This window comes from Gastrolobium bilobum, unplaced genomic scaffold (assembly GCF_033153095.1).
Source record: "Gastrolobium bilobum isolate Gb01-03AN ecotype WA unplaced genomic scaffold, APGP_CSIRO_Gbil_v1 utg2155, whole genome shotgun sequence".
NCBI lineage: Eukaryota > Viridiplantae > Streptophyta > Magnoliopsida > Fabales > Fabaceae > Gastrolobium > Gastrolobium bilobum.
The window spans coordinates 444,199-516,287 of record NW_026898746.1 but is presented as its reverse complement, the minus strand read 5'-3'; the positions used below and the strand labels follow the sequence as shown (position 1 = coordinate 516,287).

At 36.1% G+C, this 72,089-nt stretch overlaps 3 protein-coding genes across 3 annotated transcripts; all 3 read right to left on the bottom strand.

Annotated features, from left to right (window-relative positions):
* Nucleotides 1-386: 386 nt before the first annotated feature.
* Nucleotides 387-1,397, bottom strand: LOC133283787 (zinc finger protein CONSTANS-LIKE 2-like). Its single transcript, XM_061480699.1, has 2 exons — nucleotides 868-1,397; nucleotides 387-726 (listed from the first exon to the last, which is right to left on the bottom strand). The coding sequence occupies exons 1-2, from the start codon at nucleotides 1,306-1,308 to the stop codon at nucleotides 610-612; spliced, it is 558 nt and encodes a 185-aa protein (XP_061336683.1). The 5' UTR covers nucleotides 1,309-1,397; the 3' UTR covers nucleotides 387-609.
* A 38,091-nt stretch (nucleotides 1,398-39,488) lies between these two features.
* LOC133283802 (uncharacterized) lies at nucleotides 39,489-41,356 on the bottom strand. The gene is made up of 2 exons (XM_061480711.1): nucleotides 40,366-41,356; nucleotides 39,489-40,219 (listed from the first exon to the last, which is right to left on the bottom strand). Exons 1-2 carry the CDS (start codon nucleotides 41,354-41,356, stop codon nucleotides 39,489-39,491), a joined length of 1,722 nt encoding a protein of 573 aa, XP_061336695.1.
* An 11,697-nt stretch (nucleotides 41,357-53,053) lies between these two features.
* Nucleotides 53,054-53,690, bottom strand: LOC133283810 (calcium-binding protein KRP1-like). Its single transcript, XM_061480721.1, has one exon. It carries the CDS (start codon nucleotides 53,626-53,628, stop codon nucleotides 53,278-53,280), a length of 351 nt encoding a protein of 116 aa, XP_061336705.1. The 5' UTR covers nucleotides 53,629-53,690; the 3' UTR covers nucleotides 53,054-53,277.
* Nucleotides 53,691-72,089: the final 18,399 nt, after the last annotated feature.

The following is a 72,089-nucleotide window of genomic DNA, read 5'->3' as shown; positions in this document are numbered from 1 at the left end:
GTAACCAATGCGTAACGTATGGTGCTACAAAAAGCCAAAACACCCACAACTCTTCAACTGCCACGTATATTCCTCACAAAATATGCCACAACTACCCATCTTTCCCTCACCAGTCACCATGACCCGGCTTCATTTGTTAATGAAGAAAGATAGGATTCGAACAGAAATACATTCATAAATATAATAATAAATTTTAAAATTAATTGGTCAGATCGAAAATTGTCACCCTTAAAAATAAATTACATTCCACACCAAATAAGAAAAAAATAATCAAGCCTCTATTTTTGCAGTTTTACACGAGAGATAAGAAGATAGGAATGAAATAGCAGGCAAAAAGGAATAAAAATGGAATATGAAATATATACATCCTTATGAAATATGAACCACAAGTTATTATCAACGGAATTGACTACAAAATTGAATAAGAAACTAAAATCTACCCCGAAATTGAAGTTGACCTATAAACTATCTAGTTTTCGGAGATAGATGGGAGTTAGCACTTAACATATAGTCTAATAATTATTATATCATTATCAACGGTTCAGATCTCTTATCAAGTTGGGTGCACCAGCACAGGATCTTCACCAACCATTCGATCTTCAACCATGGTCAATTACTTTGCTCATTAATTCGATGCTCCTTCAATGGCCTTAAGACGCTCATAGATGTTGATTCATCACTAGCAAAGAACATCTGAGATGAAGAACACACTGTCTCATCCAGCATCTGTCATAAAAAATAAAATAAAAATTGCTCATACTGTCAAATCTTTATCTCTGAATAATTATAAAAAAATAAAAATAAATAAACGAACGCATAAGAAAACAAAAATCCATATAGAATTAAACAAATAATAAGAAAACTTACATTTGAATCGACAGAAAAAGAGGCAGAAGCAGAGGACATTGGCACAACCTGGTTCTCTCCGTCATCTCCTTCTTCAACATCATCATCATCACTATCATAATCATTCTCATCCTCATCATCATCAATATGATCAGAACTATATTCCCCATTATCATCCACGTAATCACAAAGATGGTGATTATTATCTGCCACGTGGCTGAATCTGGCGCGTCGATCAGCCACGCAGCGATGACAAAAGGAAACAGTGGGTGTAAGCTTTGGGCCTGAAGCCTTCCACGGAGTGTGAGAATAGCAGAGGCTGCATAAGAGAATTCTCGAGTGTCTGGCTACTAGGAAATTTGCACTGTGAACTTTCTCGTCGCAGTCCCAGCATAGGTTAGCCTGGTCCGAATCACAGTGCATCATGGCCCTATTCTCACACAGCGCACAGCACTCCTCCATTTTCTTGTTTCTGATCCTGTTGTTGTCTCGCTCTGGGCACTAACATAAATAGATAATAGGAGCAACAACCTAACAACACAGTTTGCAACTTGTATCACAGTATTTCGTGATTTAGGTTGTTATCGTCATTTTATACGAAATGGTAGTAAAATAATATCTTTGTCGGATTTCTCGGGATATTTATTTTTTTCTCCTCTCTCTATGCCATGAAAAACTCGGAGCCGTTTTGCTTACTTACTTGGAGGTTTGCTATTGGAATTGTGTATGAGTTCTGTGGGGTTTGTCACAGGTGATTACTTTTCTAGCGAAATGAAAATGAAGCGCGAATGCCACGTATTAGTTTCATTTGCGGGTGGGATTTCAAGATAAGAATAAGTTCAAGAACTCTTGAAATAGAAAAATAAAAAATAAATAAAAAAGTGCACTCTGCTCCTAACATTATTGTTCACCATTTCTTTGGCCTTTTGGATGTGTAATGTTATTGAAGAAATTTACTTCTTAACTTAAAAAATTTGCTAGTTAAAAATTTACTTCTTTCATCTAAATTATTAAATTTTATCAATTTTATGGTTATAATTTATTAATAGTTAATTAATTGGTGTAATTGAATAAATAAAAATCAACCGTTCAATATCAAATTATCCTGTCCAATAATTTCTAATATATTTTAATAATTATTTGAATATACTCAATTTAAGTGCATTAAATTTATATAAATATTTGTCTGTCTATCTGTTATCTGATCTTTTGTCTCTCCGTTTTGTAGCTGATCTGCCTATTTGGACGTTGCCAACGTGGCCTTCTGTGGGACCCGATCCACGTGATATTTGCCGATCTGGGAGCTGCTTATGTATCCAGAGAAAATTTTCAATGGTACAGATCACTAAAAATTAGGTGGTATTTTTTTCAAAATTAAAAATAAAAATTGTTCCGTTTGAATTTCTTTATTACTCCCATTTTTTATTTTTGGAAGAGAACATCAAAAAATGTTCTCGGACCTAACCCACGTGAGAATCACCTGGGCTTCTCTAAAGATAATATTGTATTTGTGAAAATATAGATTTCGAGATATGCTCCATGTAATTCAAGTGGTCCATTTTTTGTAATGATTGGTGGCATGTCAAGATTTTGTAATGTTTAGTAAATTCTACCTATACCCATATCACGTTATTTTCATGATTTATTATCGAAGTATAATTACTTTACATTTATTTTTCTACATATACATATTTTAATGGGAAGAGATAGTGTAACAACTCATTAGTGTTACTACCTATTAATTTTACTGTTAGATCGATTACGTTAATCCAACGGTTATATTTATTTTTATCTTTGTAAGGTTACGATTCCTCATATTTAATACTTTATATGATTATGATTTCCCCATATTTAATCCTTTCACATTAAATATGAAGAATCATAACCATACAAAGATGAAAATAAATATAATCGTTGGATCGACATAATCGATCTAACAGTAAAATTGATTAGTAGTAACATTGGCAGTAACACTAATTGGTTGTTACAATATCCTTCCCTATATATTTATATGAAATAAGAGGTAGGATATTGTAACAACCAATTAGTGTTACTACCAATCAATTTCATTTTACCATTAGATCGTATTTATTTCCATCTGGTTATAATTTCTCATATTTAATACTTTATATTTATTTTCACCTTTATATAGTTATGATTTCTCATATTTAATGTTTTCACATTAAATATGGTGAATCATATCCATACAAAGATAAAAATAAATATAACCGTTGGATCAATATAATGAATCTAACGATGAAATTAGTTAATAATAACATTAATAATAACACTAAGTATTGGTTGGTTTTTTAGATGAAACATTCTTTCTATGGAATCTTCCAAAAAAAAAAAAAAGATTACACATGGATATTTCGTCAGAAAAAAGGAAAGATTTCACGTGGATACACGTGGGTCTGAACTACGTGGCTAGCAAATCTGTTATGCAGAGCTGTAGTCGATGAATAGCCACGAATAGGTACTAAACAATATAATGGAACTGTGCCAAAAAAAAAAAAACTATAATGAAAGTTATAACCACTAGAACGAGAGAGAGAGAGAGAGAGAGAGAGAGAAGGCATGAGTGGATGGATGGTGGCAGAGGATGAGAGGTGCTTTGAATAGAGACTAAAGGAAAGGACTGTGTAGATAAAGTTGTTATGGTTTAAGGAGTCGAGAGGGTGACACGACCAGTGTGACATCTAAGAACTCCACGCGTAAACGCCTTGGTTTCCGAGGGAAGAAATCAAACAAGTTTTGTGGTTAATATGAATTTGTCCAATTCTTGGTAATACTTCTAAACGGGTCAACTTGATAAAGTCAATGCGGGGCGACCAGATAATGAGCCGAGTAATTAAGAGGGTCCAGTTAATAAGGCACACCTCTAGCTCCAATTGTGTCCCATTGGATAGTAGTTGTTCAAACTCTGTACCGGTAATGTTAGGTTTTGAGGGCAAATATAATTGTGTTTAATCTTATTAATTTTTTTAATTAAAAACTTAGTAAAGAGAAATTTGCCATTCTCGTGATTCTGTCCGATTTGAACTGGGTTGATCGAACAAATGATAAATGGTGGAGAAATAAAAGAAAAAATCTCAAAAAATATGTTTAATTAAAAATTAGATTTCGAAAATTTTAAGAAGATTGCCTAAGTTTTTTAAAGAAAAGAACTAAACCTTAAAGTAAAACTATTTTGTCTCTTTAATGAACATCGAAACACATTTTGAATGTTATCATCAGAGTTTAAAATTGTAAATGATTATGACGGCACAGTTTATTTATTTATTCATTTCTGTTTTTCATTTAAGTGACGTGTGGCTTGAACTTGGCATTTCAATCTAAATTTAATCCAGTCCACCTATATTTCGCCAAATAGTGTTGTATTTCGGAGTCTAGCACTTAATTTTCAGTCAAATAGCCCGGCTTTCACCAGCCCGATCAGCGGAAGTATTGATGAACAAAACAATAAAATGAAAAACAAATATAGACAGCAAGAATATAGAACCCCAAAAACTTTTAACATGAAAACTCTCTGTGACATTAAAAGTAAATATTACGTGACTAAGTCCAGAAAACTTCCATAATAAATAATGGCTTTACACAAAGATTTACTTTGCCTCAATAACTAAAGGACTTCTCCTTCTAAAATGATAGATCTACTCACAAATACCTCACACAAATGTTTCTCTCTGTAAAGGGATAAAAATTTTACCCTACAAGTTTTTCTTCTTTCATAAGCAATTGTGCTAGATTTCTTTCTTAGAGGATTTTCGTCTCAAGCTTACGCTTTCTTTTGCGTGTTTTTTGTTTCTTCAAGTATGCCTCTCTCTATTCCCTGGATAGTGACAGGTAACCATCTAAACATATTTTAAAACAAGATATTAGGACACCCATCAAATAGGCAGGGTCCATCACGAGTCACGAACCCAACAAATAGGATGTTCACCAACCAACATACCTCTCTATTCTCTGGATAGTGGCAAGTAACCATCTAAACATATGTTATAAATAAGAGATTAGAATACCAACAAAAGGGTAGGTTGTATCATGCGCCACATGTTGGGTGTTGATTTTTTTAGAAAGTATAGAATTCAAAAAGAATTCGAGTATCGTTCACAGAGAATGAGAAATTTAATTTCTTTATTTTTTAGTTTTCTTGAAGATGAATGAATTGCTTCAAGAATGTATTTTCTAAAATGAATACTATATCAAGAATAGTAAGAACACGTTTAATTGAGTTTAGAATCAAGATTAAAAATCTAGAATTCTGATTTCAATGGCTTTTCCTTAAAAGTTGCATGTCTGTGTTTTAACTGCTATAGCAACTATCTTGATGGCATCTGACTTTTGTAGAACTTAACTAAACTTTCCCAAATTCAGTTCTATAATTGATTCAAATTAATCCCTTAATCTTGAATCAATTCATTGATGACTTAAAATCAAACTCTTTACCAGATTATTCCTAATCATGGAATCTTGAATTAATGAGATGCATAAACTCAAATTTTCCAATACAAGTTCATGTAAGAATTGTTAAGTCCATTCCCATGGAACTTAAACCAAAATAATTTCACTAATCAAACATCAAGAAAATGTACAGCAGTTTGAATCGATTAATGGGTACTTGTCATCTTCATCAGAATTCTAGAAAATGAAATTAGCAATGCATGTTGAAGATTAAAGGAAGAATGGATTTTGACATAAAAGTAAACAAGTTCTTCATTTACAAAAATCAGAAACAGTACGAGTTGAAGGTAACAGACCAATATGTTCTGCAAATTCAAATTGTTACAACTAAGAAAAACTAAAGCACGAAGTTACTGATCCAGAAGCTTGCAGGCATAATTTGTTTCCTCTTGAATCCCATCAATAATGAAATCCTTCGTGTATGTATCTCCAAGAAACTTTCAAAGAAAACTAAAACGCTCAAAATATGAAAAACTGAATACAATGAAATTCTGAGTTTAACGAATCTGAGTTTTCTCTATTACAAAACAAAGACTCTGATTTTTAAAACTTAAGCTCCAAGTTGATGCTATCCCTTAGATCAAACAACATCTAATGGTCCTCACGTTGCCATCTCATCTTCTTTATTCCTTTTTTATCTGCCATGTGTCCTTTTCTACAGTAATTTATGAAAAATAATTAGTGAAAAGTTAAAATTCTTTTTTTTATCAACTTGGGCTTACTTCTTTAAGTTGGCCCAATTTCACTTGCACTTTGACAAAATTAGCCCATAAAATATAGGAGAAATATCACTAATTTGAATAGAATTTAAGACTAACAAAATACCCCAAATTTAGGTTATTGCTTGTCCACAAGTAATCAAGTAGTTCTCAAGCAATTGTCAGCTATTTTCTATTCCACCATTTCAGTTTATCAGTCAATCGAAACCAGTTTAATTTTCCATTTATCATTATACATCACAGCCATTAATTTTAATCAGTCATATTGCCAATTACTATCTATATCATATCAGTGATTCAATTCAAACTAACCTATCAATTAAACAAATAGAAATCAGTGTTATAGTTCTTAACAAATAATTACACACATAACTCATATCAGACCAATGTTTAATCAAATAATTCCTCACTGGTCTTTTTCACTATATATTTTTCTCACTTTGTTTAAAAAGTTAGTTTCTCATCATCAGCTGTGCATTTTTGTATCCTATCCTAAATTTTACCTAGACACTTAATGTCTAATTTTCCATTTCCATCAAAAGGTCTTTTAGGCTTGTAATGGGGCTGGGTTTGGTCTTTTGTTTTTCCAGGTCACTTGGCTAACTATGGATGTCCTCTAGTGTCTAATTAATTCTCAATAGACTTATAAGACTTATTTTGGTGAATGACAGGAAGACACTACTTTTTTCTTCTTCTTCTTGACATAGCTTACTTCCTTTCATCAAATGCAACCTTATTTTCTTTCTTTATCTCCCTCTTTTCTGCCCAATTTTTTTTTTCTCTTTTTTTTATACACTTGCATTTTCTCACTTTCATTTTCTTCTTCCTTTTTCTTACACCACCTATCCTTTTTTATTTTATCACTAGGGGTTCTTCCTCCCTTTTTTTTTTATACACCTATTTTTTTTTTGTTGGCTTCTTCCTGCCATTCTTTACTGTTTAAGTCTTTTTAGACTAGGAAAAATTAATTAAATACTAAAGCTTCCAAAACAAGGTAGTTAAGGGGATTTGGCTTGCTACTTTGCAGGTTGTACATCATGAAAGAAAAGGCTTAGGCTCAAATAGGGGTTGCAAAGGATTAAATTAAAATACATGGGAGGCTATTTGGCTCTAGGCTTTTCAATCACAAACAAGTGTCTTTATCATGTGGAAATGTACTAACCAGTTGTCTAGGACTTATTTAGGTCAAGAACTCCAATGTAGAGTGACCACTCAACAATAGAATTCAAGTGTTTAGGTTCAAATCCTTACTAAGGTATAAATCCAGTGATGTAAGCATTAACTAAGCTAAGCTATGTGGCAACCTTTTTATGGAAAGTAACACTGTTGATGTGTGCTTAATTAACAAATCAGAATGAAATTGAATACTAATCTGACAAGACATCAAAGACAAACAAACCTGAGTTCATATTAATGGCTACTATGTATAGATAAATCAGAAAAATAAAATTGCTAAAGTTCAAAATTTTGTAAATTTTTATCTTTTTCTCAAACTCAGCATATGTACCTACCCCAAACTTAAAAATCAGCTGTGTCCTCACAGAAAATAACAATATACACTAACGCACAATCAATACATGTTAGTGATACTGAATTTAAAGCATGTGAGAAAGTTTCAACAAAGCAAATAATATCTCACAACTATATAAAAAAGTAGGAAGATAGAACCTGTAAGACCATGAATATGGTCTTCTTAAGATTTTGAGGCCTATTTTTCAGCTGAACAGTCCTCCATATCAACATATGTGGTGCAGGGGAAACAATGAAAATAACATTATATCTCCATAGTAACCAAAATATAGGAAACTTCATATTATCAATCCACAACTAAAGAAATAGTTCATTATTTTTGAAACCACAGATTAGTCACTAGGATTCAGTCTATAACTCAAATAGCACACCACAAGATATACAATAGACAACACACATGTAACCAGCAAAAATAATGAGACAATGCATCATCAGATGATAACAACACTTAGATAAATGAGTCCAAAAATTGTACACTTCACTGCATACGTTTGACACCACAAGTAGATAGCCAACACTCAGTAAGCAAATACTAGCAAAATAAGACACAATGCAATATCAGAATTTGATACTCGCAATATGCCCTTGTTGTACCTAAGAAGTTCAATTAAAAAAATGAAGGTGAGTATAAATTGCTGTGTGAGTGGGTGCTGTCATAAGAGAGGAAAACAAGGTTCATTGCTAAGTGAAGGTTGAGTTGAAATGGTGTCTTTCACTTGCTGTCCTTCCTTCTCTATTAATTTTCTCAAGGTAGACAACCTTATAGAATACTCCGACTGATCCACTTCTCTTTCATTCCTCAATTGGAGGTCTTTGCATAGTTTTTTTCATCCCTCCTTGGCAATTCAATATCACTAGGGAGTTCCCCCAAAGGTCTGCTACTAATTGTTGTAGCAAGTTCACCTATTTGTGTCTCAATGCTTTTCAACATGGCACTATGACTTTGGAGTAGAGCTGCCTGATTGAAGCATTTGCCCATGATTTTGAACAGCTTGATCATTCTTTGCAGCAAAATCTTTCATCCACTGTTCAAAAGGTGGATGAGCTTCACTAGTGCTTAGTTCTTGTTGTTCAGTAAAAGGTTGCTGAATTAAACAAGGTGAGAAAGGCTCATTTGGTTCAAATGACTGCTGCCATTCTTGATAAGGCTGTTGCTGTTGGTAATTTTGGCTATGGCCTTGAGCAAAATTACCTCTGTGGTTCTGCCATATTTGATGATTGAACTGGTTGTAATTGTTGTAATTTTGGTTGAAGTCTCCCAAATATAGGATAGAATTTGGGTTGTTGGGGCATTCTTCCAAAGCATGAAGTCCATAGCACAAGGAACAAATATGTGCTGTAGCAGATATTGAAGCAGGTGCTAGTTGCCTTTCTTCCACCACCACCTAGTCAAGATTTTCTATAGTTTCATTTAAGGTAGCAAGTTGAGCTGCTAATGAAGTTGTTTCATCGACTTCATGGATAAAATTAACATCATAAAATCCATCCTCCCAGGCCATTGTGGTTCCCTTTTGTAGTGCTCAACAACCAAACCTTTATCTTTTCTTCAGAATTGGCAAAACCCAGACTTGTCACTACTTTTTTTTTTTACAATTTATTTCTGAAAACTCTACAACAAACGTTAGAGTTTAATAAAAATTAAAAAGAAGAAGAATAAAAAGTTCAAATTCAAGAACCAAAAGACAGAATATTAAAAAGAAACTAAATCAAACATTGTTCCACGGCAACGGCGCCATTTTGTTGGGTGTTGATTTTTTTAGAAAGTATAGAATTCAAAAAGAATTCAAGTATCATTCACAAGGAACGGGAAATTTAATTTCTTTCTTTATTCTTTTTCAGTTTTCTTGAAGATGAATGAATTGCTAAAAGAATGTATTTTCTAAAATGAATCCTATATCAAGAATAGTAAGACCACATTTAATTGAGTTTAGAATCAAGATTAAAAATCTAGAATTCTGATTTCAATGACTTTTCCTTAAAAGTTGTATGTCTGCGTTTTAACTGTTATAGCAACTATCTTGATGGAATCTGACTTTTGTAGAACTTAACTAGACTTTCCCAAATTCAGTTCTATAATTGATTCAAATTAATCCCTTAATCTTGAATCAATTCATTGATGACTTAAAATCAAATTCTTTCCCAGATTATTCCTAATCATGGAATCTTGAATTAACGAAATGCATAAACTCAAATTTTCCAATACAAGTTCATGTAAGAATTGTTAAGTCCATTCCCATGGAATTTAAACCAAAATAATTTCACTAATCAAACATCAAGAAAATGTACAGCAGTTTGAATCGATTAATGGGTACTTGTCATCTTCATCAGAATTCTAGAAAATGAAATTAGCAATGCATGTTGAAGATTAAAGGAAGAATGAATTTTGACATAAAAGTAAACAAGTTCTTCATTTACAAAAATCAGAAACAATACGAGTTGAAGGTAACAGACCAATATGTTCTTCAAATTCAAATTGTTACAACTAAGAAAAACTAAAGCACGAAGTTACTGATCCAGAAGCTTGCAGGTAGAATTCGTTTCCTCTTGAATCCCTTCAAGAATGAAATCCTTCATGCATGTATCTCCAAGAAACTTTCAAAGAAAACTAAAGCGCTCAAAATATGAAAAACTGAATACAACGCAATTCTGAGTTCAATGAATCTGAGTTTTCTCTATTACAAAACAAAGACTCTGATTTTTAAAACTAAAGCTTAAAGTTGATGCTATCCCTGAGATCAAACAAGCATCTAATGGTCCTCACATTTCCATCTCATCCTCTTTATTCCTTTTTTATCTGTCATATGTCCTTTTCCGCAGTAAGATATGAAAAATAATTAGTGAAAAGTTAATTTTTTTTTTTACCTCTTTTTACCAACTTGGGCTTACTTCTTTAAGTTTGTCCCAATTTCACCTGCACTTTGACAAAATCAGCCATAAAATATAGGAAAAATATCATTAATTTGAGTAGAATTTAAGACTAACACCACAAACCCAACAAATAGGATGTTCGCCAACCAATTTATGATATGAATTGAAATTTAACATTTTCTTGATTAATAACTAAATAAAAAAACATGAACTAATTAAGGTTTGCATCGTAGAAAATCGAATGTCAAAAGTGGACGGTTAAAGGGGTTGATCCGATTGTCCGAGCTTCGTGATGATCATATCTTAAGAAGCCAATACGTTGCCTAACCATTATTTTAAAAATTAGTTCAGACAAGCTGCTTTCGATTTGAAAATCAGTAAATTGATTATGTTGAGAAATGTTAAGAATTTTGAGGTCACCACCCCAAAAGCTAGCTCTATGGTTGGGAGTGTCGAATGCTTTATAAACCTCACATTAGTTGCCCATACAACTAATGTGGGACTATATTTCTCAACACGCGCCCTCACACGAGAGCCCACTGGGCTTGAAGGGTGGACAACATACAAGCCCACCTACATGTGGTATTGCTTGAAGGGTGGACAACATACAAGCCTACCTACATGTGAAAATTCCACTACAAAGAAAGTGAGAGACAGTGAGATTTAGAACTCTTTGATACCATGTTAAGAACCTTGAGGTCACCACCCCAAAAGTTAGCTCTAAGGCTGGGAGTGCCCAAGGCCTTATAAACCTCACATTAGTTGCCTATACAACCAATGTTGGACTATATTTCTAAAAAAAAATAAAAATGAACAATCAAAGAATCAATATAAAAGTTATTGAATCGGTCAAAACCGATAAAGATTTTTATTTATGGTGAATAATTGGTTTGAATTGGTTTTATCTATAAATATTTTTTCTTAAACTGATTTTTTTTTTGGCCAATAGACCAAAGCAAATATAACTACACATCAATTCTAGGTAAAAATCTTGCTGCTGAAAAATCAGCTAACAAGTGTAAACTAATTCCGCTTAGGGGGGAATTGAATAAGCACATGTCTTTTGCTTCTTGATTGTCTAGCACGAAGTTGGACAACCAATCAGTGGAGGCATTTGCCTCTCTATAAGAGGGGATAAAACTTACTTGCTAGTCGTTGTGAATCCATGCCCGTATGTGAACCAGGTTCGATTCATGAGCCTCATTACCAAACTCTATTGCGTTCTTTGAGTAGCTCTCAACATTTTCCTCTATCCCCCATTCTACATAATTCAACTTTTAGAGCAGAATAGTTACCAATTCCATACGAAAACCCTGTCAACCAAACACCATTGTGATCTCTAATCACCCCTCCACAGGAGCAGGACCCGGTTCCCTGTGGAAGTGTAAAGAATCTTGAAATATACCACCCAAAAACTAGCTCAAAGGGTGAGAGTGCTCAAAGCCTCTTATAAAGGTCACATTAGTTGCACATACAATCAATGTAGGACTATATATCTCAACACGCCCCCTCACACGAGAGCCCATTGGACTAGAAGCGTGGATATTGCACAGACCCAATTTTTGGTTTACCATTTTGTGCTTTTTTTATTTTAATTCCACTTTTAAAGTGGGAGGCGGTGAGAGCTCAAACTGTGATACCATGTAAAGAACCTTGGAATACACCACCCCAAAGTCAAAGGATGAAAGTGCCCAAGGCCTTATAAACTCCACATTAGTTGCACATACAACTAACGTGAGACTATATATCTCAACACGAAGCTCCATTATCCACCCCGGATCATGAGGGTGTCACATGTGTCATCTTTTCATCAATTTTTCGACTCAGCCCAGTGACTCTAGAGCTAGCATACGCCCCATGGACTTCCCCAATCAACTTGTTTGCTTAGTCTATTTTCTGACTTTCGCATGGATCTAGTTGTTCCCCTAGCTCCAGGCTTGCCAGCACAAGACCATAAACCACGTGCACCAATGTATACCATCTTCGTGGCCTGTTCTTCACAAAATGTGGTTTACCCAATCTCTTATGTCCTCCCTGAAGGAAGGAGTTTTTTTTTTTTCTCATTTGGCATTACTCTATCCCAGCTTCCTCTAATAGAAGGGCAGTCCCTAATAGGAGGCAGCTAATTATGATTTCGCACATGATTTTCTCCGATAGCCATTGGCTAGTCCGATTCAAGTCCCAATCCCCCTGTTCGGTCACATATTCAAAGATCTTATTATTACTCTCTTTATCTGGCACTGGGACGTGACTTATCAGAGCAAGGCTAGTTGAGTGGTGCAACCAATTATCATTCCAGAAGCTTATGCTTTTACCATTGCCCACCTCCCAAACTAGCTTTGATTCCATAGTTTTCCACACTTTTCATAACCGGTTCCACAACATAGAGTCGCAATAATTCGGTCGCAGCACCTGCATCCAGAGCGTTGATGGTGTTGAGTAGAACCTCCAAGCCATTTCTTTTCATTTAGCTTTTTTATCATGCAAGAAAAAATATTATACTTTTATATTAATTTAATTTTTTATAATTTATATTAATTCACTATTTAATATTATCTAATATTAAAAAAAAATTAATTCTCATCGATTCATCTACGGTTCACCAATAATAAAATTAATAAAATGTAAATTATTGTTTTTCCATCTAATGGTTAGTCCAACAAAAAACATGGATAATAACTAATAATTAAGTTTTACCCCTCAAAAGTAAAGCACCTAAAAGAGTAATTTAATATTGCTCTATCTCTTGGATGTTCGACAATAAATCAACACGTTAGAGACTAATGAGTCTATTCCATTAATGATGAAATAAATCAACGAATTTTATTTAACTTGTAAAATTTAGTTTTAAGAGCAGGTCTAATATTCGTTCAAATATAAAGTCAGAAGAAAAAAAAAAAAAGTAAACATTGCTTTTGATCAGAACCATTAGACGTAGATTTCCCTAGTGATTTATGTTCCCTCAACTTATTAGAATTGATGGCTCGACTGAGATGAGTATTAAAGAGACAATGATAGTTGGTAGATATATATATATATGGGATATGATCAACTTACACTGGTGTAAGAATAATAAATCTTACACCAAATCCTGCCCCTATATATATATATATATATATATATATATATATATATATATATATATATATATATATATATATGGGTCTTTTGTTTCAAAAGTCTTCCTAGCAATTTGAAGTTAAGGCAACATGTTTTCTTAATGATCAATGGACAATATCTATACAAGCATGAAAGCATTTGTACCCCTATTTGGAGGAGACATGGCTCTTGGATGAATGACTTCTGTTTGAAAGGGGCGTTGTTCGTGTGTTTAGGCCTCATAACTAATAATAGGGAGATGAAAATTCAATATTTGTGGGTTCATTTTGTAATTCTAAGATACATAGTTACCCAATCACTCAGCCTAGCTTACATCCTCGAGATTAGTGAATGTCTCAAGTGGTGGGGAAACATGAACTAAGATTTTAGGGCTAATATTTTTATGAAGTTCTAATATTTAAAATTTTGAAACATTGAAATGTGGATTGGTATGACTAACTTAAACTCACCACTTACAATATAGCTCATTCATATTTGCTTATAATAATTGAATGATATTTTAAATAATTTGTTGCAAGAAAACATGTAAGATTATCATAACATATCTCCCAACCACTTGCAGCCTTGTCGTCAATTGTCCAAAGATTAAGGGCATGTTTGGTACACAGTATAAGATAATAACTGATAGTATAAGACTTGATTAAATTTTAATACTATCTAGCGTTTGACGTGATATTATATAAGATAATGTCATGTATAAGATAATATCATCCAGTATTTGATAATGCACTATATAATACTGGATATGATAAAATTAAATATTTTTGACAAAAATACCCTTTAATAAAGAACTTATATAATTTTTTCAAATATGTCATATGATATTAATTTTTATAAAAATCTATTAATTAGTGTGTCCATAAAATATATTAATTATTATAAAATTAAAAGTCTCCAATATTTTAAAAATTAATATATTGAAAAAAATTGTTTTGATATATCAATATTAAAATACTATAGTAATTCTTGAGAATTACACCAATCAGCAATATTAATACATCAATCCCTTATCAGGCATAATCTCACCCCTTTAGAATTATGAAGAATTAAGGGATTCTGATGTATAAGCTTATTGTAACTCTCTGTTATGGACCGATTTGTTAACAAACATATGGTAACAAATATGCATCTTGTTTAATAAAATAGCGGAAGTCTTCATATAAACACCATAATAGTTCTCTGATAACTACATGACTTAACTTTTTCCTTTATTTTTACAATATGTAGATTCTTACATATTACCATGCATAGCTATTTTTCAATTAATATAAATTATACAATCTCATACCTATACATAATCCATACTTGACAAATCCAATGACTAAATCTTATGATCAAATCATTACCTACAGATAATGACAACTACCATTTCAACTTGATTTACCAACAACATAACAACTATATATTGGACTAACCAACAATCATATTCAACAATATCTTAAAACCTAAAATCCAGAAAATCCAATACATAAAATATCCATATAAATAAATTTCAGAATCAATCCATAGATTCTTATTCAATTTGGCTCCAAGCCAATTCTTATCAAAACAAAATCACAAACATAATTTCTTTTACATATCAAAATCCAAACATATAACTGCATAACCTCATATACATATGTACCTCCCAGAACATATACATAACATGTCCATCATACATGCACATATATCCTAATACCAAATATATACAGGTGTACCAAGACTACACTGCCTCTCATAATACATATCAATTTATACATATATGTATAACCATAACATATCATGCTCTCAAAACCATACAATCATCCACTGCTTATAATGTCAAACATGTATACACCTATACATATGATACATCTCCAAAATATCATACTAGCTAAAAGCTCTAGCTATGTCTGGTAACCATCTTGAACATATGTCTTACCCTTTGAATGCTTACCATCCACTGGAGCACCTGAAAACATGTCCCCAAACGGGCTAAGATATAAAATCTTAGTAAACTCAGGGTTTATGGAGAAATTCTCCGCCCATGAGTTCACTTCCTAAATGAAAGATTAGAACACATAGCAAAGCAGAAAACATATAATTGAATCCACTTAAATCTTGAATACATAACTTATCAAACACAAATCCTAAATCATGTACGGGTTATCCTAATGGATTTATACCCTAGGATAATCTCACATACCATAACAATTATCAAAACAAATATTCTAAGCATCAGAAGATACTTAACAAAACTTCTAAATCATTTCCTCATCATATAGCTTAACTTATACATGTATGAATCTTCTATAGATTATCTTATAGGATAATAGCATGAAGCTAAATCTCATACATCACATTACTTCCAAATATTGAATCCTAATCAATTCCTGACGGATTCATCACATAATCTCTCATCATATCAATTTAACATAGTCTAATCATACTTTCTTGTGAAATATCTGATCTCAATATCCAATCTTGATATCTAATCATCAAATCAAATACTGATACCAGTCACACATCTATTTATCGTATCAGATACTGATACTAGTTCAAACATATAATCATCATATCAAATACATGACAAAACATTTCAAATCCGTATATAATGACAAAAAGGTAATTCTCGAAATGGAAACCCACATAATATATCTGTACATAACAGTACATAGCATAACTCATATCATATCACATAACTAAGAATACTTCTACACGGATAGTCCAGATAGATATATACATCATATAATTATAACTAGAAATACGACATCCTATAGTTAAAATCTCTACATGGATAGTCTATATATATATATATATATATATATATATATATATATAGGGCTTATCGTTTCTCAAGCTACTTGAGACAATGTTATCTCCGGCTACTAAATCATAACCGTACAAAGATGGATCAATGGTAATAAAGGAAGAGAGAGAGAAAGGGAATCATAACCATTCAAAGGTGAATCAATTAATATAAGGAAATAAATAAACAAAACGACGTATTTTTGGAGTAGCCGGAGATAAACTTATCTCAAGCAGCTTGAGAAATATTTTTCCCATATAATCAAAATCTCTACACGGATAGTCCAGACTGGATCTCCTAGAATATAAATTCTTAGGAGTAACTAGAGCCAACCGAGGACTGGATGCACTCATCGCAATAAAAAAATGTTCATTGGCTAAGAACCAGAAATTCATATACATATCTGTATATAATGGCAGAAAATGTGTTTTCTCATACATGACATGTCCTTCATAATAGTAACGGTGGCATAACACACACTTATATATATATATATATATATATATATATATATATATATATATATATATATCTCAATACTTGTCTTATAACAAGATTAATAACTTGTCCACCTTTACATTCAACACAAAATCATCAAACATCTGAACATCAAAATTCAGAAATCGGAACATCAAAACATCAGAATACCAGAACATCCGAACATCAGAATGTCAGAACATGAGAATTCAGAATATTAGAATATCTAAACATCGGAAACATATATTCTTCATAAATCAGATCATTAGAAACACATATCATGTAGTCACATATTTACATCCCATATGAATGCAACTATACTAGTGTCTAACATACATCATTCATACAAACATAAAAACCAAAATCCAATTGGACCATAGTGGAACATCAAGGTAGAATAATACTCATAAACTGAGAGCTTACCTGTAAATTTTTCCTTGCAAATAGCTTGATCTTCCAAGATTAATTCTCTTGATTCCACACTAGTTTCATGAATAAAGCACCATCAATCACCCAAACATATGATACTTCCAATTCAAGAAACCAACACTTTACATGTTAAATTCAACAATCAATCAATCAAGGTGACTTAAAATGGTTACTTTAACAACTTTCACTTGACAATTCATGTTTCCAAATATTACTTGAATTTAAATAAACTTATAGGCTATATATTTTGAACATGGAAGAATTATGGCCTCAAGGTTTCATCATCTTCACATGCTTTCTATTAATCATTTCATAACTTAGCAAGTTTCTAATCCATTGTCCATATATGGTCGAAAATATAGCATGAACAAAATATGCTCTTGCCAACCTTTTCTATAACTAATTCAAAGTTCATTCATCATTCTAACATCTTATACTTGTTCACCATTCTCAAGAACATTTCCAAATAATTCTCAATGGTATTTTTCCTTCACTTGGCCTAAATGGCCATATTATGTACATATGGCATTTTATGCTTTCAAATGACAAATATCCATTCTACTCACATCCATTGATCTAAAGACTCGTCATCATCATATAAACAATGGTTAAACATACTTTCATCTAATTTACCTTAGCATGACCGATTGCACTAAGGTAGGAATCATAAATTTTCTTCAAACTTTAACTAGTTCTCAATCAAACCTTTTATCAATTCATCATCCATTTATCAAGTCTCATATAGACTTTTGATCAAACACCTTGTCTACATAATTTATCATGCCTTGGCCAAAATCTTCTTTGTATATTTCAACCATCCAACATGCATTTTTAAAGCTTCTCCAAACATAGTTTAACTTCAAACCAAAAACAAGACATCATCCAATGATAAACCATATTAAAACATCATGATTTAACATCGTCATAATCAGCCCTAAACCATGGAAAGCCCAAGTTCATATCTTGAATTTCAACCATTAGTATTCAAGTATATAACCTTGAATAACTTCCGAGATAACTACAAATTATTCAACATACTTCAAACCATCAAAATCGTCATTCCCCCCCCAAGACAACATGTAGTTCGCAACATAGGAGGAAGAAAGTCTTATTTAATACAACCTCTCTTGAAGAACTAAAGGTATGGTTAGACTCACAAGAGTATAAGCTTCAAGTTTTGTATAGAAACCTAAGCTTAAAAGTGTATAAATCAAGAAGCACAAGATTGCCTTTGATGTTCTCATAGGGTCGGCCAACTAGAGAAGAAGAAAGAAAGAAGAGAGTGTGGAGGAGAAGAAAAAAATGGGGGCAACTGTTGCGAAATCGGCAAGTATACCAATCGTTCCAAGTAATAAAGTGATAAGTAGAGTATCGTTCCCACAAGGATTAATGCACCAAGTACTAGTTTAACTATTCCCCTTAAGTTGGAAATTAAAATTGGTTTGAGTTGAGAAAATAATTGAATTTGGAATTTCAAACAGAATTTAAAAATAATTAATTTTGAACGCATGCAAGAAAAGATCAAGAAGGCGAGAAAGTATTGATGAAAAATTTATAAAAAGGATGTAGCCAGGATGCACTTCACCTCCGATCCTCCCTTATATTCCTATATTGTATTTTATAATTAAGTAATTCGTTTGTTCAGACAATTCATTATTTTCCTATAAAATAGTTGAACCCTAATGTTTTAGTGATTTCAACCCTTTAACCCAATTAAAATTTTAATGTCTTAGTAATCCCTCTTAAATTAAGCATTAAACAAATGAATTATGAGTCTGCAATTTATGTAAGCCTATGTCTACATCATACACAAATTGCTATTCTACTCTTGTCCAGACTAAAACCTCAATATGTCTATTGTGAGTCATAACCCTCAAAGCCCTATAATTTAGAGTGATCAGTTCTAAACAGGATATGAAAAATTAAACCAGGTAGAATAAAACAAACTAACTAATTAACTTATAAAATATCTATACAGAAATTATAAAGGATTCACATTGGATCTGTGATCCCAACTACAAAAAGAAACTAGCCAGACATAGTTGGCTTAAACAAATTAAAATAATAAAAAGAATTCATAAAAGCAATAAAGAAAAAGAAGAAGATGAAGGATCAATGATCTCCGGTCTTCAACTTCGGTGGAATCCTGATCTCCAGCGTGAGCCTCCAAGAATTCTCTCCCGCCAAAGATTTTTTTCTCTGAGGTCTGAGTCTCTATTTATAGAGTTGTGCTTGCTTAGAAATCTTGATCAATTCTTCAATATAATCTGCACTAGAATCTCTAATCATATCTTTGATTCAATCTTTCATTGTATATCTTGGGTCCAATCTTTCCAGATATAGTCTGATTCAAATCTTGTTTTTTTCTTTGCTACTCAATTGGGCCCCTTTCTTGTACTTTTTCCTACAAAAATATAAGAAAATCAGTGAAAAGATATCTGATTGAGATTTATCAATTTAATAAAAATTATAGCCCTTATTATCCAACATTGACCAAGATTCTTTCTCTTTTTGGCTTAAAATCAAATATATGCTGGAGGCATATCAAATAATTCCCAGATTTGAACGTTGCTGTCCTCAGCAATGTAATAGATTAAAGTCAGAAGCAAAGATTAACTCTATGAAGAAAAACATGGAACATGAACATCTTAAGAAATCAGACTTCTATGCATGTATAACTCCATGTTAAAAACTTCAAACAATGCTTTTCAGTTGTATCAAGAATTCAGATCCTAACTTGAATATTCCTCTCCGGATAAATATACTCTCATCACTCTAGTGTTTGAGGGATTCACACTTATTCCATTAGAGTAGCAGTAATTCCATAAGCTTGAACATATTCTCAATTCCTAAATTTGCGGAACCCATTTGACATGCATAGACTGATCAAAAGGTCTTTGATAGGTTATAACTTGGCCTGGTTTGGGGGTAAGAATCTTTTGATCAGAGGCTGATTAATTTGAGAGACTGAAATCCTGAGATTTTTGACATTACTTCCTTCTCAGTCTTTTAATTCTGCCACATTTCATCCATTTGGGATTCTTTTTCCTTTTTCACTACCTTTTTTTTCTTTCTTTGTTTGCAGATGTTTTCTTTCTTTTCTCTTTTGAGCTGCACTTTCTTTTTTTTTTTCAGAATTTTTGCAGTATTTTTGCAGCATTTTTGCAGACCATTCTTATGCAGCAATTTCTTTTGATCAGCATTTCAATCTCTTTGAAGGTGTGTCAATGGAGAAATGGTTGTAATTTTCATCAAGTTTTTGAATAAATTGGTCTAAGACTCAAAAGGGATAACAATGGAAAATTCTTTTAGGTAGGCTGTTTGGCTCTAAGCTAACAAGAATAAATATGCCTTTATCATGTCAGTAATGCATGCAAGCCAGAGAAACAATTCAAGTTCTAGAAAACTACTATAGTAAGGCCTCTATGAAAAAAAATTATTTCTGTTTAGGCTCAAATCCTCATAGTTGTGATTCAAATTAGAATCTAATTTCAAAATTTCATATCAAGCATTATCTAAGAGTTTTAAATAAAACAATTATACAAACGAGCAGTCATCATTCTTAGATTATAAAAACAATTGAATGCTCCACATATATCATGCTTCTTATAATTCAATCTAATTACTTCCTGAGTAAGCTCTGCAAAATCTAGGAGCGCTTGTTCAAGAATTCACTATTTTTGTATTTTTTTAATTTTTCTAAAAAAATTGAAAATTTGAATGAAATGCATTGAATTAAAACAACAAAAAATAAAAAAAATAAAAAAAATTGAAGGTTAAAACTATCTCCCCTTTTTACGGAAAAATTTCTGTTAGACGTCCTCTCTGTTATGTAGTTCCGCAGTTAGCATGTATCGCATACAATATGCGACCAATTCCCAGATTTAGAACGTTGTTGTCCTTAGCAACAAACTAACTAGTCGAGTGAAGCTACTTTTGCACAGGTGGAACACTCACACACTTGTTAAACAGAATAATCGTAAAAGTGAAATGTATAAAAGGGAGACATAATCAAACCATAATCTAAAAACAACAAAAACAAAATACTAAAGTCAAGGTAAATGGTGAGAATACTGGTGCTGGCAGCGTGGAGTTTGCGCTGTGAGCGCGGATCTCACTGGAACTTTTGGACCTGTGGCGTTGAGAGCGTGGATCTCATGCTGTTGGCGCAATTGCTTCGTGGGTTTCTGGCGCTGTCGGCGCGGATCTCACTGTATCTTTTGGTCTTGTTGCGCTACTAGCGCCAAGTTGGCGCTGATAACGCCAATTCCCATATTTAATATTTTTCCATATAGTCCCTAATTAACCACTTACTTGACTTGTTAAAAGTAAACTAACTAAGCAAATAAAATAAAAACAGAAAAACTACTATTGGGTTGCCTTCCAATTAATGCTTGTTTAACGTCATGAGTCTGACGTACCCCTTGTGATTACGGTGGTTGGATGCATGCTGCCATTTATGACCCATTCTTCTTGATCTAGTATTGTGTATTTCCAGGATCATATGCACGTGGGTGAGGAGGAGGTTTCTCAGAAATTTTAAGCTTAGGTTTCAATTGTTCTTCCTTGCTCTTTGGATATTCCATCTTAACCTTTGGCTTGCTTCCTCATACCGCTGATTGACTTCCTTCTTATTACTTTCCTCAACATTTTTCTCCGCAATGTAGTTAACTTGGTTTTTAGGTTGAGATGCAGGCAATAGAGCTTCATTTGTAAGTACCTTGAATGTTGCTTGCTCTCCGTCCACGTGCATTATTAACTCTCCCTTAGGCACATCGATTAGCGCTCCTGAGGTTGCTAGAAATGGCCTCCCGAAGATCATAGGCACACTGGCATCTTCATCAATGTCAAGAATAACAAAATCAATAGGAATTAGAAATTTGTTTACATTGACGAGCACATCTTCCACAATACCATGTGCTTGCTTTGTTGAGCAGTCGACCAGTTGAACATTCATCCTCGTTGGATTTACTTCATCAATTCTCAGCTTTTTCATCAGGGTGAGGGGCATCACATTTATGCTGGCACTAAGATCGCATAAGACTTTCTCTATAGTCGTCTTGCCGATGGTGCATGGAATACTGAAGCTCCCTGGATCCTTCAACTTGGGAGGCAAGTTTTTCTGTATGATTGCACTGTACTTCTCTGTTAGTGTAATAGGTTCATCCTTTGTGAGCTTCCGCTTCTTAGATAATGTCTCCTTTAGGAACTTTGCATACAAATGAATTTTCTCCAGAGCTTCTGCAAAAGGAATGTTAATTTGCAATTTCTTAAAAATATCTAAACATTTAGACATTTGCTTCCTTTGCTCATGTTGTTTGCTACCCATGGGATATGGAGGTTTCTCAAAACGTGAGAAATCTCATTGCTTCTTTTGAACTACAAGAGGTTGCTCCTTTGCTTCTTCCTTACCTTCTTGAGTGTGCTCATCCTTGCCTATAGGAGCTTCCACTTTTTCCAGATCCTCGCTTTTAGTAATGATGGCATTGCAGTGCTCCCTTGGGTTGATTATAGTGTCACTGGGGAATATTCCCGGAGCTCTTTCATTCAATTTCTTGACCAGCTGTCCCATCTGAGTCTCAAGATTTCGGATTGAAGCCTCATGATTCTTGAAATTTGATCTTGTCTCTTGAATGAAAGCATTGGTAGTTGAAGCCATGGTCTCCACCAGTTTCTCCAATCCGGATGGCTCCTTAAGTGGAATAGTAGGAGGTTGTAAATAATTGTTGGATTTGTAATCCAAACCTCCCCCTTGAATTCTCCTTTGGAAGTTGTTTCCTGGAGTATTGTTCTAGTTTCTCTGGAAATTCTGATGTGGTCTTGGTTCATACCATATCCCATTCACTTGTAAAGCATCTGTTCCTACCAATGTTGGGAACGCGTTAGTATCATGCTCACCTTAGCAATACTCACAGTTGACCAAGTCAACTTGAGCTGTAAAGAGTTGCAACTTGTCCAACTTTGCACTCAGACTAGCTATCTGTTGAGATAGGAGCTTTTGCTAGGCAAGTGATGCATCATTGTTTCCCAACTGCAGGATTCCCCTTCTTGGTTGAAAAGGTTGAACTGATTAAACCGTTATTGATGCGTTATCAACCCTTGCCATGAAGTCGATCAGCTCTAAAGTTTCAGCTGCTGTCTTCTTTGCTATGGTCCCACCGGCTGCACCATTGACAACCATTCTGGAATCTGGTGTCATTCCATTGTAGAAGATTCTGACTTTTTTCCGTCTGGACGATCATATGCGGGGCACTTTCTGATCAGTTCTAAATATCTGGTCCAAGCTGCACATAGAGTTTCTCCTGGTTGTTGAGTAAAGTTGGTGATTTCATTCACCAACTTGTTGTATTTCTCCCTAAAGAAGTGCTCAGCAAAGAATTTAGCCGCCAGTTCATCCCATATTCTAATGCTGTTGGGAGCTTGTCTATCCAACCATCTGAGAGCTTTCCCTGTTACAGCAAAAGGGAACAGTCGGAGTCTTATTGCATCATCTAACATCCTGTTATGCTTGGTAGTGTCACAGATTCTCATAAATCTGTCCATGAAATCATGGGGGTCTTCATAATCTTCTCCGCCAAATGGATTTTTCTCCACCAGAGTTATCAGTGCTGGCTGGATATCGAAATTATTAGCATTAATTGGTGGTCTGATGATGCTAGAATTTGGCCTCGTGAACTGTGGAGCCAAGATTGACTCCATCAATTCCTCTTCAGGAGGTTGTTGATTATTAGCGGTCATCTCGGGTTCAGCTTTTGGCACTGAACTCGAGGATTCCTCTTGCTTCCTTGTTCTGGTCTGCTTCTGATTCCTCTTAGCAGTCTTTTCGATTTCTGGATCAAACTGTAAAGGTTCCTTGTTAGCTTTACCTCGCATAAAAGAGAGAAATCAAAAAAATAATAAAATAAAATAAAATAAAATAGATAAATAAAATAAAATAAAATAAAAATAGAATTAAAATAAAAATAAAAAAATAAAAAATAAAAGATTAAAAGTAAATAATAAAACGTAATAAAATATAATATAATATAATTAAAAAAATTTAAAAAAAATAAAATTAAAAATGAAAAAAAATAAAAAATAAGAAAAGGAAAGATGATGGACGGTGGATTTGGGGTATTTGCTTGGGGATGTTGGTGTGGATCGGTGATGAGGTCAGTGGGTGGAATAGAAAGAGAAGATGGAGAGAGATGGGGTGACCGGATATGGCGTCCACGGTGGTGGCTTGGATTGTGGTAGGTGGTTATGGACGGTGGGGGTTGTGGGCAAGAGTTTGGCCGAAAGTATGTGGGTTGGTTGTGTGGGTTATGTGGTGGCTGAAGGTGGAACGGTTGGTGGGTTGGTGGGTGGATCGGTGAAGAGAGTTGATGAGGTGTTGGTTGGATGAGACCAAATTGGTCTTTAAATGAGGATGGGTCTGTGAGATAGGTGACCGGCGGTGGTTGTAGGACGGGTGGTGGTTTGGTTCGGTGGTTGAAGCTTTTTAGCATATATGTATTTTTATGCTTTTTATTGTTTTGGGTTGTAGCTTGTAGCACTGCTTGCACCATGTATTTTTTTAGCCTTTCTGTTAGGATTCTGTTGTGGGGCCAATTACACACACACACCTCACACTTTCTGTTACACTTCTTTTCTTTTATTCGCATATATAGTCACACCTATTGCAATACATCATTAGGTTGTTACAGATAATGAAAATACGTTTCTGCATTTTCTCTCTTTCTTGCTCTAATATGGTATCAGATGAAATACTCTGAGCTCATAATCTCCTCCAATGGCTCGTGGAGGTAAAAACACCAATCCCCCCTCTTCTAGCTCATCACCATCCCACGTTTTTTCTTCTCCCATGGATGATTCTGGGAGTCCCTTTTATCTTCAGAATGGTGATCACCCTGGTCTCATTCTTGTTGCTCACTCTCTTGATGGTCTGAATTACAATTCTTGGAGCAGAGCTATGCTAATTGCTCTCACCTCCAAGAACAAGGCGTGTCTCATCGACGGTAGCATTCCTCGTCCTGATTCCTCTGACCTGTTGTTTCCTGCTTGGATTCGATGCAACTCGATGGTGATCTCTTGGCTCCTTAATTCCATTACCAAGGAGATTGCTGATAGTTTAATGTACTTCTCCACCGCCTCTGATTTGTGGGCTGATCTTTGCACACGCTTCCACCAAGCAAATGGACCACGCATATTCCAACTGAAACAGCAAATATCGTCACTTCACCAGGGAGCTCTGGATATCAATTCCTACTACACTAAGCTGAAAATACTTTGGGATGAACTCCAAGATCACACTCCGAATTTTCCTTGCACATGTGATGGCCTTCGCACTCTTTCTGATTCCATACAGAGGGACTATGCTATGCAGTTTTTAATGGGCTTGAATGACTCTTTTTCATCCATACGCGCTCAGATTCTTTTGATGGAGCCATTGCCTTCTTTGTCCCGTGTTTTCTCGCTGGTTCTGCAGGAAGAAAGGCAACGACAAATCTCCACCTCTGTCCTTCCTTCATTTGATGCTCCTCTGGCCAATTCGATCTCTGGTTCTTCAACAGCTGCACCGGTTCCTACTTCCATGGCTGCTGCTGTCTCCACTCAACGACGTCCTCGTCCTCTTTGTTCCCACTGTCAGCAACTTGGGCACACCAAAGACAAGTGCTTCAAACTACATGGGTTTCCTCCGGGTTACAAACCCAGAGGCCCACGCCCTCATCCTGGCCCATCTCTCACTCAGGCCCAAATAAACTTAGCCACCTCACAACCCCACTCACCACATGGCTCCCAATCCCTTTCATCCAGTCAGTTCGATCAACTGATCTCCCTTCTTCAGACTTGTCCCAAACCCACCGCCATCGCGTATGCCTCTGACCCACCGTCAGCAACCTCTGCCCCTACCAATCCCTTGATCGCAAGCTTCAGTGGTAAGTTTCCCCTTCCTTTATCTTCATCTTCGTGGGTGATTGACACTAGTGCTACTCACCATGTCACTTTCACTCCATCTCTATTTTCAGATACATCTTCTTCTTCTTCTGGTTCTATATCTCTTCCAAATGGTTCCTATATTCCTATTTCTTATGTTGGAACCGTTCCTCTTTCCCCTTCCATTGTTTTGCATAATGTTCTTTTTGTTCCCTCCTTTTCCCTCAATCTTATTTCTGTTAGTGCTCTCACAAGGGATTCTAACATTGTCATTTTTTTCTCCAATTCCTTTTGTCTTCTCCAGGATGCTACAACTCACAAGGTGATTGGGATTGCTAGGCGCACGGGTGACCTTTACATTTTTGATTCTTCCAATTTTTTTCCTATATCTCATGTTCCCCACCCCCTTTGTTCTTCTGTTATTTCCCCATCCTCTGTAGTATGGCACTCTCGGCTAGGCCATCTTTCCCATTCCTTTTTAATTTCAATGAAGAATATTTTACAATTTGCTGATAGTGTCTCTGATAATTCACCATGTACTGTCTGTCCTTTAGCAAAACAAAAAAGATTACCTTTCATTTTGAATCCTAAAATATCTTCATCTGCTTTTACTTTAATACACCGTGGCATTTGGGGACCATTTACTCCCCTTTCTGTTTCTGGTGACAAATATTTTTTAACAATTGTTGATGATGCCACACGTTTTACATGGGTTTTTCCTCTCAAGCACAAATCTGATTTTACTACAATTTTCCCTTCATTTCACACTTTGATTCTCACTCAATATTCCACTGCCATAAAATCAATTAGATGTGACAATGCCCCTGAATTCCACCTTCCTCATTTCTATTCATCGAAAGGTATCCAATTATTTCATTCCTGTGTGGAGCGTCCTCAACAAAATTCAGTTGTTGAACGCAAACACCAACATATCCTAAATGTTTCCCGCGCCCTGCATTTCCAATCACACATTCCATTAGCCTACTGGACAGACTGTGTCATTACTGCAGTGTACCTCATTAATCGCATTCCCTTACCCCTCCTTCATCATAAAACACCTTTTGAGCTTCTTACTCACACACTCCCTTCCTATTCCCATCTTCGAACCTTTGGTTGTCTCTGTTTCTATTCTACTTTATCTCGAAACAAACACAAGTTCTCTCCTCGATCCTCACCTGCTGTTTTCCTCGGGTATCCACCTGGATACAAAGCATATAAGCTCCTTGATCTCGATTCCAATCGGATAGTCATTTCTAGGGATGTTGTCTTCCATGAGTCTATATTTCCTTTCTCTTCCTCTGCTTCTTTGTCTACTCCTTTCACCTCTTTACCATCTTCATCCACCTCTGCACCTCCAACCGTTACCACTGAAGCTCCTGATCAAACTATGACCAGACCTGTCCGTTCAAAAAGGCAGCCATCACACCTCTCAGATTATATATGTTCCACATCTACTATGCATCCCATTTCTGCCCACTTTTCCTATTCCAGATTATCCCCTCCCCATCTTGCCTTTATCAATGCTCTTTCTTCCCACTTTGAGCCTTCTTCATATGCTGAAGCCTCCCAACTCCCTGAGTGGTCAGCTGCTATGGATACTGAAATTTCTGCTCTTGAAAAGAATCATACCTGGTCTGTTGTTTCATTGCCTGAAGGTAAGAACCCAGTTGGTTGTAAATGGGTTTATCGAGTTAAATTCCATAGTGATGGTTCTCTTGAGCGCTATAAGGCCAGACTTGTGGCCAAAGGTTTTACTCAACAAGAAGGATTGGACTTCATGGAAACTTTCTCTCCAGTTGCCAAAATTACATCAGTTCGTATGATGCTTGCCCTTGCTGCAATCAATCATTGGCATCTAATTCAATTAGATATCAATAATGCCTTTTTACATGGTGAATTATCTGAAGAAGTCTACATGGTTCTACCTCCTGGATATTCCAAACAGGGGGAGTTTTTGCCACCAAATGCTGTTTGCAAGCTCCATAAATCTTTGTATGGTTTAAAGCAAGCCTCCCGCCAATGGTATGCCAAGTTCTCCTCCACACTTTCTTCTCTTGGCTTTTCTCATTCTCAGGCTGATCATTCCCTCTTCACCAAGTCCTCTGGTGCTACTTTCATAGCTATCCTAGTATATGTAGATGACATATTGGTAGCTTCTAACAATATACATCAGATTCATCATCTCACATCCTTGCTGGACAGCAAGTTCAAATTAAAAAGTTTGGGTCATTTAAAGTACTTTTTGGGTATAGAAGTTGCTCGCTCTTCTGCTGGAATCTCTATTTGTCAAAGACAATATACTATGCAAATCTTGAGTGATGCTGGCTACCTTGGCTGCAAACCAAAGACCACACCCATGGAACCGAATCTTAAGCTCTCATCTCATACTGGTGATCTTCTCCCTGATGCCACCTTATATAGAAGGTTGATTGGCCGATTACTATACTTAACCATCACAAGACTAGATATTTGTTATGTTGTCAATCATCTCAGTCAATTCATGGTTTCCCCAAGAGTCCCTCATCTACATGTTGTTCAGCGAATTCTTGCTTACTTAAAAGGTACTGTTGGACAAGGTCTACTTTTCTCAGCTTGTTCCAGCATTCAATTCAATGCTTTTTCTGATTCTGATTGGGCTTCTTGCCCAGATTCTCGCAAATCAATTTTTGGTTTCTGTGTTTTCTTGGGTAATTCTCTAATTAGTTGGAAATCCAAGAAACAATCTACTGTTTCCAGGTCTTCAGCTGAGGCTGAATATCGTTCCATGGTTCATGCTTCTTGTGAACTCACTTGGCTGCTTTCATTGCTTAAGGATTTTCATGTCTCTCACCCTGCTGCTCTTCACATAGCTGCTAATCCTGTTTTTCATGAGAGGACAAAGCACATTGAGATTGATTGTCACTTGGTCAGAGATCAAATCATCAAAGGCTGTCTTCAGACTTTTCCTATTGCGTCTACACATCAATTGGCTGACATCTTCACTAAGGCCCTTCATCCAAATCTGTTCTCTTCTCTACTTTCCAAGATGGGAGTGCATAACATCCACTCTCCATCTTGAGGGAGCGTTTTAGAATATATGTATTTTTATGCTTTTTATTGTTTTGGGTTGTAGCTTGTAGCACTGCTTGCACCATGTATTTTTTTAGCCTTTCTATTAGGATTCTGTTGTAGGGCCAATTACACACACACACCTCACACTTTCTGTTACTCTTCTTTTCTTTTATTCGCATATATAGTCACACCTATTGCAATACATCATTAGGTTGTTACAGATAATGAAAATACGTTTCTGCATTTTCTCTTTTTCTTGCTCTAATAAAGCTGGAGTTGGGTTGGTTGGATGGTGGGGGTTGTGGCTGAATCGGTGAAGAAAAAGGGGATGGACGGTGGTGGCTTGGGGTCTTCTTGATCGGTGGCTGTTCTATGGTCTTCGTCGGTGGTGGCTGAGCATGGTAGGTCAAGGAGGTGATAAGAGAGAAAGAAAGGTAGGTCGGTTGAAGATGGCGATGGACGGTGGCTGACTGGTGAATATTGGTGTGGTTTTGAAAAAGAATGGGGCTGTGGGTTCTTGGTTTGGTCGGTGATGGAGAGATGGGTTCGGTGGAGTGTGGCTGGGTATGGAACGGTTGGGGAGGGTGCGGTGGATTGAATATGGTGGTTTGGACCAAGTTGGTGGTGGAGCTGTTTTGGCTTAACCAGTGATGGGCGGATGGAGTGGCAGCTATGGTGGTTCCACGGTGGCTCGGGGCTGTGTGGTTGGTGGTGGGTATGAATGAAATAAAAAAATAAAAAATAAAATAATAAAAATTCCAATCTCAAAGATCGAAAGTTAAAACTAATATTGGCGTAATTAATCCCAGATAACGGCGCCAAAAACTTGTTGCGAAATTGGCAAGTATACTGATCTTTCCAAGTAATAAAGTGATAAGTAGAGTATCGTTCCCACAAGGATTAATGCACCAAGTACTAGTTTAACTATTCCCCTTAAGTTGGAGATTAAAATTGGTTTGAGTTGAGAAAATAATTGAATTTGGAATTTCAAATAGAATTTAAAAATAATTAATTTTGAACGCATGCAAGAAAAGATCAAGAACGCGAGAAAGTATTGATGAAAAATTTATAAAAAGGATGTAGCCAAGATCCACTTCACCTCCGATCCTACCTTATATTCCTATATTATATTTTATAATTAACTAATTCGTTTGTTTAGACAATTCATTATTTCCCTATAAAATAGTTGAACCCTAATGTCTTAGTGATTTCAACCCTTTAACCCAATCAGAATTCTAATGTCTTAGTAATCCCTCTTGAATTAAGCATTAAGCAAATGAATTATGAGTCTGCAATTTATGTAAGCCTATGTCTAGATCATACACAAATTGTTATTCTACCCTTGTCCAGACTAAAACCCCAATATGTCTATTGTGAGTCCTAACCCTCAAAGCCCTATAATTTAGAATGATCAGTTCTAAACAGGATATGAAAAATTAAACCAGGTAGAATAAAATAAACTAACTAATTAACTTATAAAATATCAATACAGAAATTATAAAGGATTCACATTGGGTCTGTGATCGCAACTACAAAAAGAAACTAGCCAGACATAGTTGGCTTAAACAAATTAAAATAATAAAAAGAATTCTTAAAAGCAATAAAGAAAAAGAATATGAAGATGAAGGATCAATGATCTCCGGTCTTCAACTTCGGTGGAATCCTGATCTCCAGTGAGCCTCCAAGAATTCTCTCCCGCCAAAGATTTTTTTTCTCTGAGGTCTGAGTCTCTATTTATAGAGTTGTGCCTTGCTTAGAAATCTTGATCATATCTTCAATAGAATCTTCACTAGAATCTCTAATCATATCTTTGATTCAATCCTTCATTGTATATCTTGGGTCCAATCTTTCCTGATATAGTCTGATTCAAATCTTGTCTTTTTCTTTGCTACTCAATTGGGCCCCTTTCTTGTACTTTCTCCTACAAAAATATAAGAAAATATGTGAAAAGATATCTGATTGAGATTTATCAATTTAATAAAAATTCTAGCCCTTATTATCCAACATTGACCAAGATTCTTTCTCTTTTTGGCTTAAAATCATATATATGCTGGAGGCATATCAGCAACCAACTTTGTGTGTAGGAAAATTCGCTTAGTTACTAAGTAACTTCAATTTTCTTTCTTCTTTGACTTCTCATGTTGATGATGAATATCATTGGTTGATATTTTTCCAAGACTTTGACTCATTTTAATCAATTTCTCTAATCATAATTAGATCAATCTAAGATCACTTTGAGTCTACAAAATTTGGCAAACTTTATTTAATTAAACCATCAAAATCAAGTTTAGGCCAAGTTTTGCCTATTTGCAAAATGGTCCCTAAACTTTCACATTTTGACTCACAAAATTTCCAAATAATTCTATTTGGGTCCTAATTGACTTGTCTGGCCTGAATTGTATCCAAATACTTCTTATCGTGTCAATTATATGATTAACTCTTCGAAACTTACATAAAAAACTTACTCATCTCAGAATTTGCAAAACTTACTAATCAACTTCACAATCATCTTATATTTTCAAGACTTAATAGTGTGGGTCATTATGCTTATACTATACAATGGTCACACCAAACAACTGAAAATGTCATAACGTATAGTATAAGCTTATACTATCAGGCCATATACATCACACCAAGCATGCCTTAAAAATGTTATACTCTCAAATTTTTCGCTCATCATGGTAAAAGTAAAAGAGATTGAAAGTATGTTATCTTTTAAAGTTTTATCATTTGGGAATCTTTCAAATGATTATAAAAAGACTATTTTTTAACAGAGAAAAAAGGGAAACAACTAATAAAAATATTAGTCTAAGGGTGTAAATGGGTTATACAATTTGTTAGGGGCCTACAGCCTGACCCGCTTTAAAAATAGTACATGCTTGAAATCAATAAAAGGACCTCTTTAGAAATCAAGCCACACACCTATTTAAGAATTTCTAGCCTTTAAGCCTCCAGGTCCGACCTATATTTTCAATGAATAATATTTTAATAGTTTTTAATACAATAATATCTTTTTTTGAATAATATAATATTTTAGATTGTGGTATGACTTCAACTATTATACTATTTTGACTTTCCATCAACTTAAACATATTAAATAAAAAATATATTAAGAACCTATATTAGAATGTAGACGAAAGATAATAGCTAAGCAAAAACATATAATTGTAACCAATGATATTATATTAAAATAAGTATACTCAAAGAAGTTGGAATAGGGTGAGCATTTGGGAGTTTAACACGGATTGGCTTCGCTCCAAGCATGGGTTACAGGAACTCGAAATCTGCTCTAAGCAAAAACATATTCGCATGGATTGCGATCCTTAGTATCCTTTTGTGACTCTTCTGTCTATGGCATGAAAAAAAGAGTAGAATTTTTATATTTTTAATTTTGGGAGGGGAGAGTGAGCTATCTTCTTGCGCTTGAAAATGTGTGTTATGTCTTGGAGAAAGAGATGTCCAACCCAATGGACTGGTATGTTGATCTTGGATCTAGTGCCTTCTCCTAGGTATCTATGAGAGAGATACCCTCGAGTCAAGCAGATCATTGTGCACAATAAACAACTAACGGCTTTGCCAAAAGGGTGTATGTGTGCGTGCATAATGACAGCATAACAGTAAGAGAGAGAGCGTAACGTACCTTTAGGGTTTACCTCTTATTTATAGGAGTTACCTGTGGATAGTGTGATATGGGCCTTTAGTGCCTCTGATGAGGGCACAGGTCTGTCTGCTATGCTGTCGTATTAGGATTAGTATCTTTGATGGATACTATCCATAAATATACTTGATTTAAGTCTTGGATTGCCCCTTATTGGGCTTGTCATTCAATGGGCCCCTTATATGGGTCCATAACAATTGCCCCTCAGCCATGCTACCTGGGTGTCCGGGTTGCTGAGGTGAATTTCCTTGCAATTTGCTTCAGGTTTTCTACTAAGCTAAGAGCGTTTGAGTTTTTGTCAATTCTTTGCATACATGTTCCTTGCATCTTAGGATTTTCGACCGGGGTCCTTGTTGCCCCTTATCTCGGCGGGTTGAGCATGAACCCAGGAAGATATCTGACGTGTTCCCTATACTGAGTCAGGAATGAGTTTGAGCAGTTGGGATCCAACTAGTGAGTTGCCCTCAAGCATCATTCTTTACGCACATGTTATGTGCTCGTAGCTTTCTCTTTCATCTAGGAATGATTTTCCCTGGTCCCGTATATAGGCGGGTTATGCATGAACTCGACAAGATACTACAAATATGTAGCCGATTTATGGATGAGGTTGAGTTGTTGAGATCCAACTGGCGAGTTGCTCCCCATGCGTCATCCCTGTAACTCGGCCAAACATTTGTGTGTAGCAATCATTTTATTCTGACACGTACTGGTTGTCGCAAGTGTTAGCGTGCTGCAGCCATTTTTCTGCCGTTTTCGCATTTCGTGCACATTTATTGAATGTGTCATTTCATGCATCTAATCATTACTTTCTTGGGTGTAATGACATTGGTGCCCCTGATTGTTGTGCATTTGTAACCGCTGCGGTTACCATTTTACGCATTCGTAACCGCTGCGGTTACCATTCTGGCTATATAAGCATACGTCCTTTCCCTTTTTTGTTTTTTACTTTCGTCATTCTGCAGAAATTCCCCTTCACCTAAATTCTCTGAGCATTTGCAAGCTTTTCTTGGCATATTCTTGCAAGTTCATCTTCCCCATTCAGGTATTCTTGCTTTCCTTCAAACTTCTTTTATTTTCTTCCTTAACCGTCTACATTTGGTTGTTTGTTCTTTGAATATGCACCATTTCTGTTTTGGATTTGTCGTTCTTCACATATCATTTTAGGAAGATATTTCAGGATGTCAGTATTTTGTGTCTCTGGAGTGTCTTCGCATGTTGTTTGAACTTCTGCATTTTAGCGTGCATCATCGTTTTCCCTTTCTACATTTTAGAATTTTGGTGCCGTTTGAGTATTCACCAAAATGAGGGAGAAAAAACCTCCTTCTTCAGTTTTGCATTGTGAGGGAAAGAAGGAGGAAGATTCCAAATTCTTGAAAAAAGTTCCTCTTCGTGCTCGTTTCTGGCTGTGGGGGATTCCAAGGACTGAAGAAGAAGAACGTGAAGCCATGCTTTGCGGTTATTATGGTGGTAGATCTAGTAGGAGAACCAGTTTGTCAAGTCGGGAATTAGGTCAGAGCCGGGGTAGTGGTTCTACAATGCGGGGTAGGAATCGTCTTTATCTCAGTAGACATGTTCCCAAACATTTTCCGCAACCCGGTCTTGAACCTCTTAGTGGTCCCTCATACACTGACCTTTCATCAGCTAGCTGGGGTATGCCGCAATCCCCTTATGTCCAAAAAGCTGGTCCTTGCTACTCCTGTGTCTTTTTGAGTTCCAAACTTATTGCACAAGGATGTGACTCTTCAGCCGAGTCTACCTTGGCTAGCTTCCGGTATAGAGATGTTTCGAAATATATACCAGCTTCTGGTGAGGCAAATGACCCAATTACAATATCAGATAAGCCAACCTCTTCATCTTCTAGCGACTCTTTATCTAGTAGCCTTTTTGATTTAGGTATGTCAATTCTCTCCTTCTGATCAAGTTATTTTTCTTGTTTTAGGTATTTATGACATCTCCCCCAGAGGTTGTAGAGGAGTCAGATTTTTTCGAGTCGTGCTCCGAGTCTCCTCCTGCCTCTTTAGTATCCCAGTTTCCCTGGGTAACTTACGAGATTTTAAATGCCACTTATGAGATGAGTACGGATGACGTGGCTGGGCTTCCCATCGAAAAATTAGAGAATTATGATATAGTCCTCCCATAAGAAGACGAGCCAGTTTTCTCTGGGGGAACTTCAGAAGAGCCTTATTTCTTTTCTTCTATCGGAATGTCATGACTCAACTCGGCATTAAGTTTCCTTTCACCGAGTTCCAGATGGACATCCTAAATCATCTTCACACAGCTCCCACCCAACTTCAACCCAACGGCTAGGGTTTTATCAAGGCATTCGAGCATTTTTGTGCATACCTTTTTCTTCTGCCTTCTGTTTGTGTTTTCTTTTTCTTTTTCTAAGCTATTAGCCCTCGAACTGGCTGTGAACCGGCAGAACAAAAAGGTTGGGTTAACATTCGGGGTATCCCTGGTCATAAACTTCCAAGTTTATACTGATTCTTTCAAGAACTTTAAAGACAAGTCCTTTAAAGTTTCTGCGCATCCTGGTGAGGAAGTATGGTTTCTCCATAACTGTGGCTCTGAGGATGTGAAAGGAAAATTTCCCTCATATTGGTCATCTGACCACTATCAATTTCCTTCTTCAAGCTATCGTTTCAAAGATTCGGAGTTGAACCCCACTGATGTCAATAGTATAATCGCCATGGGTACAGACCTCTAGTCGCACAAGCATGCTAGTGTTGCATCCCTCATCTATAAGTCCCAAGAAGAACTTGATGCCAAATTAAGTATGTTTTACTTTTACATCTTATAACCGACTTCATTGTCTTTGCTTTGTAGTTCCCAGTTTGGAAAACTAGCAGAATGAGCCACCCAGCTGGCTAGTCGCCCTGAGTCAGGGAAAGAAGGACCCTGTTGTCGATTCGACGAACAGGAAAAGGAAAGCCTCAGACCTAAAGGTCATGAAGCCTGTTGCTGACAAGGCGAAGGGGATCCTGACTGATAAAGGCCATGTTGTTGCTGCTAGCAATAAAAATAAGGGAATCCCTGCTGACACTAGTGCCCTTTCCTCCTCTCCACAAGTGATGAAGGCTCATCCCCCTTCTCCGTCCACCTGGCTGGCCAAACACGTTGTATGGCAGTCCGGGATAAGTGGTGCTCTCCGGGATGCGATTTTCCTTCCCGAACCCTTCTTCAGCTCATCCCCTTTTACAGCTTCCCAAATCAAAGAGCTGGAGGAGATGGAACTTTGTTGCGTAAAGATGGCCAGGTTGGCAAGGCCTTTGCTTTCTTTAAAGCATAAATACCTTCGCACCCTCAATGAGGCTACTGCATCCCGGGAGGAGAAGGCGAAGACGATCGTAAAACTGCTTAAGGTGAAGGAGGATTTCTCCTCCCTTAAAGAAGAACATGACCAAACTGTTGCTGATCTGGCCAATGTGAAGGAGAACTTCACCAACCTTCAACGGGACCACAACCAGCTGCAATACCTCCATGACGGGAACTGCCGGAGCCAGAAGGATTTTAAAATAATGCATGAGATGAGAAGTTAGAGGACAAGATGAAGGGAATTGAGGACAAGATGAAGCTCAAGATAGTACCCAGCTTTACCGGAGTGAACTTGAAAAATCTATCACCGGCTCCTTCAATGATGCCGGGATCAAGGCTTCACATCCATATGTCAATCTGAAGGGGGTTTCCCCTGTTGCTATCTGGGTACTCGTTTGATATCCCCACAGTCTCTAGCATCCATCTTTCGTTTCTTGAGCCCGTCAATAATTACCTTATTTGCGGCTTCAGCTTGCCCATTTGACTGTGGGTGTTCCACAGATGCAAAGCGATGTTTGACCTTTAAGTCTTTCATCAACTCCTGGAACCTTTTATTAGCAAACTGTGTTCCGTTATCAGTCACTACCTCAGCTGGTATTCCAAACCTGGAAACAATGTTCCTTTCAAAGAACCTTTGTACCCTGGCCGAGGTTATCGTGGTAACCGGTTCTGCTTCTATCCATTTGGTGAAGTAATCTACGGCCATAATTAGCCCTTCAACTGTCCTTCAGAAGCTTTGAAAGGTCCTAGCAAATCCATCCCCCATTTGAAAAAAGGCCATGGAGTCGAGATATGTTTCAATTCTTCTGGTGGTGAGAGAATTAGTCTTGCATGCTTCTGACAACTATGCATCTTTTGATATGTTCTTTGGAGTCTGCTTCCATAGTCGGCCAGTAATAGCCAGCTCGGAGGGTTTTTCTAACCAAGGATTTACCCCCATGTGGTGGCCATTGATTCCTTTGTGTATCTCGGCCAGCACATATTCTGCTTCTTCTGAGTTTAAGCATTCCAGCATAGGGATATGCAACCCCTTTCTATACAACTGATTTTCCACTATTGCATATTGCGTTGCATCTCGGATCAGCTTCCTGGACTCCAATGGGTCCTCAGGCAATGTTCCTTTCTCAAGGTATACCACTATGGGTTGCCTCAAGTCATTTGCCGATGTGATTATCATCACGAAACTCAGCTCTGTTTTGTTTTGCTGGATCCCAATTCTGTTGTTTCCTGGATTTTTTGTACTTGCCAATTTAGACAAGATGTCAGCTTGGCTATTTTCCCCTCGAGGAATATGAGTAACTGTCACTTCCTCAAACTCGGTCATCATTTCTTTGACTTTGTTTAGGTATTTCATCAGCAGAGGGCCTTTTGGCTGATATTTTCGTTCTATTTGAGAAGTTACCAATTGGGAGTCATTGGAGATTTTAACCCTTTTGGCCCCGTGTTCCTTAGCCTGCATCAACCCGGCTATTAAAGTTTCATATTCTGATTGATTGTTTGAAGTTGGGAAACCCAAGTTCAAGGAGTGTTCTATCGCCACCCCTTCTGGACTTTCAAGTATAATCCCAGCTCCATTTTCTTTCTCATTAGAGGATCCGTCTACATATACCCTCCAAGTATCTTCAGTTTCTCCCATTTTCGGGCTAACCGGTGTGAGATCCATTATGAAGTCGGCCAAAGCTTGTGATTTGATGGCCTTCCGTCTTTCGTATGTTATATCATACTCAGAGAGTTCTATTGCCTAGTTAGTCATTCTCCTTGCCATATTCGGCTTATGCAATACATGCCGTATAGGTCGATTAGTTCGAACTACTATCTGGTGTCCCTGAAAGTATGGCCGCAGTCTCCTTGTCGTAATCAGCAAGAAAAAGCCACCTTTTGCAGCCTCTAGTACCTTAACTCGGGACCTTGCAAGGCCCTGCTGACAAAGTAAATCGGCTCCTGACCATTACTAGTTTCCTTGATCAGAACAGCACTTATTGCTTCTTCTCCCACAACCAAGTATAAGATCAGATTATCTCTTGGTTTTGGCTTAGACAGTACTAGTGGGGTTGCCAAGCATTTTTTTATTTTGTCGAATGCGGATTGACATTCTGGGTTCCATCCTTGCACAACTTTTTTCTCTCAATAATTTGAAGAATTGGAGGGCTTTTTCAGCTGACTTTGGGAAGAACCGGGTTAGTGCAACCAGTCTTCCAGTCAATTGCTGAACCTCCTTCTTGCTCTTAGGGACTTTCGTATCAAGAACTACTTTTCACTTGTCGGGGTTTACTTCAATTCCTCTATTGGTTAGCATGAAACCCAAAAACTTTCCTGCCGGGACTCCAAACGCGTATTTTATCTGGTTCAAGCGAATGCGGTATTTTCTGAGCTTTTGGAATGTCTGCTCCAGATCCCGGACATGATTCGTCATATCAAATGACTTAACAATCATATCATCAATGTATGCTTATATATTTTTGCCCAGTTGATCCTCAAACACCTTTTTCATCATCCTCTGGTAAGTAGCCCCAGAGTTTTTGAGCCCAAAAGGTATCACGTTGTAGCAGTAATTGGCCTTTTCAGTAATAAAGACAGTTTTTTCTTCATCTTTTGGATACATCAGAATGTGATTATAATCAGAATAAGCATCTACGAAAGATAACAGTTGAAATCCAGCCGAGTTGTCCACTAGCTGGTCTATGTTGGGCATAGGTTAAGAATCCTTCGGGCACACCTTATTCAGATCCGTGTAATCAGTGCAGACTCTCCATTTTTCGTTGGGTTTTTTTCACCATGACAACATTGGCAAGCCAGGTTGTATATTGTATTTCCCAGATAAACCCGGCATCCAACAACTCCTTCACGTGTTCCTCCAGGACTTGTTTTCTTTCTGGCCCTAGCTTTCTTTTCTTTTGCGAAACTGGTGTTGATCCGGGATAAATCGCCAACTTGTGGCAGCAAAAATATGGATCTATGCCGGGAATCTCTGACAACTTCCATGCAAAGACATTCGTGTTGCTTTTGAGGAACCCGACTAATTGTTCCTTAATATGGCTGTCTATGGTCTTACCAATTTAAGTAAATTGACTGGGTTCTTTTCCCAGTACAAGATCTTCCAATTCCCCATTTGGTTCTGGTCTGGGGATCACTTCTTCTCTCATATCCAACTCAACCATATTTAGTGGTTTTCCTGAATGATGAGGGGTTGCCTTCTTACCGATTTTATCTCCTGGACGGATCCGGGGTGGACTCAAATGTCCACCTTTATTCCCTTTGACAATTTCAAAGTAGCATTCTCTGGATTCTCTTTGATCTCCACTGATAGTAATGACTTCATTCTTGCCACTTACCATTTTATCTTCTGATGCTTTGTGGAGACCAGCATGTCCCATTTATGTATGGTTGGCTTCCCCAGAATGATGTTGTATTTAAATGGGAAGTCAGCCACTATGAGTCTCACCCGTTCTGATTTGAACGCTTTCTTCTTTCCCACGGTTAACCTGATATCTATATAGCCTTTAGGAGGTGTATTTTCTCCATTAAAAGCTATTAAGGTTGTCTTGCAGGGTTTGAGGTCCTTTTCATCAAGGTTCATCTTTTTGAAGGCGCCCCATAATATAATGTCAGCACTGCTTCCTGCATCTATGAAGATCTTTTTAACCCAGAAGTTCACCAGGATTCCAGTGACGACTAACCCATCTACATGCCCTGGCAAAACACCTTGCATATCTTCCTTTGTGAAATGGAGTAGAGGAGGGTCTGGTTTGCTGGGGTCCTCCTTGAATTTAGGATGATCCCAGATTGAAAGCACTTCTTTTAAATACTTTCGCCTAGCACTTACAGTGTCTCCTCCTCCTCCAAGAGCTCCACTGATCATGTTACAATCGAACTCAGCTCCCGGGAATTCATCGTTATTGGAATCATCTTTCTGGTTCCTTTCCTTTTTCTTTTTCTTCTCAGGTACTGGACTCTTGCTCCTCTTCCGGTTTCCAGACTTTCTTTTGTTATTTTTGGAACCCTGAGTTTTGATCACATACTGGCGCAGTTTCCCTTCTCTAACAAATTTCTCCACAGCATCTCAGAGATCCCAACATTAATCAGTGTTGTGACCCGGTCCATCATGGAAGGCGCAATATTTGGACTTATCCAAACCTTCTTTATTAAATATGGGCATTGCCACTTCCCTCCAAATTTGAAAGCGTGAGGCATTCAACGATGTATACTTCTAATATCTTCCAACCCGGTCTCTATCATCCGGGATTCTGCTACTAGAGTCTTTCTTTCTATTATGGACCGAGGTCTATCTACTTTCTTCATCTCCGGCATTGCCACTTCCCTCCAAATTTGAAAGCGTGAGGCATTCAACGATGTATACTTCTCATATCTTCCAACCCGATCTCTATCATCCGGGATTCTGCTATTAGAGTCTTTCTTTTTGTTACCGGTCGACTCTTTTTCTCTCAGGGCCGAGTTCCTCCTTCTCGGGCTCATTCTCTTACCATCCTCAGATTGCGCATTTGCTATCTCCATTTGTTCGAGTTCTAAGTACTTCTTCGAACGAGTCCTGAATTCCTCCAACGTCCTTACTGGGTCTTTATAGACCGACTTGGCTAGTCTAGATGCTCCATCCAAGCCATCCACAATGAGATGTACGTGGATATTTTCTTGTAAACCTGGCACCTGCAAGGCAGCATCCTTGAACCGGTTGAGGTACCTCTGGAGAGTTTTTTTGGGTTGTTGTCGTATCTTTCCATGTGCGAATTCAGATTTGGGATGTTTTTTGCTTGTTGCGAAATTCAAGAGGAACTTCTCCCCAAATTTCTCGAAAGACCCAATGGAGTTGGCAGGTAAGGTTGAGAACCATGCCTGCGCAGCCCCAGTCAAAGTTATAGCAGATATCCGAGATATAAGGGGCTCATAAATCCCTCGAATATACATGTCCGTGTCAAATGAATCTATGTGGACCTGTGGGTCTTGACTTCTATCATACTTCGACAAGCGTGCCGAATCAAAATCCTCCTGGAAAGGAGCATTCAATATTTCACTAGTGAAGGGGCTATTATTGTACTGCCCCTTACTGTATTTCCTCCTGTATCCACCAGGTTCCACGCGTTCTCTAGGGGTTTGGGCATTTTGGTTGGGGTGTGTACCCTCCCCATTCCTTTGTACATTTGCTTCCGCCGAAGCATTCTGGACCAGAGGTTTCGCATTCATATTTCGGTTACCCATTCCCTGGTCTTCAGGGTTTGGGCCCCCAATGGTTCCCGCATTTGAGGCTCCTCGGTTCTCAGTAACTAAACTCGATCCTATCTGTCCAAGTTTTGGTTTCCATCTCGGCCATTTGCATCATGGCCTTGGACATTTGCATCACGACCTTGGACCCTTTTTGATCCAGGCCCTATCATTGCCAACAACCGCTGTTCCAGGTTCTGCATTCTCCTTGCGTTGTCCTCTTGAATTCTCCTGAAATCCTCCTGGCGTTGTAGATTGTTGCGATTCTCCATATCTTTGACTCTTCGCCAAATTACGGTGAAGGTGTTTTGGGCCAGGCGAGAATTAGGATCTGTGGGCTGTGCTCCATGAGCATCAATTTCTGGGGGATGTTGAGGAGGAGGGTTATGTAACGCTAGATCTGGAACTCGATTTCATGGTGCTGGGGTGGAAGTTGTGTCTAACACATCTTCGCTGACATAGACTGCATCATAGTCCACCTCGTTCTCTGGTTGATGATCAGGCTGATTAACCTCTTCCAGAACAAGACCCAACGAATGATTGGGCTCATTGGGAGGTTGGGGCTGTTGGCTGTTGCTCCTTGTACGGACTGCCATCCTCAGTCAGAATCGTGAGAATTTAAAATTCAAAGAATGAATTCTCCACAGACGGCGCCAATGTTCTGTCTTGGAGACTGATATGTCCAGTTCAATGGACTGGTATGTTGATCTTGGATCTAGTTCCCTCTCCAAGTTATCTATGAGAGAGATACTCTCGAGTCAAGCAGATCACTGTGCACAGTAAACAACTAACGGTTTTGCCAAAAGGGTGTGTGTGAATGTGCACAGTGACAACATAATAGTAAGAGAGAGAGAACGTAACGTACCTTTAGGATTTACATCTTATATATAGGAGTTACTTGTGGGTAGTGTGATACGGGCCTTTAGTGCCTCTGATGAGGGTCCAAACCTGTCTGCTATACTGTCGTATTAGGATTAGTATCCTTGATGGATACTATCCATAAATATACTTGATTTAAATCTTAAATTGTCTCTTATTGAGCTTGTCATTCAATGGGCTCCTTATACGGGTCCATAACAATATGGGTCACTGTTGTAAAAAGCAAAAGAACATAAATTATTAAGTGAAGATCACTAGCTAGATTGCATCTCTAACATACTTCTCATCATAGAGAATCTAATGCTATATCAAGAACTAACTCTCTTTAAAGTTGTAACTTTGTTTTTGATAGAAACTTATAAATGATTTTGTTAATTACATATCTTAGAAAGTAAATAACAGGGAAAACTACAGGAAAGTAGCGCATGAAGAAACCAAGTATTGAAGATTTGATCACTGCTCACAAAGTATCCTCCATGTATGCACGATATGATTCCTTCAATCGATAGAGACAAGGGAACAATAAGATTTCACTTTCGCTTTTAATTATTCTCTCTCACTTTAGATCAATTTTCGACAATGTTAAATTGGACTAGACCGTGAATTGGCGATGTTTTCCAGTTCAAGTTCAATTGTTTAAACTTAATGATCAAACAAAATCGTTACCTCATAAAAGTAATTCAAATGCTTCAATATGAAATACAAAAAATATTTGGGAAATTCAACAAAATATTGAAGATTCTCAAAAGAAAATCAACATTGGTTAGTTGGTTCGACTCATTAATTGGTCAGTTAAATTGGATTCTGACAAGATTTAATTGTTCTAAAATCGCCTAATTAAGCATGAATTCAATTTTAAAACCAAGTAGTTTTTGTTTATTTTCCCAGTATTCGCAAAAAAAAAAAAAAACCAAGCCATATTCAACTAACTTATATCCAGTCCAATCTAATTCTAATAACATTTTGATTTTAAACAACGCTATCATTTATATAGAACAATACTGATGTTTCCAGTCTTATATACAAACATTTAAGTATTATCAATCTAGATCAATTAATTGGCTTTGACGATTTAAGATTTAGAATTTAGAGTTGTCTCAGACAATACCGAGTTAGATGGAGTTTAAAAATCCTCCTTTTAAAATTATCCTCTATATATCTGGATATACATGAATTTTTTGTTTTGTGCATTCTCTAAGTCGTTAAAATTTTTGTTGTTTGAAATTTCAGGATATGCTTTAAAAATGGGGATTCAATTTTTTTTGAAATTGAAAAATAATTTTAGTATAAATTAGATTTAGTTTAGCTGATAAAGACAAGCATTTTTATAAAGCTTAAAGTTTGATTCTTGTTATCAACGGCGGTGGACCTAGGGAAGGGCTAGGTTGCTACCGCTGCTACATAAGTTTTGAATTATTATTATATATATATATATAATTTTATTTTAATAATATTTATAGGTTATTACAGCTAAAAATTAATCCCTCTTTAAAAAAAAAAATTAAAGAAAACCCTATCCCCCTCTCATCTATCCCTTGTTTTTCTCATTTTATGGCTTCTATTTCTCTTTATTATTATTTTAAATGAAAGTCTGGTAGAGTTATTTTTTTCCTTACTTAAAAAATTCAGTTTCTCTTGATCCTTGCATCGTATATATAAATAAACAAGCACTGGTTTGTACTCTATAGGCAGCACAAGGTAAGCGTTTGATTGATGGAAAAATTTTATGAATAATAGGGAAATAAGAATAGTAGGGAAATGGTTGGAAAGTGAGTTTGGTAGGAAAATATAAAAAAAGTTGTTTCGTTAAAAAAAATATTACCGGGAAAATTAAGTAACATTTATGAAGTCTATGTTTGGCTGTAGGTAAAATATAAATGGAAAAAACGATGCTCTTACAAAAATACCCCTGTTTTAAATTTTTTTTGAAACAAACATCCTACCCTTTACCTTCAAAACAAGAAAAAATATGTGTCTTTGGAGGGTACAATAGTCATTTGAGATATTGTCTACACAGTGCTTTTGTCGGTTTTCACAAAAAGACCACCTCCAAGAATTCTTTCTGAAGAGTGCCAAACACCATCATTCCACTTGCATATTCAAAATGCAATGCAATTAGGATTGGTGGGGATTTAGACTAAATCTATGGAATCAAACGAGTGCTTTCCGGAATGCTTCCTTGGGATGCATAGGGAAGTTTGAAAAAGAACGCAACCAAACACCACCTTAAGCTATATTTTTAATCTTAACTTATTCCATTTGAAATTAAAGGAAAGCAATTTCTGTTTTAAAAAAAAAAACAAAATGATACAAAAATATACATCATGATATTTTTCAATCATTTGACACCATTGTTGATTGAATTCATACCGTGAAATTAAACAGTAGCGCAGTAATTTGAATAGTACGTAGTACTCACTTTATCCAAACACATCAATACTTAGTAATAGAATAATTACTTGTACTTGTTTTCCCAATTTCTGTCGGAACTATTGAAAGTGCTTTCTCATCAATAAAGATTATCAAGGGAAAACTTTGAAATCAAACAAAAAAATTAATTTATTGATAATTCTTTGATTACATATTGAAAAAAAAAATTATTTTGAATTTTAGTGTAGTTACAAGAGAGAGGTTATACTTACAATCTTTTTTCACTTATAATTTCTTACAACTCAATTTTAATCGTTGATTTTCATCAATCTAACGATTATAATTTATTGAGTTATAATTATTAAATTCTAATAAATTATAATAGTTATATTGACAAAAATCAACCGTTAAAATTGGGTTGTAAGAGATTATAAGCAAAAAAAATAAAATATTAAGTATAACCTTTTCTTTAGTTTCAATTACATAAGAGTTTAATAATATGAAAAAACGTAAAGCAAGAGTTAAATGAGCCGAATTTGATTTCTGTACAAATATTCTTTCAAACTTTTTATAATAGGTTCATGTTTTATTATAAGTATTTTTATTTATAATATATTTTTTTTTTTTTAATTTCGCCCACCACCGTAAAAATCCTCTCATTGGTTATCAATACAATTCCTCTTTAATAAGCGCGCAATTTGTAAGTTATTTATAAGTTCTCATTGACACCTATGAGATATCTTCACGTTAGAATAACAGAACCTCTCATTCCTTTAAGTGGATCCAGTGATGTTATACACATTAACACATCCACAGGTAAATCACTGTACCAATGGAGTGGCGAGTTTGAACTTAGAACGCAAGAACATCTCAGAATGGGTTTAATTTTGACTGGTGTTTTTTGTGTTTTGAGAATTACTATATTTGAGTAAGGTTCATGCTTTGCAACAAAGCACCAATGTTTCTTGGGTTTTGAGAATCGTTTTCAGGGAGTTTTTAATTATTTTTTATTTAGAGACAGTTTCGTAATTATTGTAATTTGGCTTTTTATTGCCTATTTAAGAACATTGTGAACTCTAATTTATTTGGTTTGGTTTGTTTAAATAAAGATTATATTAAGAGTTTAGCCCACATTGATTCCTAGTTTTTCAAACGCTTCGACATTATTAATTTCTGAAGTTAGATGTCTTTTTTTCAGTTGAGGCTTGCTGGACTTGTTATTTACATGAATTTATATGAAATCAACCTCTAGGCCAAAAAATAAATAGTAAATATTCAATTTATTGAACTTGTTCCTATCTCAAGGAAACATGTAGTGTCTTTTTTTCTTTTTGTGGTAAACATGTAGTGTCTTAAAGATAAAGAAACTTGACAATTACGGAAGTAACAGCATCAAAGGTATCAAATATCTTTATTCTTTCCTTTATTGATAGAGACAACGGGCACACATGCAACTGTTCTACGTACAGAAAATTTGAATATTTCAGTTAAATTTAATTAGGTGAGTTTACTGTATATGAATATTATCATGCTTATAAATTTAGATTTTCTGTCTATAATTATCATATATACGCAAATCTCGAACTTGACAAAAATACTTGAAAGTTACATTAAGATTTCTTTTTCGGCATTTCATTTTTGAATCATACTTTGATTGTTTTATGGGTAAAGTGTTTGTCATTTTAAAGGACGTAAAGTTGTGTCATTTTAAGTGAGAGAAAGAGATAGATAAAGGAGGAGAGAGAGTGGACAAAAAAAATAAAGATGCGGGTCCCACATCTTTATGAGAGTGAAATGATATAAGTTGTGTCATTTAAAAGGATAAACAATCTTTCCTTGTTTTATATATGACCCAACATGCATGTATGACGAGATACCCAATAACACCTCATTTGATATGTTTTATCTTCCATTAACATAGTTCAAATTTGCAACACTAGTTCCACTTTTTTAGGGATTTGAACTATGTTTGTGAGAGATAAAACATATCAAATGAAGTGTCATTATGTAGATCTTGAAAAGTTATGTGAAATAAAAAAAAAATCATTTGATTTGAATACTCGAGTCAAAAGTTATGGCTTTCCGAAGTTTTAAGGTAACAGAACTAATGAGATTGTGCCACTTGGCACAATCCCGTGAGTTCTACAGAGGAGGGGGGCGTCACTCAAATGAAAAAAAAAAAATGAATGTGTGAGTGGCGCGGGGTGTTGTTAGCAGCGCTTAGCTATGTAGCATCGATACTGACACGGGACACGTGGCACTCCGACACGACACTCCGACACGTTAATTTTAAAAAATATTAGATTTCGACACGTTATGACATGTTTTGATATTAAATAATATTTTTAATTTATGTAGTGTATATTCAATAATTTAACAAAAAAATGAAACTAAACTTATAATATTCATCAATTTTGCAAAGAAACATAATATATCCCAAATATTTATATTAAACTTAATAAAATAGTAATCGTATTCCAACGAATCTAATAGTTGGAACTAAAAACTCAACGCAACGCAACCTTTGAACCTTTTTTTGAATTTCTATAAAGCGTGTTAGAGTGTCAGGGAGTGTCGGAGTGTCGAAGAGTGTCGGGAAGTGTCGGACACGACACGTCAGGGTTTTTGAAGTTTCGGTGCTTCATAGGCGCTTAGTGCCGCTGGGTCCCCCTTACGTCACTCAATGACCCCCATTAGTAAATATTGTGAATCGAATACCAAATTAAAAAATTAAATGGGTAAAAACCCCATATGGGTCAAATAGCCCTTATATTAATAGTGTTAGCTTTTTCCACAATCAATTCATGGTGTGTAAAGAACCTTGGGATACACCACCCCAAAAGCTACACATTTGGCATGATTTAAGATATAAGATTTGAGAAGTATTTTGAATGATTTAATTGTAATTATTTTTTTATTTTTAGAGGTTAATTGTCGTTATGTTTAATTTAGGAATTTTCCTTATTTTTAGGATTTTAGAATTTTAAATTTTGAATCAATTTGTAATTAGTCTATAAAAGGTGCTTATGATCCTTATTTTAGGAGTTGAATTTTGTTATTTGATAATTAGAAATTGAGAACTGGAGGTTACTCTTTTGTGAAATCCTTACTTTCTGTTTAGCCACTTTTCTATGCGCTTTCGGCATCATTTGGTATCAGAGCACTAGGTTGCCTTCAACCAATGGCTGAACAGAATCGTGGAGGTCGACGACGGCGGAGTCACGAGAGTAGGGAACGTGGATTCGTTCCTGAAGAATATAGACAACTGCATCAGATTGACCGCGAGACATAGAAAATGAAGAGCTCGGAAGGCGAATTCAGGATTTGAAGGAACAACTTGAGCAAGCATTGGACAAGAAAATCCAAGTTTTGAAGCAACTATGTGTGCGGCCACAGAGAAAGAGAATTGAAGATTTGGAGCGACGACTCATGCGAGTATGCATGAAAATTCAAATTTTGAAGCAAACTCTTATGGAGGTGCAGAGCATGGAAAGTCAATATTTGGAGCGGAGACTTGCATGGACAAAGTTGGGCATTCAATCCAAAGAAGGAATGGAATTAGATGACGCATCTGATGACGAAGAAGAGGACGTCAATCCCTTGAGGATTCTAAACCAAGGACAAAATTGGGAAGTACGACCTGGAAATCAGTTCACTTTTGAAGAGATATCGAGATGCAAATCAGCATTCCTGACTTTGATGTCTATGATCATAATCCAGTTTGTGATGATGAGCCGACTTATGATGATAATCTAATTTATGATGATTATCCTATTATTGATAGTTATCCCATTTATGATGATTATCCATCTTATGATGAAGATTCAATTTATGATAAAGATTCAATTTATGATGATAATCTTGTCTATAATAAATCTGATGGTGAATTAGATTATGAAGATCTCATAGAGGAAGATTTATCATTTGAATTTTTGTCTAAAGAAATTCAGATCAGTGGAGATAAACAAGATTCGAGGACGAATCTTTTCCAAGTGGGAGAGAATGATGCACTTACAGTTGGCCCATTGCACATGGTCCAACTATTGATTCAGGAAGCCCAGAGTCAACCAGAATTGTGGCCCAATAAATATGGCCAAATTGTTAAAAGAAGCAGTAATTTGAAATATAACAAATTACAATCAAACCCAAGTCTAAATGAAGCATCAGATATGATTGTGATTTGTTCGACAAGAAAAGGAAAGCAACACATTTGCCATGATTTGAGATATAAGATTTGGGAAGTATTTTCAATGATTTAATTGTAATTATTTATTTATTTTTAGAGGTTAATTGTCGTTATGTTTAATTTAGGAATTTTCCTTATTTTTAGGATTTTAGAATTTTGATAATTAGAAATTGAGAACCGGAGGGTTACTCTTTTGTGAAATCGTTACTTTCTGTTTAGCCACTTTTCTATGCGCTTTCGGCATCATTTGGTATCAGAGCACTAGGTTGCCTTCAACCAATGGCTGAATAGAATCGTGGAGGTCGACGACGGCAGAGTCACGAGAGTATAGAGGATCCAAAAAAGGGAACTGATTTAAAAAAGGAGACATCCGCCGAGATAAAGTATCGACGTAAAGTGGGAGAGTAGCAACGGTAACCCTTCTTAGACCGAGGATAACCCAGAAAACACATTTATGAGACTTGGGAGCTAATTTATCCAAACCTGGACCAAGATGATGAACAAAACACGTAGAACCAAACACATGTGGAGTTAAAGGATATAAAGCTTGATGAGAAAATAAAATAGAGTGAGGTACCTTATGATTGAGAACAGATGATGGCATGCGATTAATAAGATAGCATGCAGTAAGTATAGCATCACCCCAGAATGTGTATGGAACATTACCATCAATTAACAAGGCACGAGTGGTTTCAACCAGATGGCGATTCTTGCGCTCGGCTACACCATTTTGTTGAGGTGTATGAGGGCAAGATGTTTGATGAAGAATGCCATGAGATGAAAAGAATTGTTGAAATTGATGAGATAAGTACTCACATGCATTATCACTACGAAAAGTACGAATAGGAATACCAAATTGAGTTTTTATTTCATTATAAAATAACTGAAAAATAGAAAACAACTTAGACCGCTTTTTCACTAAAAATAACCAAGTACATCTGGAATAATCATCAATAAAAGTAACAAAGTACTTAAAACCCAAAGTAGAAGAATGATGACTTGGTCTCCAAACATCAGAGTGGACCACAAAAAAAGGAGAAACAACTTGACGACTAAGACGACTCGGAAACGTACTACGAGTATGTTTCCCAAACTGACAAGACTCACAATTTAAAGTAGAAAGAGATGATAAATGGGGAACCATCTTCTGAAGCTTTGCAAGACTAGGATGGCCCAGACGAGCATGGATAGTAAGAGGAGAATCCATAGTGGAGCAGGCTGAAGAAGAGGGAACTAGTTGATAGAGGCCCTGAGACTCACATCCTTTGGTAATCTCCTTCCCCGAACTCCGATCCTGAAAGATGACAGAGGTTTTAGTAAAAGATACAACACAGTCAATGGATTTGGTCAACCGACTAACAGAAAGTAAGTGAAAAGGATAATCGGGAACATATAGAACATGATCCAGAGATAAATTAGGTAAAAGAAGAACCGTGCTAGTCCCCCTTGATTGGACCAGAGACCCATTGGCCATAGTAAAAGTGGAAAAAGAACCAGTAGTACAAAGGGAAGTGAATAAGGACTTATTACCAGAAATGTGATCAGAATTCCCAGAATCTAGAGTCCAAGGGCCAATAGAGTGCAACTGAGATATGCTAGCAAAAGAATTACCAGAATTACCAGTGGGAGCAATGGATGCAGTAGGACCTGATGTTTGCTTCTCAGACCACCAAGTCACAAATGATTTTGCCTGACTCTAAATAGCTTCACAAGTAACAGCAGGTCGAAAAATCTGCTTGATAAACGGATGAAGAGTAGCTTTAATGAGACTACACAACTGAGCATAAATCATCTTCCACCGTGAGCGCTCCATTTCCGCCGCAGATTCAGCCTTAGTGGTGAGATGGGATGTATAATTCTGCCATCCAACCAAAGTCGCATATCGGAAGACCAACTGTCATAGTTGGACCCATCCAATTTATCCACACTCAACGGAGCAAGGATATAATTGGAAAAAATAGTAGACTCCGACTTTTGTCCAGTCGGAGTCCCAGAACCAGGAACATTGGAGACATGAGGGTCCATAAACAAAAAGAAATCAGAAAGAACAGATCACAGAACTAACCGGTAGAAGAGGGATCTGTGTGTCAATGCAAAAAGATGTCGAAACAAAAAAACAAGACCGGATCCAGAATTGTCTCAGCAAGACGAAAAAATCGCAACCCGCAGCGGCCCAAAAAGCGGCTCCACGCGCCTCCACGCGCCGCCTGTTGGAGGAGGGTGCTGAAAATTGCACGCCCGCGTGAGAGCGCGTGGGTGGTCTTCTGAGGGTGCGGCCGGTGCCGGTGTGACCGCGTTGTCAAGACGATCACGGCGGTAGGCTGCGTGCCTGAAAATTCCACCGGACGGTGGTGGTTGACGATACAGAAGCGTGAAGTGGGAGAAAATCGTTCGGAAACTGACAACGAGACAGTTTCAGAAAAAAAATCTGTAAAATACGATGAACAGTGGGTTCAACGGAAAAAAAAAATACAAATGTTCCTTAGGCTTTTGATACCATGTAAAGAACCTTGGGATACACAGCCCAAAAGCTAGCTCAAAGGGTGGGAGTGCCCAAGGTCTTATAAACTTCACATTAGTTGTACATACAACCAATGTGGGACTATATATCTCAACATGGTGTTCTACGCTTACATTATTTGTGATATATAGTATTTGAGTTCATTTAAATTTTTCAAATTGGATATTTAAAAAAATTAAACTTGCTTCAATTAATTTTATGTACTTCAAATGCTTTCTTTATGTGGATTGCAGAGTAAGAATTGATAATTTTATTTTAAATTCAACACAAATCCTTACGCAATTTCACAAAAATAAATATTAAGTCAATTACCTACGTGTGCGATACTTATTTCATTTTACATAGTTTCAACTGCCTTAAAATTTAGGAAGAGAAACGGTAAGCAAAAGTGAAGGAAACTTGTTTGGTATAGGTTTTGTTTGAGTTTGATGGAGAAGTGTGGGCGACAATTGAATTTGATCACGTTTGGTTTAAGTTTTGGGGAAAAAAAATCATGCATATAGAAAGTCTGGACAACGACTTCATAGTTGTTTTTTTGGATAAAATTAACTATTCTAAAATACCACTTCAGATGTGATATTTTAAGATAGGTGGAGAAGTGGAAAAGGGGATGCCAATTTTAGAATCAAAATGACCCTGTGCATGCGTGTAAAGTGAGAGACTTTAGTTATTTTTTACAATGGGGGTATTTTAGTCAATTCAATCTATTTTCTCATCATTATTTTACTTTCAACCAAATATAAATGTCGCAAATTTACCTAAATTTTTTCGATAATATTTTAATGAACCAAATATTTTTAAATTTTTCCATCAAACTCATTTTTCTATTAGTTACTTTTTTTTTTTCAGTAAAAAAAAATATCTGCAATATGAAAAAGTGAAATCTACATAAAGCAGAACGCATGCTGTTGGAAAGCAGAACACATGGTATTGGAATCTACATAAAGCAATAACCATCATTACATTGAAACAGTGAAATATAATCTGAAAAAGTAGCTTTTGTCATTGAATTACAAATAATTAAAAGCTACTACAATATTCTTCTCTCATTGATCTCAATTATCACATCATTATTACAAAGAGAATATTATTCACCCTCTCTATTATAATTTTTTCCCTTCGTTGTCTAGACTCCTATAGTTTCAAAGTTACGGTATTCACCTTAATATAGTTTTCTCTTATGTTGTGTTGATTTAATATCATTGTTACTAAAATTGAATAAGATCGGCCGATATAACTAGTTTAACAACAAGAAACCAAACCATGAGCCAGTCGAATTAATTTCTTTGGAATTTAGAATTTAGAATTAATTTCTTTTCCGGCTTTTCATTTTTTGAATCATACTTTGGTTGTTTTATATATGATCCAGTATGCATGTATGACGATATATGCATGTTTATACTTATGTTAATAGTGTTATTTTTTTCCACAATCAATTCATGGTGTTCTACGCCTACATTATTTGTGATATATAGTATTTGAGTTCAATTAAAGTTTTCAATTGCTTCAATTTTATGTGATTCAAATGCTTTCTTTATGTGGATTGCAGAGTAAGAATTGATAATTTTATTTTTAAATTCAACAGCGTTACGGAATTTCACAAAATTATTATTATGTCAATTACCTTATTTCATTTTACATAGTCTCAACTGCCTTAAAATTTAGGAAGAGAAAAGGCAAGCAAAAGTGAAGGAAACTTGAAATGACTACCCTCTATTAGCTTTATCACCTAATGTAATATTGGAAAGCAGAACACATGGTAATGGAATCTACATAAAGCAATAACCATCACTGCATTGAAACAATGAAATATAATCTGAAAGAGTAGTTTTTGTCATTTAATTACAAATATTTGAAAGCTACTACAATATTCTTCTCTCTTTGATCTCGATTCTAGCTGAAGGATAGACTTTTTATTGAAAAAGAGAAGTTTATATATGTAGAAGATTAAGTTATAGAAGATTTATATTCCATTACATTAACATTGGAACCATACCTTGAATCCATCAAACTTGGACTCAACCTAAACATGAGAATGCAGAATTCCATTTGGTTAAGAGCACCATCTCCATCCAAATCACCTTCCATTAGCATGCACACGAGCTCATCATCGCTGACCTCTAAACCAAGCAACAAAGTGTTCATCTTCAAGCTCTCGAACGTTATGAGGCTCTTGTTCACATCCATTAGCAAACGAAACCCGTTGCAGAGTTCCCCAATAAACCCTTCTGCACCAAAGCGTGCAATCATGGATGGAAAAAAGTCCTCGAAGTCGAAACCATAATCTAGTTCCATCATTGAGTGAAACTCAACGATGATAAGAAGATTGGTATATAGCTCATGATCATAGAAGAGTGTGAACAAGAGTGCTTGATGTGAATGATGAGGTGAGGGTATTATATAATAAGGAGGAGGAGGGTAATTAAGAAACCGATTGGTACGGTAAATCAATTATGGTGATTCTGTTGCGTAGCTTCTTGCGGCTTTCATAATGCGACAAGATGCATTCTTTTTATTGGCAACTGAAATAGATATTCTTCTTAGAAGATGCCTTGCGATGACACGGGTGACGATCGATATATAATAAACAATTTGTAAAAATATGCAGCCTTAAATAATTAATTAAATAATATTATTGGTGTCGAAGCATGGATTTCATAAAAGTTATATATAATCATGGTAAGATAATTATTTAAAAAGTCGAATAATGCTTAAGTCATTTTTCTGATAAAAAGTGCAAATACCGATTTTGCTTTACGATATAAATGGATACCTGAGAAGTAACTCGAAAAACAAAAATATAAATATAAATATTCCTAGAAAAATATCTAAGTCAAGAATATCAAATTTGAGAAGAAAATAATAAGCAGTGATGTCAGAACTAATACCAGCTATTTCGTAGTAGAAAATGCGTACCAGCAAAGTGTATCGAAAAATTAATGTAAAAATATGATAATTCCTAGAAAAATATCTAAGTTAAGAATATAAAATTTCAGAATTAAACGATGAGAGAAACTAATTAAACTAATATTGTTAGTTTAAGTGTGTGTGCCACTATAAATGGGTGGGCACAAAACCCTAGGTCAGAATGTTACACTTCTATGTAGGTGCATTCTTGGTTTCATGAGTGCCACTTTCTTCCATGCAACTCCATAGCCTTCCTTGCATGAAAATCACCCAAGACACTACTTTTCTACTTGATTCTTTCTCTTTAACCTTGGAAACACTTGAGAGCAAACTTGGAAGGATGTAGTGTATTGATCCATAGAAGTTTATGTTTTCCACCTATATGCTTGATGGAGATGCACATGAGTGATGGATGAACACCTCTCAGGCGTATGAGATGCAGAGCCACGTGATTGCTTTGCCATTCTTTGAGGAGCTGTTCTTTGAGAGATATTTTCCTTACGATGCTCACAAAAGGAAGCAGGGAGAATTTGAGCGCCTAGTGCAGGGCTCTATGACTATTGACGAATACTTGACTAGGTTCAATGAACTGGCCAAATTGCTCATTTTCGGATTGCTATGCCTACACCTGCATTTTTGGCTGCTAAGTTTCGTAGGGGACTTAATGGGGAGATAGCGAATCGGATAGCTAGAGCTGCATCCAGAAATTTTGGTACTTTGATCTAGCAGCGCCAAGATATAGAAGATGTTTGTGTGACAAACAAGAAGAGGAAGACTTGAGAGCCAGAGGCAAAGGGATCTAGTGGCTCCATTACTTGGAGGGACAAGGGAAAAGGCAAAGAAAAGCAGTTACCTGCCAGGTAGTCGCCTAATCAGTTCAAGAGGACATCTACTCAACAGGGGAGTACAGCTAGATCTTCCACCATTCCCAGATGTACCGGGTGTGGGAGATCACATGTTGGGCCTTGTTCCACCGGCCAGGTTATTTGCTTAAAGTGTGGCAAAAAGGGCCACTACGCCAGAGATTGTTCCTCACCGGTTGCTACAGCGACACCCATTGTACCACCAGTTAAAGGCCATGTGTACACTTTAGATCGCCAGAAGTCGGATAGAGCGTTGAACCTTATGAGAGGTATTGTTTCTATCGGTGGTTGTGACGTAGGTGTGTTATTTGTTTTCGGGGCTATGCACTCTTTCATTGCAGACCCGATTGCGATGGGGCTTAAGTTGCCAATTTTTGTGCTTTCTCCACCTTTGCGAGTTACTACTGCCATCAGGGATAAGTATGATGCTTCATCTATGCACCGTGATGTTGTGTTTCAGTTGGATGGTCGAGATTATTTAGCAGATCTTATTTGTCTATCCATGGTCAACCTTGAGATCATTTTGGGTATGAATTGGTTGTCCAGAAACTGTGTGATGATTGATTGCTATGCAAACAAAGTGATGATGTCTCCTTGTGATTCCACTACTAGTTCTCCTCCTTATTTTTCAGTGCTTCAAGCAAGAAAGGCCTTAAGAGCAGGGGTATATGGCTATGTCATGTTGGAAGGTTTGGTGAGTAGGACTCAAGCAGATATTACCAGTATTCCTGTGGTTAGGGAATTCCTTGAGGTGTTTCCTGAGGAGATTCCTGAGTTTCTGCCACTTCGGGAGATAGAGTTCTCCATAGATCTTTTACCTGGTGTGGGTAGGGTTGGGAAAACGGCCCAACCCGGCTCAACCCGTCCCCACCTGCGTTCAACCCGAAAAAAATGAGTCGGGTTAGGGTTGGCTCGAAAAATAAACGAGCCAGAAAACTCAACCCAACCCGACCCGAGTCGGGTTAGGGTTATCTCGAAAAAATGGAAAAATAAAATAAAATTCCATTGATGCTGTAACTTCTAATTTTTTTTCCTAAATTATTAATTCATTCAATACAAAGACATTATATAGATAAACCATAGAAAATTCCTTTTGCATTTGGACTTGGACTTATTGGCAGTTGGCACCCCATTCACGGTGTCACACATATTATAAAAAGGTCCTTAATGCACGGTTTTGGACTTATTGGCAGCTGCAGGGTATTTTCGTTTGGATCTTTGGAATTATAATTTTAGGTTTTAGCTTTGCAATTTACCTTCATTAATTTTTATACTTTTATATTAAAAAAAACCATAACCCGCGAGCTAACCCGTTTGACCCGTGGGTTGGCTCGATTTTTTTCGAGCTGAAACGAGTCGGGTTGACTCGAGTTACTAACTCATTTTCCCTAACCCGATGGGTTGGCTCATTTTTGCCAAGCCTAGGTTTGGGGTAGCGGTGTTCATTAACCGATCCAAACCAATTCAAACCGCGGAAACCGAACCGAAAAATCGATAACCGAATAAACCGAAAACCGAAAAACTGAAAACCGAAAAAAACCCGCAAATTTTAATTGGATTGTATCGGTTTTTGGTTGGGTTGATGAAAACCAATCCAATCCAAACCGATCCAATATATTAATTTCCCTCTGTATACTTGGGTATTTTCCTAATCATAACCTAAAAATTTTTAGACCCAAGACTCATTAACCCATCAATTAGACCCAAGAAAAAATCTAATCACATCTCATCAACAAAATTTTATCTTTGTCGAGCTTTATATCTCATTGCTAAAAAAATATATATTATAGTTTACTAATACTTTCGTATTTAAAAAAAAAATTACAAAGCCAATATATACAAAAGATGTTATTTGCACAATAATCATGAAATAAATTTTAAAATTTTCAAAAAACCGAAAACCGATCCAATTCAAACCGAAAAAAATTGGATTGGATCAGATCGGATTTAAAAAAAATTCAAACCGAATGGATGATTATATGATCAAACCGAAGGGATCAGATCAGATGAATTTTGCTTCCAAAACCGATCCAATCCAGACCGCAAACACCCCTAGTTTGGGGCCTATTTCATTAGCTCTATACCGGATGTCTCCACCTGAGTTAGCAGAGTTAAAAAAGCATATTAAAGATCTTTCCGTGAAAAACCTCATCCGATCTAGTGTGTCTCCTTGGGTAGTACCGGTCATCTTTGTCAAAAAGAAAGATGAGAGCATACGATTGTGCACCGATTACAGGAAGTTGAACAATGTGACAATCAAGAACAAGTATCCCCTCCCACGTATTGACGATCTTTTAGATAAGCTTAGGGGTGCTTGCGTGCACTCAAAGATTGATCTTCAGTCCGGATACCATCAGATCCGAGTTAAGCAGGATGATATTCCTAAGGCCGCGTTTCGTTCGAGATACGGTCATTATGAGTATTTGGTGATCCTGTTTGGACTCACCAATGCATTGGCGGTATTCATAGATTACATAAACCTTATTTTTCAGCAGTACTTGGATTATTTTGTGATTGTCTTCATTGACGACATATTGATTTACTCCAAGAGCAAAGAAGAACATGAGGAGCACTTGAGAATTGTATTGCAAATACTGAAAGAGAAGAAACTTTATACAAAGCCGTCGAAGTGTGAGTTTTGGCTCACTTAAGTGAAATTTCTTGGGCATGTCATTACTGCAAGAGGAGTGGCAGTAGACCCAAACAAAATAGAGGTAGTATTAGATAGTGAGAGACCCAAATCAGTTATGGAAGTGAGGAGTTTCTTGGGTTTGGCAGGCTACTATAGGAGGTTCATTGAGGGATTCTCCAAGATGATGTTGCCACTTACTCGCCTTACCAGGAAGGAGACTCCGTTTGTGTGGACTCACGAGTGTGAGGAATGCGTCTAGGAGCCGAAGGATAGATTTACAACTGCACTAGTGTTGATCCTTACTGATCCTGCGAAAAAGTTTGAGCTATATTGCGATGTTTCAAAGGAGGGGCTAGGTTGTGTATTGATGCACACTTGTAGAGTTATTGCTTATGCTTCGAGGCAGTTAAAGCCTCATGAGGAGAAATACTCGACTCACGATCTTGAGTTGACTGCTATTATTTTTTCCTTTAAGATTTGGAGGCACTACCTGTATGGAATGAAATTTACGGTGTTCAGCGATCATAAGAGCTTGAAGTACCTTTTTGATCAAAAGGAACTAAACATGACACGGTAAAGATGGATGGAATTTCTTAAGGACTACGACTTTAAGCTGAAGTACCACCCAGGCAAGGCCAATGTGGTATCTGATGCTTTGAGTCAAAAATCTGTTAGTCTATCTAGCTTAATGATTAATGACTTTGATGTGATTGAGAAATTTCGATACTTGATAGTGACCTCTTTTTTTGGGGGTGCACTTTTGAAGATGGAAACCGTGAGAGTTAAAAATGAGTTAATGGATAAGATCAACGAGGTGCAGGTGCAAAGTGAATGTCTTGATTATGTAAAGAACCAAGATGGTGTGTCTTGAAACGATAAGAGATTGTTAATATTTCAGAACAGGATGGTGGTACCTAGGGGACTGTTGACGGAGGGGTGATGTCAGAGGCTCATAAAGGCCAATTCACTATCCACCCTAGGGCTACAAAGATGTACCAGGATTTGAAGAGAAACTTCTGGTAGCCGGGCATGAAGAAAGATATAACAGTTTATGTATCCAAGTGTTTGATATGCAAGAAAGTGAAGATTAAGCACTATAAACCATCTGGTAAGCTTCAACCTCTTGAGATTCTGCAATGGAAGTGGGAGAGCATTTTCATGGACTTCGTGGTGGGATTGCCTAAGACTCAGGCTCGTTGCGACGCTATTTGGGTTAATGTGAACAGATGGACTAAGTCTGTCCATTTTCTTCCAGTGAAGGTGAGCTTCTCTACAGAGCAGTTAGCCAAGCTATATGTTTGCAAGATTGTGAGGCTTCATGGGGTGCCTGAGAGTATCATTAGTGATAGGGACCCGAATTTTACATCTAGATTTTGGGAGGCGCTGCAGGGCGCTTTTGGTACTCAGTTGAGATTGAGTTCAGCCTATCACCCTCAGACTGAGCGGACCATCCATACATTGGAGGACATATTGACGGCTTGCACTCTGGAGCAAGACTCAACATGGGATTGGTATCTACCATTGGTTGAGTTTTCGTACAACAACAATTTTCATGCTAACCTGGGCATGGCATCCTACGAGGCGTTGTATGGTAGGAGGTGTAAGACTCCTGCCTGTTGGTCTGAGGTTGGAGATCGAGAGTTGTTTGGCTTGGACTTTGTCCAAGATACTAACCAGCAGATCTAGATGATCACAGAGTAGCTGAAGCAAGCACAAAATCGCCAGAGGAATTACTACAACAACAAGCATAGGCCATTAGAGTTCAGTGAGGGTGAACACGTGTTTGTGAGACTTTCACCTATCACCGGTGTTGGTCGTGCCCTCAGAGTAAGGAAGCTTAACCCGAGATTCATTGGGTCATACCAGATACTTGGTAGGGTAGGGCCTGTTGCCTACCGGCCTACCTTGCTTCCGAACTTGGCCAACATCCATGATGTGTTTCACGTGTCACGGTTACGGAGATACATAGCTGATCTTTCGCATATTGTGCAACCAGATGATGTGAAAATTCGGGAGAACTTAAAGACTACCGTAGGACTACTCAAGATACTTGATCATGGTGAGAAAAAACTAAGGAGCAAGATCATTCCCATGGTCAAAGTGCAATGGGAAGGAAGAACTCCAGAGGAGTGTACCTGGGAGCGAGAGGATGAACGTCTCCGACAATACCCCGAGTTGAGGGACATGTGTGTCTCTAATTTTACGAACAAAATCCTTAAAAGGTGAGGTGAATGTAAGAACTTGCACCGCTAAATAATTAAATAAATAACATTATCAGTGTCGGAGCATGGATTTCATAAAGGTTATGCATAATTTTGGTAAGATAGTTATTTAGAAAGTCGAATAATGCTTAAGTCGCTTTATTGATGAAAACTGCAAATATCGGTTTTGCTTCAGAGTATAAATGGATACCGGCGAAGTAACTCAAAAAATAGAAATAAAAATATGAATATTCCTAGAAAAATATCTAAGTCAAGAATATCAAATTTGAGATGAAAATAATAAGCAGTGATATCAGAACAAATATCGACTATTTCGCAGTAAAAAGGGCCTACCAGCAAAGTGTCTCGAAAAATTAATGTAAAAATATGATAATTCCTAAAAAAATGCCTAGGTTGAGAATATTAAATTTCAGAGTTAAACGAAGAACAGAACTAATTAAACTAATACTGTTAGTTTAAGTGTGTGTGTGTGTGTGTGTGTGTGTGCCACTATACATAGTGGGCACAAAACCCTAGGTCAGAATGTTACAATTCTACGTAGGTGCATTCTTGGTTTCATGGCTGTCACCTTCTTCCACACAACTCCATAGCCTTTCTTGCATAAAAATCATCCAAGACACCACTTTTCCACTTGATTCTTCCTCTCTAACCTTGTAAACACTAGAGAGCAAACTTGGTGAGGGAGAAAAACTATTTCTTAAGGGGTTGTGGTTCTGTTTGTGGGTGTGAAGAGGCTGACTTCTTGTTTTAAGGGTGTGGAAGCCATTTTACTCACTTTGATGCTTCAAGAAGCCATTTTGTAGAGGAAAAGACCTAGCTTGTTTACCAAATTCGTGGCCTTGTTGAGACAGAGCTGTTGGGTGGTGTAGAAAGTTTCAAGACACCTTTTTTTCTCTGTTTTGATCCTTGGGTGTATGTTCCTACCTTTGTTCTTGAGATTTTATAGAAAAGAATGAACCTTGATGCATGTAACAAGAGAAAATTAGGTAACCTAAGAGTAAAATCGATATAACACACCTAAAAATGCATGCTTGAACGTCTGGTATCATGAAAAATGGAATCTTGAAAGGATATCTTCGCGAAAATGCAGAATGGAATTTCTATTGCTAAATATTCGGATATGGATATATGGATATAAGGTTTGGGATATCCGGATATGTGATATACGGATATTGACCCAAGGATATCCGAATATTGATATCCGGATATGTCCCCGTGGAATATTAGGATATTCTGGAAAAGTCCATGTGTTGTGTTGTTTTGTCCAAACAGAAGCGTGAGCTTAGTTTTTGGACCTATAATTGGTTAGTGTGAACCTCTGTAATAAGTTATTTGGTGAGCATGGGGGGTTGTCCATGCCACATTGAATAAGCTGTGTTTATTTCAGGCTGGAGTTGTATTATTGTATCAGGATTTGTGTGGTCTATGTGGTTGTAGTTCCATGACTTGACACCTTATTTATGTTAATTAGGTTATTCAGTTTAGTTATTTGTTGCAATTTACATACAGACTATTTTGGAAAATAATAAGTAAAACTCACTTTGTTAATATGATAAGATTCATAATTTGAAGTTTTAGCTTCCACATTTATATTGAGTTGCGCTTATTACCATTTATTGTTTAATAATCCTGGTGCATGGTGCACACGAGGTGTTACACAATCTTACATTTATATTCTTACAAGAGACTGTTTCCAAGACTCAAAAGGTGATTTTCTGATTGCAAGGAATAATCTTACCGCTTTAAGGCTCGCCCTCAATTGATTGTTAGTCTATTAAAAAAAAATATGTTAAACAGAAACTTAAATATCATTACTTGTGGATCAACTAGTAATGGTTATCTCAATTAATTCGTGGTCTCGAGTTTCGAATGCAGTTATATTAAAAGCTTGGGAGAGTGTGCTTCACCATCTTTGTGGTCTTGTCCGACTCGATCGAAATAGTAGATTAATCAATGAACTAGAGAAATCTCAATATATATATATATATATATATATAGGGGATGGATCTTTTGACTCTAGAGTAAGACTTACAACTCTTACTCTCCATCTCAACCGTTGATTTCCGTCCATCTAACGATTATCTATAACAATTAATTATTTATTTATTTCAAATAAATAATAACCGTTAGATGGACGGAAATCAACGGTTGAGATAGAGAGTAAGAGTTGTAAGTCTTACTCTAGAGTCAAAAGATCTCTCTCCATATATATATATATGTATATAGCTTTAATACTTCCTCTATTGCTGCAAATGAGAAATTTTGCAACAACACTTATTTATACTAGGATCTGCTGGCGGATCTTGAATTTTTTTTTAAATGTCAATATCCATTAGTGAATCCTATTATAAATGTGTTTGTTACAAACAGAATAAGTGGTGAATCCTTTCTTTTCTTTTTTCTCTCTCTCTCTATATATATATATGTGTGTGTGTGGAAAATATTTTTCTTATTTTGTAGAAAAATAGTTACCTCACGTTGTAGAAATAAAATTATAAGTGGAACTCACAGGTAAGAGGAGAGAAAAAAAAGAGTGGTGAGACCCAATTCTTTTTTGTGTGAGTAGGAAAGTTGTTTATCTTACGTAAAATGAGATAAACATAACCATATATATAGGAAAATACAACTCTCATTTTACATGAGATAGTTATCTCATTTTCTTTCTTTTCTAAAATCGTACCCTTTCTTTTTTCTTTTCATTTTTTGCTTTTTAATGGTGATCCCCACTTAAACTCTCTCTATAACATGAGAGAACTACTCCTATGTAACATAATACCAATATTCCCCATATATATATATATATATATATATATATATATATATATATATATATGAGTTTCGATTTTTTCATGCGATAGGAGAAAATTTTCTCATGTTATAGACACATCTTATGTGGGGCCCACATCTATTAAAAAAGGGAAAAAAAGACTTCTCATGTTGCAAGAGAAATCTCTTCTCCTACCACTCTCACTTCGATGTCCATGCCAACCACTTTTCTATTTTTTATTTTTATCTTTAAGGTGGATCTCACCCCTTTCTCTCTCTGTAGGAAAACTTGAATTTCTCATTCAACATGAGAAATTGCAAGTCCATTAAAAAATAAAAAATAAAAGAAAATATTGCACGAAATAATAGATTCATGTTGCATAAGAGAGTTATCTTATGTCATACACCCATAGAATTTTGTACTAATTTTTTCTTTTTCTTTTTACATTATGGACATCACATATTTGTATCACTTATTTGAGAGTACTATCTCATGTAACATAAGATTAATAAACTCATATATATATATATATATATATATATATATATATATATATATATATATATATATATGTATATGAGGTAGGATCCTTTGACACCGGTGTCAAATTTGAAGTTTGACACCTCATCTGAGGGTCGTTAGATCAAAAAAGATCAACGACTCTGGTTTATAAGCATGTGATGCCATTGATCTTTTTTGATCTAATGGCTCTCAGATGAGGTGTCAAACTTCAAATTTGACACCGGTGTCAAAGGATCCTACCTCTATATATATATATATATATATATATATATATATATATATATATATATATATATATATATATATTGAGTTATGATTAAAAATTGGATCGTGCACGAGTTCTTCCTTATATACCTTCAGCATCAAGATATAACGCATACACAGTTCTTACCACTTAATTATTGTACTAGTAAAAAGTAGTTGATCGATCAGTTTCAGTGTCGTGATTGCTGCGTGGTACTCTTGAGTCTGATTGACTGTATTTGTATAATTTTTTTATATAATTTACATAGATTATCAATTCAGAAATATTTTTCTTATGTCGTAGAAAAATAATTACTTCAAATTGTAGAAATAAAATTGTAAGTGTGACCCAGAGGTAAGAAGAGAGAGAGAAAAAGAGTGGTGGAATCCACTCCTCTTTTGTATGTGTAGAAAAATTATTCATTTCATATAAAATAAGATAAATATAACTCATTATCAATATAACAACAAAACTCAAGCTAATCACATATTTAATAGTCATATCAATAAATAGTCTACACCACGCATAACACGTATAAAGCACTTAAAATTTTGGAGGTATAACTTCAACAAGTTGTGGGGAAACTTCACGGCAACTTCCTTCATTTGCTTGATCAGTCTCAAGTAAAACATTTATCGATTTCCTAAATTATTGAAACATATATACCACAACACCTTTCAAGAAATAGTGTTCCCTTAATGGTCTTTTATCCAATTTAGAAGAAAATGATTGTTCGACTCCCCACCCCAACTAATCTGAAAAGCGAGATATCTAGATTATGTGGTCATCAAAAATCAAATTCTGCACAGAAACTTTAAAGTGCATTATATGAGCAATCATGTGATGCATGCAGAAAGATCTATGGATATCCTACTGCTTTATCCTTTGGAAAAGAGATTTTAAAGTTCTTAAAATAAGGAATATGTCGACTTTGCATCGAGCATTCGTACATGTTATGTCTAGGGAGTTATCTACTAAATATCACAACACAATGTAACACAAAAAAAAAAAAAAAAGTAAATAAATATCACAACACAGTTGAGAAACAAGAACACATTTTGCCCGTCTAGCTAGTACAAAGAGAATAATCATATGCTTATGTGATTTCTTTTAATTTACGTTACGCTTTCGTGAAATTTTGCAAAGCATGTGTTTTTGTATATATTCATCAATCAAATTTGTCGTCGTTGAGGGATATAAGGAATAAAGGTCCTAACTTTTGGAATTATGCCGCGGCTATGAAGCATAATTGTACACTAATGTAAGTGGAAGTATGCCAATTTCCCTTCCTCGTTTCTTTCCTTTAATGAATTAATTCGCTTATTTTATTTTTTAATTGGTAGGCAATTGCTTCGTTTTACTTACCGAAAAATATTTACCAGCTTGTTACAATTACATAAGGGACATAAGAAATTAGTAGCATTTGACTTAAGATTCATGAACTATTTTATCAAGATTATATTTTTTAGTTTTCAATTCACATATATTATAATTTTTTCATGTCATATGTAAGAAGTCGCACCGTTAAATTAAGAATTTAAATAATTTAATTATGAATTTAAGAAATAATTCATAATTGACCTTAGATAAATATGAAAAGATTATAATAATTATCGAGAAGGTAAAATAAAGCTTAAATCGCTTTTATGGTGAAAAATGCATATACCGATTCTGCTTCACGATATAAATATGTACCGGCGAAGTGTTTCGAAAAATTATAATAAAAATACAAATATTCCTAGAAAAATATCCAAGTCAAGGATATCAATTTTGGAGTAAAGATAACGAGTGGTGATGTCCGAACTAATATCAGCTATGTATAAAATGCGTACCGATAAAGTGTTGCGAAAAATCATAAGAAAAATATGATAATTCCTACAAAAATGTCTAGGTTCAGAATATTAAGTTGGTGGAAAAATGATTAGCGAAACTATTAAAACTAATATTGTTGATTAGTGAGGACACTAATATAAATAGCCACTTACACTCAACCCTAGGTCAGTTTTCTGATCCCAAGATTGATCCCATAGCTGCCACCTTCTTCCTCCACGAGAGCTCGAGCCTTGTGCATGGAACTTGATCAAAAATCCACTTTTCTTTCTATTTCTCCACTTTTATACTATTGAACCACCATTAAACCTTGTAAAACTTGAGTCTTGTGAGGTAAAGGCCATGTCTTGAGGGTTTTTAGTTTTTGCATTCAATGAGTAAGGGTTGACTTTTGTTTTTCTTAGTGTGTGAGCCTTGGATACCCTCTAGAAAGCTCCAAGAACTAACCTTTGTGAGGAAAGAACCTACCTTGGAGTGATATTTTCGTGCCCACCAAGTCAGTGTCTTAGAGCACATTCAAAGTCCTCAAAGCTTCCCCATTTTTCTGATTTCAAAGGTTCTTAGGTAACTACAAGTCATTTCCTCTGTAGTTTCTTGAAAATGAGTTAGTTTGTAAAGTAAAGTGTGGAAATATTAATGATGCATGTAAAATATGGTATAATGATGTTTAAGCATGTAAGTTGAACTGTTGTTTTGATAAAAATCGGACCTTGGACCCTTGGAAGCCATGGAACCCGCGAATTATGTAGAGAATTCTGCATTTTTCTTGTTCTGTTCGCGTGGTAATCGATTACCCTGTGCACGGTAATCGATTACCATGTGGAGTAATCGATTACCATGTGGAGTAATCGATTACCCTGTTCATGGTAATCGATTACCATGTGGAGTAATCGATTACCCCCTATATGGTAATCAATTACCCCCTCTCAGAATGACCAGAAACCAGTTCTGATGCGTGCGAAAGTCCCCATTTGGGTATGATACCTGTTGGGTTTGAACTTGTTGGTTGCTTAGATGTTCTTTTAAAGGACGTTCCCTTAATTCAGTTCATCAAGAGAAAACACATTCGTTTTCTTGATTTCAACCCAAGTGCGCAAGTGCACGCCTCAAGTAATAAATGGGATTATTAATGCCGAGATTATCATTCTCACGAGGATAGAACTCCAAATAATACCTTAAACTGTTTTATAAATAATTAAAAATGAAAAGAAAAGATGATGGGACGTAAATTCGTTCCCATCTAAGCCCATTTTGATGGCAAAATACCATACGTTCCCTTATCTGATGAGCAACTTCAGCATGAAAATCACTTGTTTTACTCATTTGTGACAAAAACACAGTGGGGAAACAGATGATAACGTATTCCTTTAAAATATATTAAAAGGGGAATGAACTAAGACGCATTTAATGCACCTGCTCCATTCATTTAATGCTTCTGTACACTTTGCAGGTAACGTAGAGTTAAAGACTTCTAAAAAGAAATGTGGTGCACCAACAGAGTAGCTGGAAACGTGAAGAGCAGAGAATCAAGAATTCTCATTGGCTGAAAATAGAAGCAAAACATGGGAGGGTCTGCAAACAACGGCTAATCATCACCAAAACCTGTTCTATTCAGCAATTCACGCAAGCTTCACACTCTGCTGCCACAGTCCTGTCCCCTCATTCAAGCAACTAGCTCCAAAGGAATTACAGTCTTGCCACTCCTCTTCCAGCTATAAATTGGACCACCCTTACACAAAAACATCATCGAATCCTGGAGGGTTTGCAGTCCAAAAGGAAGAGATCACTTAGTAGTAGTTAGTAACTTAGTTTAATTTTAAGTTGTAACTGTAGTTAAGTGACAACCCCTACTCTCTTCTCTGTAAACAACCATCAAGACTCCTCACGAGAAAAAACCCATCTTTCTCCATTTTCTGTTTCTTTTTGTAAACTGTCTTTTAAATTAATATAAGTGTTTTTCTCTTCGTTCCAATCGTTATCTCTTGACTGAATCTCGGGTCTATGTGATCTCAGTTGAGAATAATTATGTTTAAACTATCAGCCATGAGCTGAACTATCTGTGGAACGGGTAAACTGTGAAACTCTTAAAGAACTGTTTTCAAAACTCTTGACCGAAGCTTTTTTTATTTCTTTGGCTAAGTAAGCTATATTCATTGTGCGCCAATGGAAATTGGGTACATACTGAGAAAGGAACTTCCATAAGGAAGGGATTTCAGACAGCTTAGCCATTGGGGGAAGGTAGATGTCATGGCAAAAACGCTACTGGTCACCTTAGGAATAAGGGGCCAACTCGTCCATTTTAAGGTTCTGAACTAAGTACCTGTTGGAGTCAAGGGAGCCGTAAGAATATGGAAACTTGTGAGCCATCTAGACAATGAGCTGAGGAATCAGAGTTGGCAGGCAAAGAAACTGGGACAAAGCCAAAAGGTGCTAAGTCTTGAGCAGAGAAAACAACCCTTTTAAGAGTGAAGCAGTGAATCTGTTCCTTCTGTTAAACTGTTTTAACCACCACCATGTTGTCTCTTGATTATAGTTATTTCTGTTTTAGTAGTTTTTATTTTATTTAGTACTTATAAAAACTCCAATGATTATTATCTCACCTTCTTCTAAACAGGAAGGATCACATACATAACGCAGCGAGCAACTGTTTGCCATCAGATTGAACCTACTGTTCCTGAGGAATGTTGTCAAGACAGTAGGAAACGTTTGACCAGACAGTTCATTTACTAACTTTTCTTCTAATTTTCACTCTTTATAAACAGTGATAAAACAATAATTAGCACTCTATCCTCGTGGGAACGATAATTTTGGCATTAATACTCCATTTATTACTTGATGCGTGCACTTGCGCACTTGGGTTGGAACTAAGGGACGAATTTGTGTTCTGCAAGAACAGAGGAACGTCCCCTATCAGAACTTATATTTTTTCACCATTAGCAAACCACCCAACAAAAGACAATATTTGAACTGTTTGGTCATTCGTTCCCTACTATATTGACAACATTCATCAAGGATAGTAAGTTCAGTCTGACTTCAAACAACTCCTCACGTCGTGATATATCAAATCCTTTTTTATGAGAGAAGGAACAACAATATTCATTAGAGTTTTGGTGTGGTAGTCACAAGATTTATGAAAGAAAATAACAACAAGATAACAATATTTAAGAGACAACAATATAGATGGGTAAAAATAGTTTTTAACACTAGGAACGGATTCATTGTTCTATTCTTAAATAGCTAAATTCTCAACCTAAGACTTAACCCTTCTGAATTTGTTCATGTCTTTTCACTGCCAACTCTGATTCCTCAGCTCATGGACTTTAATGGCTCACAAGTTTCCATATTCCTATTGCTCCCTTGACTCTAACAGTTACTAAGTTCAGAACCTTCAGTGAACGAAGTGATTCCTTATTCCTAAGGCAACCAGTAGTGTTGTTTTCACAACACTACCTTCCTCCCCTGATTAAGTTGTCTGAAATCTCTTCCTTATGGAAGTTTCTTTCTTAGTTTGAGTTCAATTTCCATTGATACGCAAAGAATATAGCACACTTAATCATAGAAATACAAAAGCTTCAGTGCAAAAGTTTTAAATATAGTTCTTTAAGAACTTCACAGTTTTTCCGTTCTATAAATAACTTAGCCCATGGCTATAAAAATAAACATAATTATTCCAAACTGAAATCTCATTGACCCGAGATTCAGTTCAGAGATAACGATTGGAAGAGAAAAGAAAGAACAACTTATATTAATATGAAACAAGATCAGGTTACAGAAAATAAAATGGAGAAGTATGGAAGTTGCTCGTGAGGAGTCTCAAATGGGTGATACAGAATAGAGGAAGAGTTGTTGTCACTTAACTACTACTAAACACTATACAACTGAAAATTAATAACTAAAACTGAAACTAAATGATCTCTTCTTAAAGAATTCGATGATTTCTTCGTGTTGGAACGTTCTATTTATAGGCCAAAAGAGTGTGTGGCAAAACTTGTAATTTCCTTTGAGTTGTTTTCTTGACTACATGAAAGGGGCAAGGTGAACAATACTCAAGAGGGACGCAAGTTGTTGGATGAGACACTTATTGTTGAGATTTTCCTTTCCTTCTGCACTTCCCATGCTTTGCTTTCCTCTTGCCCAATGGAAACTCTTTATTCTCTGTTGTACACGTTTCTTCCGGCTTGATTGTTATACCTCTTTATGCTTTATGGAAGCTTCTTTCAACGTTTCCTGCAAAGTGGTCAGAGAGTTTGAGTTAGTGGATCAGGTGTATTTAATGAACCAATATGTTCCCCTTTTTCCTATATTTTTCAAATGATTACCTCATCATCTGTTCCTTATTGTGTTTTTGTTATAAAGATATAAACATGTGTTTTTAAAGCAAAATTTGCTCATTAGATGAAGAAACAAATGGTATTTTACCATCAAAATGGGCTTAGATAGGAACGAATTTCCGTCCCATCAATACCTTAAGGAGTCAGTATTATTACCGAGAAACATTAATATCAATAATAGTGAGGGTTAATATACGATAATTATGATTTAAAAAGGATGTAAACGAAAAAGAAAACATTGCTCTATGGATATGAAATTTGGGATTTCTAAATATTAATTATGTTTTCTACAAAACAGATTGCAATTGTCGGATTGTGTTACTGTTGGTGTGTCTGTGTATACCGAGCCTTTGGATAGGGATTTTGGCTCTACAAGTAAGCTTTCGTGTCCTCGGTTTTACTCATTGATGGTTCCACCATATCTCATAGAGAGATAGTTTATATGCATGATGTTCTTTCGGAGAAATATCTGTTTATGTTATGAGTATTGAAAATGTTGTTGAGCTGGATTATTATTATAGTGCAATTGCCATATGCATAGTATGTGGGGTATTCTACACGAGACGATAATTCCTTAGCATGTCTGACCACATGCAAGAAGGTAACTCCGTGTGTGAGATATAAAGTGGACTCCTTGTACTGTGGGTTGTAGATGTATGTAATCCCTACCTTTTATTCTCTAGCTAGTAGAATGCATACACACATGACATGGACATATGCTGCATTGCACAAATTTTACTATTATACTGCTGTTACCATTTTAGAACTTATATTGCACATGTAAGTGAGCTTAGGGTGGAGAGATCCTTGAGGATCCCTTGTCTTATTGAGAATTCTTGTTTGAGATCTCACCCCGTGTGGGGCACATTTTCAGGTACAGGTATTTCTGGGGTTGAACCTCTAGTGGCAGGAGGCTGGAGTTGAGTTGAGCTGATGCATGCACCTTGCCATATTATCATGATTTATGTCTTGTTGTTATGTTTTATGGACAATGTATTTCATACTAGACTTTCTGATTATGTTGCTTTATTTGGTGAGCATGGGGTTGTCCATGTCACGTTTGAATAAGCTGTATTTATCCAGACTGAGTTGTATTATTGTATCAGGACATGTCTGGTCTACGTGTTGTAGTTCCATGACTTGATACATTATTTATGTTATGAGGTTATTCAGTGTAGTTATTTATTTCAATTTATATACAGGCGATTTTTGAAAAAGAATTAAGTAAATCCACTTGGTTAATTTGATATTGTTCATAATTGGAAAGATTTAGCTTCCACATTTATTTAGCTGCATTTATTACCATTATATGTTTAATACACCGGGTGCACACGAGGTGTTACATCATAGCAAGGTGGTCACCCATTTAGTAATAAGTATTTGTTCTCGTTCCCTTTCGTTTGAGTTCGAACCTACTTTTACACTCAAAATAACTCACTCTTTTAGTTACACCCTTCCCAAAAAGAATTTCAATTACTTCAACTATGTCTTTTAATAATGGGTTTAGGGTGTGTTCTTTGAAAGGATATAAAGTTTATGTCATTTCATTCATTATAACTATGTACTCTTGGGAGTAGATAGTTATAATATGAAAATTATTTTTTTTCTCTTTACGTCAGCCTACAAATTTTTGAAAAGCTTCTTAAAAGAAAAAGAAAAGCAATTTTAATATTATAATTATGTATTGTCCAAAGTTTATAATTATAAGAAGGTGAAAGGACATAAGCTTATATTTTTTAAAAAGACAAATAGTTTTCCCTTTAATAATACGTCTTTGTATTTCAAACTTAATTATACCAAGACATTCGATGATTAGGACCATGCATGAGCCTAGCTCACTCCAAAAAAGAACAATCTCTATCTTTTTGTCTCTTCTCCTCCAAAGGCCTTGTAGTGAGAAATTTCTAAGCTTCACTAAATCGTAAGATCTTACATAGTCCTTAATAAAATATAATACCACAAAAATTTTGTTTATCGTTTTTTCATAAATGTAAAAATATGTCAAATAATTTATATTTTCATCCAATAATGTAGTACATTATAACAAAAAAAGACTTCATATATTGAGTTTGTGATGACTTAAATTCTTAATGATTTAGTGATTATAAGTAGATAATAATTTAAAGAAGTTTTATGCAAAAATGCATCTGATTTGGACCTACTACAAACGAAAAAAAGGCCCAATAGCCAAAGGCCTAGAGAACCCCTGCGACATAGCAACAAAGGTAATCCATCTCGCACCGAAAGCATGGATCTCGCTTCAGACTTGGCTAACAAGCCAAACATGACTTGGCCTGAAAGTAATCATTGCCAAGAGCAGCAACTCAGGCAAGTTGGCCACTAACAGGAACCAGTGAAAGGATGGAAGCTATAGCTTGTCACCACATATACTTGTTGGATCATAGGTTTCCAAGTATACATGCAAAAGCGAAAAAGTAATA

Excerpts from the sequence above, each read along its gene's own strand:
- LOC133283810 (XM_061480721.1), bottom strand. The coding sequence starts at position 53,628 with ATGATGGAACTAGATTATGGTTTCGACTTCGAGGACTTTTTTCCATCC.
- LOC133283787 (XM_061480699.1), bottom strand. The coding sequence starts at position 1,308 with ATGGAGGAGTGCTGTGCGCTGTGTGAGAATAGGGCCATGATGCACTGT. Across the intron at positions 727-867 it reads CTTTTTCTGTCGATTCAAAT|ATGCTGGATGAGACAGTGTG; the intron begins GTAAGTTTTCTT and ends TTTTTATGACAG.
- LOC133283802 (XM_061480711.1), bottom strand. The coding sequence starts at position 41,356 with ATGAATGCGAAACCTCTGGTCCAGAATGCTTCGGCGGAAGCAAATGTA. Across the intron at positions 40,220-40,365 it reads CGGGTTGGAAGATATTAGAA|ATGCTGTGGAGAAATTTGTT; the intron begins GTATACATCGTT and ends GGGATCTCTGAG.